The sequence below is a fragment of the Galeopterus variegatus genome, unplaced genomic scaffold, assembly GCF_000696425.1.
Source record: "Galeopterus variegatus unplaced genomic scaffold, G_variegatus-3.0.2 Scaffold6561, whole genome shotgun sequence".
Classification (NCBI taxonomy): Eukaryota; Metazoa; Chordata; class Mammalia; order Dermoptera; family Cynocephalidae; genus Galeopterus; species Galeopterus variegatus.
Window position 1 is genome coordinate 65,249 of NW_007732672.1, and position 61,260 is coordinate 126,508.

Sequence of the window (61,260 nt, forward strand, 5' to 3'; positions counted from 1 at the left end):
AAATAAAACATATACTAAATAAAAATATGCCCCAACTGAAAATCAACAAAGGACACAGACAATTAAAAAAATACAAATGCAATAAAATTAAGCACATTCTATCCCCACTGATAATTGAACAAATAAGCAAGAAACCGATTACATATCTGTACCTGCTAACCAAACAGATTAATAGATTCAGAGCAGGAACCCTCTCATCATCTTTGCTGTCCTAGGGGGGGAAAAAGATAATTTTAAATACAGTCTGTTCTCCCCTAATATTTTTAAAATAAGTTTCCTTTTAAGATGCAAAACATAAAAATTTTATTAGATGATAGTAATCATCACATCCAAATAGCAATCCTCAGAGAAAAAGGGGAAAACTGTAATTTCTTGAGAAACATCTAAGATCATCTTTTAAAGAGCTTCTGAACAAGAAAAAGAAATGAGTTGAAGGCTCTAGGAGGATAACTTGGAAGAAATTCTTTTTCCTGGTTTCTATCAGAGGAACAACAAAAAGCCTACGTCTTGATTAGATAATAATAAAAAAATTCATAAATATTTTAAGGAACTCAATTGAGAAAAGAGTGAAATTCTGGCTTCTGGGATAAGACATACCAGAAAATATTCCAGATCAGGGTTCTGAATCATGATGCAGGTAATACCTGAACTATATATTTTAGAAAGTTCATTTTAAATATTAAAGTGACAGGCCCAAGACACATGGAAGGTAGTCTTACAGAGTATGAAATTTATGTTTACACATTTCAAGGGAAAGTCACAATAACCTACTGTGTGTTGTTATAACTGACAGGTCATATGCAAACTTGAAACACACTTCCACAATATTACCACATTTCAATTCTTCTATGTGCCAAGTGCTACAAGAAATGAAGCTGAATAAAATGTAATGTCTGCTAATAGCACAGAAGATGAAATATCCACATATGAGATTTAATAAAAGGAAAAATGTGTAAAATACCATAAAAAGGATAAAGTATGCTAAAAAACAGAGGATGGAGAGACTTTCTCGTTGTTTGGACCAGGGAAAGCTCCATAGCAAGTGGTGGAGTATGAGCCAGATTATGAAAATTAAATGTCATTTAGATGCAAATTGGAAGAGAATGAAAAGACACTTCTGCTTTATCTAGGGATAAAGCATGGGGGATATTTCATGAACAGCAAGTAAATTTTGCTGGGAGCAAGGGCCCTATAAAAGTTAGTTGGGCCACATTATGAAAGTTCAATGAAAATATTTTGGAGTGGTGAATGGAGAACAAATATATGTTTTGGGGAGGGAAGCAGGGAGGAAAGAAAAAAATCAGAACTGGGCTTAATCTGGCATCAGATTATATAGCAAAGCTGCAGGCATCAGTTAGAGGAGGGGTCTAATTGGAGAAATTCAAAACAATCATTGTACCAGGGAATGCTTGTTGGCCACTCTAGCTTCTTATTTCCCTTTACTATTTAGCAACAGAAGCTTATTTTTAGCTAGGCATACTGCCACCCAGCCAAAAGTAAACATTTCCTGCAGTCTTCTATAGCCATGTGACTGAACTCTGGCCAATGAGCTAAATAGCCAGAATGCTTGTGTAATCTCTGGGAAGGTTTAAAGGGGATGGCCTTCTTCTCTTCTTTCAAGCCACTTATAACAAAATACAGTATAATGGCCAAAGCTCCAGCAGAGATCTTGGATCATGACAGGAGTTTGACATTGGAAGCCACATATGGCAGAACTCAAAGGTCTGAGTTACTGCCATCTTAGACCTTGTCTGCCTACCTTCAGACTTCCTATATCTAGAAAAGCATCTCCATTTTATTTAAGCTACATTATTTTGGGTTTTCTATTATGTGGCCAAATCTAATCCCAACTAATAAAATATTCCACGTTTTCCTATTTCATTGGAATCCTACTTTACCACCATATAAATTGGTGTGTGCTTTCAATTTGAAATAGTAAGCAACAACTTACCACTAAGAGCCTCACTTCAGAGCACCTTCTTGCAAGCTGCCGAATCAGTGAATGAGCCTCAGGTAACAAAGGTTTTTCAAGACAAGCCAACAAAGCATAAAGCCATCTTCCCTAAATAGAATTTTGAAAATAATCAGACAAATACTGAACCATAGTTTAACTTGTTTTTAAAAATGTCTAATGTTGGGCCGGCCCGATGGCACACTGCTACAGTGCGCCGCTTGGGAGTGCGGCGGCGCTCCCGCCGAGGGTTCGGATCCCACATACAGACCGGTTCCCGCTCACTGGCTGAGCGAGGTGAAAAAAAAAAAAAAAAAGGTTTTATTCATATTCCAGCTGTCTCCAACATGACTAGGCACAAGCTTGAATTATTTCCATGTAGTCTAGACCTAGAAAAGTATGAAATAGAAAAGAGTTGAAACTTAAGAGGGGGGCCAGCCCGGTGGCGCACTGCTACAGTGCGCCTCCCGCCGAGGGTTCGGATCCCACATACAGACCGGTTCCCACTCACTGGCTGAGCGAGGTGCGGGCGCGATACCGAGGGTTGCGATCCCGTTGCCGGTCCCGGTCCGGTACGGGCGCGACACTGAGGGTTGCGGACCCGTTGCCAGACACGAAAAAAGACAAAAAGGAAAAAAAAAATGTCTAATGTTGTGCCTGGTTATTTTCTATGAATAAATCCATAGAACGTTTAACTATATTATGTTTGGATATAGACAACGAAAGATCATTTGGACAGCCAGGTGATATCTTGTATCTTGTAGACATATGACACTGGATACTTTAAAATATTCCCTGGCCTCCAAAGAGTTCATTTCAGAGATTCTTACTACAGCTAAAGTTCTCATTCATAAGCAGAAAACTACATTAAGATGTGTATAAATCCTTGCAAAACTTGAGATACACTTTTTTCTTTGCCCTCTGTGGACAGATAAACAAATCATTTTGTAATTTTATAATTTTGTCTCCTGGATCCATACAAAGGAACAATACTGTAGATGAAATATCATGACAGGCAGAATTTATCCCTGCTCCCTTTTAACAGGGATTTTTCTTTCCCCTTACATAACTAATATATTTTGTATTCAGTGCAGAAAAACTATGAAGAACACCAAAAACACAAAGGAAAAAACAAACCTGCAGTCCCATCATGGAGATAAAATTTTTGCTAATTTCTAAAATGTTTGTCTTTTTCCTATTTATATGTACAACTTATTTCAATAATCCTTCAACATTATAACAACATTTTGTAGCTTTTTTTTACTTGTAATACTTAATAAGCATTTTCTATAATAATAATAATACATAATAAATAATCTCAACATGGAACTTAACATTCCCTTCTTAACCCCATTTAACAACATGGGAAATATTTATTAAATATTACAAGTAAAATGGTGGTGTCAAAGCACATGTATGTTCATTAAAGTTTCTGAGATATAATTACCAAATTATACTCCAGAAAGGTTATACCAATCATATTTCTACCTGTAGTGTATATGACTCAGTTTATTCTGAGTAACATATCCCTTTGGGGAAACATAGAGAATATTAGAACAAAGTTTAAATAACAATTTATGCAACATACTTGGTTCCTCAGGGAACCCCAAATCAATAATAAGACTTTTTCTAAAAACATTCACATCCAGGTTTCTTTTTACAAATATTGAAATTCTCTTTTACAGTTTAAAAAAAGAAAATCATACATTTTAACTTGAATCAAATCTTCAGGGATAAGTTTCCTATATAAAGACAGCATTCAGGTATTCAAATATCCTCTACACTCAGAAGTTGCTCAAAACTTCTGATTGTCTAAAATGAATTTATACTGAAAGGTTCTTTCTCTCAAAGTCAGTGAACACACTGTGAAAATACTAAAAAATTAAAAAAAAAAACCCAAAACCAAAACGCTGAAAATCTTTCTTAATAAATTAGCTTCAACATTTGGATGGTAAAATAAGGCTGTATTTATAAAAAACATATTAGAGGGCTGGCACGTGGCTCGCTTGGTAGAGTGCAGTGCTGATAACACTAAGGCCACAGGTTTGGATCCCTATATAGGGATGGCTGGTTAACTCACTTGGGAGAGCGTGGTGTTGACAACACCAATCAAGGGTTAAGATCCCCTTACCAGTCATCTTTAAAAAAAAAAAACATATTAGACAAATAATACTAAATAAAGAAAAAAATAAAAGGTCCTTTCTTCCTTCTGTTAATTTGTGATAAGCAAATATCCTGTAACACAGGTTTTTACTTTAAACACTGATATTCTCAGTACCAGAATTCTGATGGCATGGTTACTTGGATAGAGGAATTGAACACCTTTGATTTAAGAGTTTCATTACTCAAAATAAGATTTAAATAATTAGTCAATGTTAAAATTCAGTGAATCAGTTGTCAGTTATTCAGAAACACTTTAATGGTTCCTCTGGCAACACAACTACACTTTTTGGTAATATCCTTTCACTAAATAGCAGGCAAAGCCAAATTTATCACCCTCTTGACTGGGTAATTGTTAGAAGCTTCTTTTGTTTTTACAAAATCAAAACAAAAAAAAAAACAAACAAAAAAACCTCTCACAACAAAGTTAAAAAACAAAAAAAAGGAGGAAAACAGATCAGATAAATAATTTGAGTAAAAGGTCACTATCAAACATAGAGAATTGACATAAGATTTTAAATTCAATTTCTAGGTTTCAATAAACAAGCAGCTTAAGAACACAAGGTTATCGATCAAAGGTGTAGCTAATATACCAATAGAAGGGGAAAATACTGTTTCACTGGTATTGAAAGAAATGTATATTATATTTAATTTGAAGTACTACTACACATTTGCTAAATTTGAAAAATAGGCTGGCTGGTTAGCTCAGTTGGTTAGATCAGGATATTATACACCAAGGTCCAGGGTTTGGATCCCTGGACTGGCCAGCCAAGAAAAAAAAAAAAAAAGAAAAATAAACATAAATTATAAAATTAGAATGAGCCATATGGAACTGGTATAATCAAACATTTTAAGCTACAAAAATGGCAATTTCATATGGTTCAACTTAAAGTGGGGTTGCAGAGACGAGAAATAAATGTAAGTGTCCATTACTGATGGTATTATAAACTGGTTTGTTTCTTCTGGAGACCAACCTGGCAAACGTAACAAAGGCTTATAAAATCTTGATCCTTATAAAACCATGATCCAATAATCCTAATCTAGAAACATCCTGAGAAATTAATAATAAAAAAATAAGTTAGTATAAATGTTTGTAATTTACTCGTGATTGTAAAACATGAGGAAGAACCCAAATGGTTGATAATAAGAGAATCAAAGTAAACTAAGAGACAATAAGACAATTGCAATTATGTGAATTACATTATCATATAGAAATATATGTAAGAAATGTAAGCTAAAAAATATACATACACACACATTGATTATAACTATGTAAAAGACATGTATAACCATTGAAAGAAGCCGAAACAGTGATCTTAAACATATACATTTTTTCCCTATAAAAAGTACATGGTAGGGCCGGCCTGGTGGCACACTCGGTAGAGTGCGGCGCTTGGGAACACGGCGGCGCTCCCGCCGAGGGTTCGGATCCCATATAGAGACCGGTCCGCTCACTGGTTGAGCGCGGTGCGGATGCGACACCGAGGGTTGCGATCCCATTACCAGTCACGAAAAAAGACAAAAAGGATAAAAAAAAAAAAAAGTACATGGTATATAGTACAGATTTAAAAGGATAAAGACATAAAACTGTAAAATGAAATGTGCTGATAAAGAATATGGTCATTGTACTTATAAAAGTGATTTATCTAAGCCACTTTGCTGAAGTAAGCTGGGAAACTTAATACACCCTATAATGCAATGTTGGTTTATCTGTCTTTCCCAGGAGACTATAAACTTCTGGAAGGCAAAGATTATACAGGTCTCGAAAGGTAGCTCTGGAGCCTCAGGTAACAGATTTATATAATACCCACCAAATTTATCCAATTTTGAAGTTGAAAAATAAGCTGTGAATATAAAGTATTAAAATAAAGTGTAGTGTAGTTATTAGGAGCACAGATCCTAGAACCAGATTGCATGGTTTGAGTCTGCCAGCTAAGAGCTGTGTGACTTCAAGCATATTACTGAACTCTTGCCCTGTATGCTTTAATTTCCTTATCTGTAAAATGGGATAATAACATAGGTTATTGGAAGGTTCCATGAGTTATCACCTTGTTCCTTAGAACAATGCCTGGCATGTAGTGCTTGCTACTATTGTTATTTCTGATACTTTTTTGAACTGAACTTCAAGGCCATTTTAGAAAATGCATTTCAAACTTCTTTAAGCCAGTGTTACTCAAAGTGGGGTCTGCAGACTGGTTGCCAGTCTGTGACCTGTTTGTTACTGGTCCACAACAAAATAAGTAGCTTGTACCAGGATAGGAATCAACTCTTTAGTTGTCATTTTTTTTCTCAAAGTGAGACTTTTTCAATAGAGAGTAGAATGTTGATTTATTCTGGTGTAAGTTCCTTATTTCACTACAAAAAAGTATAGTTCAGATTACATGTACAGTTCTATGGAATCTTTCCACGAACTTTTTGACGACCCCTTGTGTGTGTGTGTATATATATATCTACACATACACATATACATATATAAATATAAATACTGTAGAGTCACGTCTCATATATAATATATAACTTTGCCTGCATTATGAAAATAAAAAGATGCAATACTACCAGTTCTGGAGTAAAGTCTCTTTCTCCAAACCAATTATTCAGGTATTCCAAAACACTAGTTACTGTTGCCTAAAAAACAAAACAAAAAAAACAAGTAGTGGGGAGGTGGGGAAGAATTGTATCAGTAATAAAACACTAACAAGTCCAACATGAGTTTCATTAAGTTTACTTAGAAATCAACTCTGATAGTCTCATTCTTCAGACTTCCAAAGAAAACTGTGACTCTAATCAGTAATTTGATTAAATGGCTCACTCAATAAGAGGCTTTTAAGACAAATATTTTTACATTTTCATATATCAACTAATGCCTTCGTTTAAATCCTAGGATTTAGTTTGTAACTACTTGAAAAATTTCACATGCTCTTAAAAAAGGAGTCTTTGCATAAATACTTTATTTCCCAAGTCAAATTAAATCAAAGTACAAATCTAAAGAGAAAATTAGCTAGAGAAAGAACTGTTTTAAAGCTATACAGACAGAACTTACCAAACTCTTGAAAATATTCTCTGGCTTACTCAAATATAGTTGGATGCTTTCAAACAAAAGAATCACACTGATGGAATTTACTACAACTGCTACAATATATTAATGCAAATGATCAAATAAGTGAAATTGTCAGCCTGTGTATGATTTCTCCCCCAGCTTTAGCAGATGAATTATGCATGATTTAACAGAGTATGAACCTCAAAAAAAAAAAATCTTTCAAGAGATGAAAGCACCTTCCAAGAGATGCTATGTGAAAGCAAAACAGAAAAAAGTTTTTATTTGCCTTTTAAATGGATAACAGAGTCCCTGCTGCTAAAACACTGTAAACCAAATTCCATAATTCTCCCCTTTTGATCCAAAAAATTTGGTATTTCCATCTCGATGAAATGTGTAGGATGTCTAGAACTGGAAATGGCAACTGAACTCAGTACTTAACTCAAACCCGAGAATCTAAGACATAACTAAAATGTACACAACTGAATACTTTAGCGCCCCAATAGCATAAGCTCTGGAGTTAGATCTACCTGGTACTGAAATTCAGTGTTGCCATTTACTTGCTGAAAAACCACCTCCAAATTACTTAACCTCAAATTTTGTTTCCTAATCTAAAAGAATGGATATTAATAACAACTCCCCATGTAAAGTTGTAGTGAACATTAAATAACCACCGAAGAGCTTAGGACAAGCAAGGTCTTCCATACTGTAAGTATTCAGTAAATGTATTCAAATACTTGCACAGACATTGCAAACAAAAGAATGCATATATCCTTATTATTACATGGATTTTACCTGATTCATTCTGCTAACAATACTAAGCAAGGGGGGAAAACCAATCTGTAAGAAAAAATGAGAATGAAATTTACTAAATGATGTTTAGAGGAGGGGCTTCATTTTTTTTCCCAAAATGGTGAATTTCTTGCCATACTGTTGTTTACAAAGTATAGATAAAAGACAATGATTTCATTGCCCATTATAATAAGACATTCCAGGAACTATTATGTTGGTAACATAAAGAAAATAACACCTTGAAATCTGAATATATAAACTTTAAGTATGATTTTAGTAACTGAAATGTTAAAGTATGAAATTTTAAAAAATACTACTTGAAAAAGCTCACTTCTTATCAAATATATTCGATGAAATTATAACATACTATGTCATTAATATGTTGTACATACACATCATTTCAAAGTCTTCAGCTAAGGCTAACATTTTCAGGAATTAAAGTAGGATGATATTCTTCAAAACTAATCTGATTAGATTCAAAGTCTACTTTGGAGTTTGATGCTGACAACCCTGATCATGAAAACACCACTGACTTGTGAGAAACTTAAGAAGATATGCATTAAACTCTCGCTTCCTTAAGTGGTTTTTTAATATGGTATATTTTACTTGTATGTATTCTGTGATAACCCAAATAAATAAATTTTAATTCTTCACTTAACTAAAAAAGTTTTGAAATGTAGCATACATTAAGGATATTACCCATTGTATGTAATACATTGTATGAGAAACAGTGTATGTAATACATTGTATGAGAAACAGTGCCAAATTATCTTCCCCAAAGATGTGAGTGTTATACTCCTGCACCATGTGTAAGAGTGCCTGTTTTCCCAGCCCTTGTCAACACAGTATATCGAACTCTCTTTGCCCCTATGTTACCTGAAAATAGCAGTTCAGCATAGTTATATTTTATATTTCTATTACAAGTGAGGTTTGGCATCTTCTCATCTAAGTACAATTTGTATTTCAGGCACAGGGATCAAACCCTGGATCTTAGTGTTACCAGTACTACTCATAACTCGTTATTTGACGCATGCTTAATAATTTCAAAAAACTGAATCCTATTTAACTAATAAAATTATTACACAGATAAAACACATGAGATATGAAGCCAACCTAAAATAAGTGACAGTAAATTGTTTCAGAAACTGGGATGCCACTTTTTGAGTTTAAGACCTAATAAACTAAGTTAGGAGTTGGCAAACATTTTCTATAAAGAGCCAGATAGTAAACAGTTTTACTTAAACATTTAGGTTTTGCAGGCCACATATAGTCTCAAGTCACATATTATTTGTTTGTTGCTTTTTTACAACCCTTTAAAAATGTAAAAACCATTCTTAGCCCATGGGGTATACAAAAACAGACTGTGGACTGGATCTGGCCCAATTGTAGTTTTCTGACCCCTTATACTAAGTGATGCAGCAAAATTAGAACGTTTTTTGTTTTGTTAATCCACATATCACCTACTTGTACATAATCAATTCCAGGACTTTCACTGGTAGCTGGTCCAATAGCCCCTTCAGCATATAACTTTTCACCCAGACAAAATTTTTTCCAACCTTCTTCATCTTCGGATTTTGGCTGGAAGAAAAAAATGAATTTACTTATCCACATTTATTTTTATCTTGAACAGTAAAAAAAAAAGTGAGGATTCTCAAAATTCTCACTACCTCAATACAAAGATACAGTATCAATTATGGGCAGAATTGTGTGTCCCCAAAATTCAGATGTTGAAGCCCTAACCTCCAGTTTCACAGAATGTGACTGTATTTGGACATAGGGCCTTTTAAAGAGGTGGTTAAATTAAAATGAGGCCATTAGGGTGAGCCCTAATACAATCTGACTGGTGTCCTTATAAGAGGAAATTTGGACACACAAAGAGACACCAGGGATTCACTCACATACAAGCTCTCACGCACAGAGGAAAGACCATGTGAGGACACAGGGAGAAGGGGCTATATGCAAGACAAGGAAAGAAGCCTCAGAAGAAACTAACCCTGCTGACATCCTGTTCTTAGACTTTAAGTTTTCAGGACTGTGAGAATATAAATTTTTGTTCTTTAAGTCACCTAGTCTGTTATGGCAGCTCCACTAAATACAGTGTATAAGTGGTCACACTGTATGTGGTATGTGTTTAATTGGGATCACACTATAATGGGTACTGACAAGAAAGGGTATATGCAAAAGAGGGTGATAAAGATGGAAATGAGTCTGGGAAAAAAATGCAATAAGAATGTTTAAAAGACAGAAGGATACCAGGTAAGGAAACATGATTACATACTTCATATACTAGTACTCTATATTGCCAGTTAGAAAAAGCAGGACTAGTAGAGGAGAACATTCAGCTTAATGTAACCACCTTTACAAAACAACTTTTATTCATAGATATCACCTTGTACATTATTATGCATAGGTGCATTTTTCCTCCCTGAAGATAAGCAGCTTTTATTAGATTCTCAGGATGAACATGAGACCTCTAAAAGGTTAGAACCTATTGTCCTGCAATAATGTATCCACTGTTTCCCATTACTCTATTAGGTCAGAGGCTGTTTCTGTTTCAGTTAATAAATAACTGGATAAATCAATAAATAAATGCTCATATTAACATAGTTGCCATCAGAGTGTGATTTAAAATTTTTTCATTTTATTATTTATATAATGTTTACATTTGCCATGAGAAACATTTACAACTGATACATAATATTCCACTGTTCTGATGGACTATTGTTTATTGAATCAACTATGTTAGGTCATTTCCATTTTTGACAAAACCATATTATCATAAAGTAATTGATGTGGCTTCTTTTTGAATTAGGGGGCATGTACCCAAAAGTCCTTACACTGAATAAGAAGAAAATATATCTACCTACTTACCTCCCCACACCCGCCCACACACACACACACACACACACACACACACACACACACACACACACACGCACACACACACGCACACGCACCCATCTTGCAGGAAGGCAATACTGCATAGTAAAAGAAACAAGCTTTAGAGAAAGGCAAATTTGAGTTTGAATCCCAGCTACACCTTTTAGGAGTTAAATGACAGGGGCAACTTATAAGTTAGTTCCCTTCAAACTTTTCCTAGAGCAGAGCTTCCAACTGGTATGCAGAAGCATACAGAGATGCCATATATTGAATCAGCTTTCAGCTGGTTGTCTCAGGAAAGCTATGCAAGCAGCCGTTTCTCCCAATGTGTCCTAGAGGAAGCTTCTAAAATCTTAAATCTATGAACCACCTCAAACTGTGTGCAAAATTTTGTGCACAGGTGCATTTTTTCCCCTCTGAAGATAAATCGCTTTCACTAGATTCTCAGAAGTAAGAAATTCCCTAAAATGTTAAAAACTATTGCCCTGGAACATGTATCCACCTCTTCCCTAACTCCCTTTTTTTTGAGTAGTCTCAATATAACATAGCCACTAAAGAGTGTAAAATCATACCTGATAAAATGCAGGAAATACTACTTTCCAGTATGCTCGATAGCCTTCACTAATATGTCACTAGTATTGAGAAACGTCGCTCTGTGTAAATGTGGGTTTACTACATGGAGCCATTACCTCATCAGGAAAATCCGATAAGCCTTTATTCAATCTTTTCATAAACACTGGAAATATATTTATTTCCTAAAAAGTAAATGTCTAGAAGAACCCTTAAAAACTTGTAGAGGCCTACACAAAGTCTCCCAAGATACTGTGGATTCAAATGGTCATGAAAATAACAATTTGCACTACAGATTCTATCCTTTCCAGGCACTGCTGTGGACTGAATTGTGTCCCCCAAAGTCCATGTATTAGAAACTTAACCCCCACTGTGACAGTGTTACGAGGGTAGGAAATAATATTATGGTAATTGAAAGATGAGGCCTTGAAGAGGTGATCATATTGTGAGAACCATGTTCTAGTAAATGGATTAATACATTGATGGTTTAAAGGTGGTCATGGGTGTGGTTCTGATGGCTTTAAAGAGAGAGAGAGTGTAGGTTAGTCTCTCTCTTCTGCCAGTTTCACCATGTGATACCCTGTGTAACTGTAGAGCCACCACCAAGAACAAGAGCCTCACAAATGTGTTCCCTGGATTTTGAACTTCTCAGCCTCTGAAACTATAAGCAATAAATATTGTTCCTTTACAAATTATCCAGTTTTGGGTATTCTTTATAAGCAGTAGAAATAGACCAATACAACTACTAATATAATGGAATTGTTACCATTAATGGTATATGGAAAAGAATGAAAATAACAAGGACTAAGCAAGTGAATCTTTAAAGATAAAGTAAATATGACTACTGCATTTCAAGTGTATGTACATTGTATAACTTAAACTGAGAATCTTACATACCATAGTCACATTACTATCCAACTGTTGTGATTTCCAGTGATTTCTATGTTTGTTCACACTCTAAAAGAAGAAAAGTTAGACAATGATCTTCAAAGAATGGATAACTGAAAAAAAATCAGTTTCTGCACATAATTCTAACCATCATAAAACATGGAAAATGCTTCAAACTGTATTATGTCTAATGATTACAATAATTTCGGAGCTGGCCTGTTAGTTCAGTTTGTTACAGCATGGTGCTGATAACACAAAGGTCCAGGGTTAGATCCCTGCACCAACCAGCTGCCAAAAAAAAAAAACGATAATTCATGAATATTCTGTATACTTCAGAACCATAAATCTTATTTTTCCAACTACAGTCTAATTAGAGAAATAAATCTGAAGGGGGGTTTTAGTTTAGCTAAATTTGACACTTACCTGTCGAATAGTGGAAAACTGTGCTACTTGCTGCTGTTGCCACTGAAGTGTTGGGGAATAACCTTCAGGGGCAGGCTGGCATCCTGAAAGCTAGAGAACAGTACATAAATGTTAGGATCAATGTTAGTGGTATACTCGGAATCTCATGCCTTTCCAAAGTAAAAGACCAAGATAAGGAGTAAGAGGTAATCAAGACTGTACAAAAAAAAAAGAGTACTGTGCTGATGTAAAAAAAAAAAAAAGTAGGCATTTCACTTTACGAATTTATGTCCCAGTTAAAAACATTAGGAACAGATCCTTATTCATTTTAATAAGATAAATCTGGAATGGTTTATAGTTGGAGTTTCTAAGAAACCTAAATGACATGAGCCCTGAAGATAATAGAATGATAATCCTACCGTTCTAGAATATCAACAGTTAGAAACAAAAAGAGAGATATACTCCAAATAAAATATTTCAGTATGAGCAAAATGTACTCAAATAACTTAAATATACTTGACTTCAAAAGGTCTACTTCTCTTTTCTAAAACAGCAAATAGCTCACAACTGATCACACATTGCCTTGAAATAAAACTTTGCAGGGTCACTTTTTAAAAATTAGGTATATAGACATTATGTTCCATCAATTAAAAACTTCTGAAAAGGAACTATATAAAACATTATAGTGTCTGAATTAAAATCTCCTAATTATTTATTTATTTTTTAAAAAGATGACCGGTAAGGAGATCTTAACCCTTGACTTGGTGTTGTCAGCACCATGCTCAGCCTGTGAGCTAACTGGCCATTCCTATATAGGATCTGAACCCGTGGCCTTGGTGTTATCAGCACCACACTCTCCTGAGTGAGCCATGGGCTGGCCCTTAAAATCTCCTAATTATAATTATCAGATAAATTACTTAGAAAATTAAAAAGGAAATTATTATCAAAATTTTTTACATGCCACTCTTCTTTGACCTTACATTAGAGAGAAACGTTCTGTGGCTACTCTAAAGTATTTCTCCCTCTTATTTACTGACCATTTCATATGTTTATTTTCTTAATAACAATAGTAACAATGTGTAATTATTTAATTTGTTTGCTCGTTTACTCTCTGTCTTCCTCAGGACAGCATAAACTCCACATGGGTAGGGAACTTTTCTGGTTTATCCTCCGTTGAATTCCCTGTGCCTGGCAAAATCTAGTTGCTTAATTAAAAATGTGCTGGATAAATAAATGAAAGAAAATGTCCAGTGTGTAAGTAGCTAGAAAAAATATAAGACATTTGGGTTTCATTCTTAAAAAAAGAAACCTGATCAAATTCAGAACATGCAAAGTACACTAAGATTAAACACCAGTCCAATAACAATTACAAAGACAAAACTGGGAAGTTTCCTTATAAATAAAGGATAGAGCGTGGTGCTGATAACACCAAGGTGAAGGGTTCAGATCCCCTTACCGGCCAGTCGCCAAAAAATAAAAAAATAAAGGATAGCATAAATAACCTACTTAAATACCTGTTTAGAATTGGATCATGATCCTAAAGTAAAATGGGCAAGTCTCCACAAATGCCAGAGTTCCTGAAAGCCTCTTTGGAGACAGTAAATGCCAACTGTCCTTCTGGAGGAAAAAGTACAGCAAATGTCTAACTTTGTAGGGAGTAGTCAAATCTTAATTGATACTGGGGGATACTATAGGAAGACCCTTAGTCTTTTAAATTTGGGGGATGAGGGGATCCCCAGACGGTTGATAAAACTCACAGAAACATTCACACTTTGCTTCCTTTTCAACTTCTTTGGGTCAATTTGAGCTACCACAACATCTGGACATTGAGCTGCTTCGATCCTACAAATAAGTAACAAATGCAAGTAATTTAATTACTATTACGCTTTGCTCATGGGTAGTAAAACAAGCGATTCATTTCCATACTTCATTATAAAATCAGAAAAAATAAAATAAAATCCAGACTTCAGGGGTATAAACAATATACCCCTGAAATTATCTGAATTAAAAGCAAAGAAATCTGAGAGCACTAATCTTGATACGTGCAATAGCATTCTTGGGCAGAAGCGAATAAGCGAGACTGGGGCGGCAACAGAAGCGGGGCTTTATCCCCCCCAGGGGTCGAGCGGGGCACCGGGCGCTGTGCCCAAGGGCAGGGCAGACGACCAGCCCACCCGCTCAGGGACAAATCACTCACTGGACCCGCCTCAGGTATTCCTGAGGAGTCCTCGGGGGTACCGAGGGATCGAAACCTTCCGTCAAGTCGCAGGGCTCTACCGGTAACAGCCGGGGCATTAACTCTTCCACTGCGGATTCCGCGGGTACCCACGCCATGGTTCAATCCGGCCAGCCCCGGCGAACGCATGCGCTCATTCCAGGTCATAGCGCAGGCGCACACGTAGGCACCTTGGTGCGGCGCGAAGTCAGCGGCCGTTTGGGGGTGTAACTGCGCATGAGCAAACGTACTGCTTGCCCCAAGGTTTAGTCTCCGGTGGTATAAGGCAGTCTCTGCGAGTTTAATTCCAGGGGGAAGTGGTTTTAACGTGGTCCCGGGAGAACCGTCTGTTCTCTCTTCTAAGGCTAGGGTGAAGAGTGAGAGTTATTAACTTTTATGCGTCCCTAGTAGTGAGGGATCCTTAGATGTTTTTTGAGTTAATGAACATTATTTCTGTAATTATTCATGGCATTCTAAATTCTTAAACCACTGGTGAACACGCTACACACATTTTCTTATTTAGTTCTTACAACAACCCTGTGAAGTGGGTGGTGGTTTTCCCATTTCGCAGGGGAGGAATCGACCTAAGGAGGAGTTAAGTGCTACAACTGTGATTTTCTCCCAAAGGGAGGAGCCGATTCCAACCCACATTTATGTTGACGCCAGATGAGTAAAAAATTAATTTTCCACAGGAATTTCTTATGCTTGGCCACTTCAAAGATCACGTATTTATCGAAATGAATATTACTCTTAGGGTAGCTGCACTTTTACCTTTCTTTTCTTTTCTTTTTTTTTAGAAAAATATATTTGCTTAAATACAAATAGTGCAAAGGATAAAGCTAATGCCAACACCCAGAAATTACCATTATTAATGTCAGGTCAATCTTGTGAGGTAGGTACTATTATTGTCTCCATATTACAGGTGAGGGAAAAAGGCAGGAGTGGAACGAGCTGGGTGACAAAATGCAAGAAACAAGGGAAGTATTATATCTGATTCAAAACAACTGAGTGAATACAATTGACCTTTATTTTCTCACGTTTATGTTTATTTTTAAGGCGGGTTGTGTGTTTTTGTTTGTTCGTTTGTTTGTTGTAAGTACTTCCCTTAGCTTGCAAGGAATTGGCTTCAAACCAGATGTAACTCCCTTAATTGAAGGTAAAGTGAGGCTAGTCCTTAGGCTGAGAATTAAGGAATTAGTGCTTACAAAGTAACTAAACAGTTGGGAGACTTGGAAAGACACTGACTGCAGTCAAACTAGAAAGTTTTTTGGTTAACAGATTTTCACTGATTTGCTGTTGGTCAAAAACAAATTTGAAAAAGCAAGCAGTGGCGTCATTTCTGACTTTTCTTACAAATACCTTTATTTTGACAATGTAAGTTGTTAGCAATTTCTCCATATCTTTTTGGAGAAAAGAAGTGATCACTGACCACCTATGGAATAATGCTTAACATTGGACTCTGTGCATAAGTACATGTCATAACTACACATGGATCCAGAAAGAATGGAACAAAAGTTGTCCTGGGAAATAAATTATTTTCCAAAAGAAGATGGCGAGTAATAAAATACATAATGATTCTGAAATGGTTCTGAAATTTTAGTTACACAGCAATGAGTTCATTCAGGATAAAGGAAAGTAAATTAAATAAAAGTTTTGTAAGGATAGCTTTCTGCTACTGCAAATCCAATCTAACTTGAAAGAATTAGCAATGAGCTTTGCAATGGATTTTTAATATGGTTATAAATAGTAAATTATACTAAGTATTTTTGAATGTTTTTGGTGAGATGGGACAGCTGAGAATAAGCTATATTGGTTGGCTATTATTCTGAAAAAATATTTCATTTTTGGGAAGCTGAACTTCTAAAACAACCATTTCATCTAACCTTTTCCCAGGAGGAACTATTCCTAAGGTACTGAACTACTTCTGGTAGCTGATTTTTAGAGATTTCCAGTCATTTTTCAATTTACAATGGAAAGATTTTTGTTTCAATATTTCTCACATTGGTGGTTGTCTGTAGGAGTTACATGAGGCTTGTGAGAATAGAACACACTGTTGAATGTTTATTGATGATGTGGCATACTGATGATATGGCTGTTTATTGATGATGGTGGTATCCGTTAAGTCAGCCTTACACAGCTACATGAAAACGTCTGTTTTCTATCCCTTTAAGCAGCTCAGTTTTTTCCCCTCTCAAATGTTAGTGTGTATAAAATCATCTAGGAGAAATTATTTAAAATACTGACTCCTGGCCCTATAACTCTTTCCTCCAGAGCTTCTGTTTCTGTTGATTGGGTATGGGGCTTAGAAATTGACATTTTAAGATGCAATCAAGATGGCGGAATAGACTATCCACAGTGTCACTCTCTCCCACAAATCAACCAATTTACAACTATAAAAATGTAACATCAGCCAAGCCGGGGCTGCTGGAGCACAGGGGAAGGGGAGAAGAGACCTATGGAGTTCATGAAGTCCGGAGAAACTACGATGACAGAAAGAAAAAGCTGCTTTGAGCGTTTCAGGCCGTGGCTGCTTTAAGGCTGGAGCTGATGAGCACATGGAGCAGGAGCCGGCAGAAGCTGCAGCTGTGCCCTCCAGATGGAGTTGCTTGGAAGCAGCAGGAGAGAAGAGGGCCTTGGCGGCCCCCAAGACAGCAAGACCACTAATAGGGTTCCCATGGACCCACGCAGGAGCGAGGAGCCAGAACAACTGAAAAAAGGGAGCCATTCAGAGGCCAGTGAGTCATTGCAAGAGACCAGCACAGGGTCTGTCCCATGGGAAGTGTTTGGAGCATGGGCGGTGAGGGAGACAGGCACACCAGGGGATCACTGGGGCATGGCAAGGACAGCTGATCTGCCCCCCAATCAGCACAGGACCACTCAGAGGAGACCGGTCTGGAATGCAGAACTGCATGGGGTGCAGTTTGATGGAAAAACTCAGGCCCAGATCAGAGATTCTACAGAATACAGATCCACCAGATCTCTGGAGACCCGGAAGTACTTATAAGGTCAACCATTAAACCCCGAGCTGCACAAAAAGCCTTCCCTAGGGAAACAGCAGCAAAGCAACAATTTAAACAAACACACAGCTCAAGTACTGGTTCCCACAGGAAGTTCCCCCATGTTAGAAGCAAAGGACAAAACATTAGTTCTGGGCCAGGCACACCACCAGCACCTTGGGGCCTGCCTGGGAACTGGAGGCTTGGATCTGGGACTGGACCCCAATCCCACTTCCAGGCAAACTGCACCAGTGCATTGGAGCCAGCCTGGGGACCTGAGGCAAGGAGAAGGGGAACATTCCTCTCTCCCACAACCAGGCACACTGTGCCAGCACCTTGGGCCCCGCCCAGGGACCCAGGGCATGGAGAAGGAGACCAGACAACCCTCCCACAACCAGGCACACTGCACCAGCACCTTGGGGCCTGCCCGGGGACCCAAGGCAAGGAGAAGGGGAATGGACCTCTCTCCCACAACCAGGCACACTGAGCCAGTGCTTCAGGGCCCACTGGGGGACCTGAGGCATGGAGAAAGGGACCAGACCACCCTCCCACAACCAGGCACACCACACCAGCACCTTGGGGCCTGCCCAGGGACCCGAGGCAAGGAGAAGGGGAATGGACCTCTCTCCCACAACCAGGCACACTGAGCCAGTACTTCAGGGCCCACCAGGGGACCTGAGGCATGGAGAAGGGGACTGGACCTCTCTCCCACAACCAGGCACACCAAGCCAGCACTTTGGGCCCTGCCTAGGGACCCAGGGCATGGAGAAGGGGACCAGACCACCCTCCCACAACCAGGCACACTGAGCCAGTGCTTTGGGGCCCACCCAGGGACCCAGGGTATGGAGTCGGGGACCTGACCACCCTCCCACAGCCAGGCACAACATGCCAGCACCTTGGGGCCTGCCCGGGGACCCAAGGCAAGGAGAAGGGGACCAAACACACCCCACAAACAGGCATACCGCCAGTGCCAAGGAGCATGCCAAAAACAGCACCCCCACTTGGGTGGCCCACCACAGTCACCACAATAACCATGGCTGCTGCAAAAGCAGTTAGATGCCACAACCACCACGTAGATGGTCCGCCAACCACTGGAGTGCATTCACATAAGAAGAGTGACCAGCAGAGACAAAGAAAAGAAGAGGATGTCTCTTTCCAAAAAACCCATTTCAGAGTGACAGAAGAAGCATCTGCTCTATGATAATATTGGGGGACCTGAACACTTCTCTCAGCATTGGACAGATCATCTAGGCAACAAGTTAACAGAGTAACCATTATTCTTTCAGAAGGAGAGAAGAAATCTAGGGCAATTAGAGGGGGGAAGGGGAGGGTATGGGGGAACGGGAGAGGTTGGACAAGGGGCATGAAGAATAATTATGATTTGTAACAATATATATGCTAGTAATACTGATTTAATCAACATATCTCAATGTTCAACCCCAAAAATATGTATAATCAATTTTGATTCAATAAATAAAATAATTTTTAAAAATAAATAAATAAATAAATAAAAGCCTTAAAAAAAAAAAAGAAAGAAATTGACATTTTAAGCATTCCAGATAAGTAACATAGCTTAACTGATCCATTTTATCCTTTTTCTGTTCTTTAAGATCTACTGCAACAGAGTGTCTGTTTTACCACACTTGCTCAGTTCTTTTTTCCTTGGCCACAATCTAAAGCTTCACTTGCATTAAGCTTAATGGTTTCAGCCATCCGATTTATATATTGGTTTCCTACTATGTGCCAGGCATTGTGGCAAGCACTGGGAGTTACAGTGGTGAGCTACTTCTCGTGGTGCTTACTGTTTGCTGGACTGAAAAACATTTTAAACACTAACGGTGATAAGTACTACTAAGGAAAGGTTTAAAGAGGAGAAAGAGCCTTACAGTGTGGTAATAAGAGCAACCAGATGAACAAACAAGAGCTATTTATTCAGAGCTTGCTATAGAAAGGGAATCAGTCACCACAATTTATATTTTGGCAGAGATCAGAGGCAGGCAGAGGAGCGGAAGGATTTACAGGCATATCTTGGAGCTATTAAACATTTAATTTCAGATCACCACAATAAAGCAAATACTGCAATAAAGTGAATCACGCAAGTTTGTTGGTTTCCCAGTGCATATATGTAGGGTTACAGCAATAGCTATGCTAATTGTATGGCTGGGCATTTCACAACTAAAGCCAAAATGTTTCATTATTTTAGTTAAACTAAGTTTCCATTTGTATTGTTAGCACTAGGGCTCAAACTCTTCAAGCCCATTGCACAGACTAGGAAACCAGACTCCTCACATGCAGTCCATGCTAGGTAATTGGGAAAGATCCCAGGAGCTGTTGGCAGATGACAAGAGCTCAGTCCTCAGCAGTAGCAGCAGAAGCAGTGGTGGCCTCTTGGGGCATCCCCAGGAGCACTGGCAGTAACAGCCTCCAGCAGCTGTGGCGGCCTCCCCGTGGCCACCCCCCAGGGGACATCCCAGGGGCAGTGGGTTCACCTGTAGATTAAAGCTACTTGCCCTTTATACTTAAGTCCATAACCCAGGGCACCTGGGTGCACATGCGCAATTACATTAGACAATGTAATTAGACAACCCTAATCATTTTTCTACAGTTTCCTAACATCTGGTGACCCAGTCTGTACAACAGGTTTGAAGGGTCTGTGGGCTCTAACCCCTAGCCTGGACAATACAAATGGAAAACTTAGTGTAACTAAAATAATGAAACATTCTGGCTTTAGTTATGAATTGTCTAGCCATGCAATATATATATATATATATATATATATGCATATATATATGATCTGGCCATTGTCGTTTGTATATTCAGTCTCTCAGCAGATAGAAGAAAAAGTTTGTTCAAAACCTTCTTGCTTGCTGGAGGAAGTAGGTCATGTTGGAAAATTGAAAGGCCAGTATGGCTTATGCACAGAGGATAGGGAATGAGTGGTGCTGGACAGGGTTGTAAGAAATGTAGCTACATATAGTTAATATTTATAGAGCACCCTCTTACTGTGTGCCCAGGGACTGCCAATGCTCTTGAACAAAAGACCACTGGAAAGCTACTGTAGTTGCATCATAGGGGAACATGGGGGACCTGGGGGATGACTCAGTAAGAGGGTGTTAGAACTAACTTACAGGGCCGACCCTGGCGCACTCAGGAGAGTGCGGCGCTGGGAGAGCGGCGGCACCCCCGCCGCAGGTTCGGATCCTATATAGGGATGGCCGGTGCGCTCACTGGCTGAGCGTGGTGCGGTGTGGGCGACACCAAGCCAAGGGTTGCGATCCCCTTACCGGTCACCAAAAGGACAAAAAAAAAAAAAAAGAACTAACTTACAGGACTTGAATTTTGTTAGGTGATTTGGGGGAAAGTGGAGCTTTGCTGTCAGGAAATAATTCTGAGGAGTCCAGCTCCTGGTTAAAAACCTATGTGTGATTTTTTTAGGCCTGACATAGGCAATTACAAAGGCCTTACCTGGCAGGCCTCATGAAGGAAAGCTGCTCTCCCAACACCACACTTGGGGCACAGCCATTGCATTGCAATCTCTGAAGCTGAGGACTTGACCCTCTCCGCCCCCTGCTGGCCATGCTCTCCTGCCTCACTGTGTTCCTAGCCCAGGTGCCTCTATTTGGAGATCTCCTTACCAGGAAACTTCCCCACTCTGACTTAGTACTCTTAACTTTTCAACTCCTAGCTGCCCTCCTTTTGTTGGGGGCTTCTTCAACATCGAGACGACCCCTACCTTTGCACTGATCCACCTGATCCTTGACCAGTGCACCATCCCATGGAGATAAATGGAATGGGGGAGGGGGTTGGTGCTTTCTCCAGGTTTAGACTCTTGCTTATACAATCACAATAAGTAATTAAAGGCTCCACTGTTACTTCTGTTTTGGCTTGTTGCTTTGTCTACTCCTACACCTGGCAGCTTGGCTGTCAACCCAGCTCAACTGAGCACTTGATAAATTCTATGATTTAGGTGTCTTTTATCTAGAAGGTAGAAGAAAGAAGACAAGATAATGCTATAATTGTTAAAGAAGAAGCAGTCACATATTATCCAGGTTAGCGGGTACTTGGTCATTTTGTAGTTTGGACAATCTTCTTGTTTTTGTCTGAATTAGACACAATTGCAGAGGTGTATTGCTTTTGTTCTGATCCTATAGTGCCACTGAGTGGCCTTCTGTGGCATTGATGTGCTGTGAGATGGTTTATGTTCAACAGGAGAACAACATGGCCTTGCTGTGAGTGCCAGGGCAGCTCCTAACAACAGCTAGACCCAGGTGATAGAGTCAGGCCAATTTCCAGCTCAGGGGTTGCTTTTCTATTTCTCAGGGCTAAATCTTTTACATAGATTATCTCATTTAATCTTCACAATATATAGTTATCCTAAGTGGTAGGTATGGTTGTTATCTTCATTTTCAGGTGAAGAAACTGTGGCTCAGGAAAGGTTATGTGACATGCCCAGATCATACAACTAGGAAGTGATGTGGTCGAGATTCTTTCCTGGGTGGCTGGACTTCCAAGCCATTGCTCTAAATCACTACGCTGCACTAGATACAGCTCAGTGAAAGTAAGTACAAAGAAAGCCAAAAACCAGCAAACCCCGGGGAGGTCCCTGTGAGCCTTTATGACCCTCTTTGCATAAACAAGAGAGAGGCAATGAAGATAGATATAGAGAGATCTGGTTTGCTTCCGAGTCTCAGTACATGCCCCTCTGGGCAGGAGCATCTCCTTATCTGTTTGTCTGAGAATGCTGTCTTCAGGCTCTGGGGTCCAGATCCACAAAGAGGAGTAGGAAGCTGTCTTGATGTGAGAAAATTAAGACAAGCTCTAGTTCAAAACAAAAACTTTATTCTGTTTGTACAACCAAGTGAAAAAAACTTTATTCCTCTTTTAAAGTAAAAATGTAAGTCTGGTTTCTTTCTTTTAAAGTGGGATTTCCTAGGTCAGGCACAGAAAGAAATATTGCATGTCCTCTCTCATAAGTGGGAGCTAAAAATAAAAATAAACAAAGATACAACAATCACAATTCATTGAACTTTCAAAAGGAGAGAACAGAACTGAGGCTACCAGAGGTGGAAAAGGGGTAGGGGGAGGCATGCGAAGACCGTTATTGGTAGGCAAAGACACTCGAGACTAAATTATTGATGCTTGAATCACACGGTTTATTGATCACACACAACACACTTTCGTCTTCAATTACTGTATGTCCTAGCCTACTTCTAACTTAAACTAAATGATCCCTTAAGGGCACACTGCACACAACTCCTATTTTTTATCTCGTTAGGAACAGATCAGGGATCTTATGTCTCTGGCATGAGGTCGTTTCCTGACTCGCATCCACCAGGAACTGGATACATCTGATGGGGTGTAATTGATGATCCTTGAGAATGTGGCTTGAGAGCAGCGTACACCTGGGTCCCTTCTCAGTGCAGCAGAGGCAGCGCTCAAAGGTCCTTAGCCTCATGGGCTGAAGGTCCTGTGGGTTTCAACAAGACTGGCTTCCACCTCTGTGTGAGAGTAGCCCACACCAAGAAGTGTCAATTCCAATCTGTTTCCATTCACTGGACCAAAGATTTGAGCGGCTGGCCAGCAACCTGCCACAGCTGACAGATGCAGCAACTTGGGGCTTTTGCTTCTGTTCCTTTATACTTTACTTGAGGTATCTCAAGCCCTTATCAGAGTTACAGCTGAGTCCTCCCAAGTCCAGATGGTAATATCTCAAAAGAGCTGAGACTGGCAGGGGGTGTCGTTATCATGTGAGAGGTGTCCTGCTTTGCCTGCCAGGTCCATTATGTCATCAGTGATATAAGTCCTTTGACCAAAGTTCCTCCACGTTCTCTAGCTAAATGTATTTCTGCTATAAAACAAACACAAACTAGTAAAAATATCACACAATTTGTACTCCCAACAGGAGGGTTAGTAACAAATTGGTAAATGGCCACAAAAAATGATTACATTGTGTAATGTTGAATATACTAATTATCCTGATTTGAGCATCACATATTGCACACAGGTATTGATAGTCAATGCTTTATCCCACATCTGTGTACAATTATGTTTCAATAAAATAATAAAAATTTTAAAAAAAGAAAAAAAAATTCCCAGAAGAAGGAAATGAGCCATAACTGGCAACGAGGCCTGGCTTTTATAACATATTGGGAGGGAGGGTTTATTCTTGCTTTGCAGATCAACATAACCTACTGGAATAATAGCATCCATTATGCTAAAAAAAGTGGGATTTTCTTCCTTTTTTAATATATATATGGCTTTTAGTAATTCTTATATTCTTTACAAAACAAATAAACGTTAGGTAAAAAGATAAAAACCTGTCACCAGACAACCATGTTTTGTTTCTTTGGGCCACTATAAATGGTTTAAGAGCAGATCAAAGGATTCATTTGTTTAATTTGATTAAATGAATTCTCACTAATAATTCTGGTATTGGTCACAGTGGCAGGATGACGAGGTATTGGAGTATATTACTGTTGGGGCACTCTGTGGAATAGAAACAATTGCTATTTGAACAAGAGTTAGAAATTTTAATGGCTAGCCTCGCCACCATTTAAACAGAAAAAGGCATGAAATGAAAACTCAGTGTTGTAGGTTTTAAATGGGCATCAGCATCCTGACTTTGCATATGCAACTAAACCTCTCTTCCCCTCACATTGATTTGTCTGATACAGGGATTAGACTAAATACTAAGGTCTATTTGACTTTAGATTTCTATAATTTTCATGTGTGATTTATTAATTAACCTTACTTATTATTATATTTAATATGATTGTAGTCATTGTGAGTGCAGGCTGGAACACCAGACACATATTATCCTATATATATGAACTACTGATTCTGAAAATTCAAAATTAGAAGGAATATTGCTGCTTTTAGTGGCTACTCCAAAAATAGTTGGCCAGTACTTTACTCTGTCACTATCTGAACAAATGGAAAAGAAACCATGTTAGAAAAAACTGCAAGTGCTTCATTTACACTAGAAAACAGTAAACTGAAAAGAAAAAGTAGAGGCGAAAGTTCCATCTAGTGGTTAACATAAAATTCCAAGAAATTTTCATTACCGTATCATGACTGTGTAGGACTGGAATCTCTAGAAATGTCTCTGGGTTCTGCATTAGGAAGAAAACTACTGACTGTTACATATTAACTCATATTTAAAGTAATTAATGGTGGAAGACAGTCTTTCATGGGATGTTTAGAATACTTTGCCCCAAGATAGTCCCTGGGAAAAACATTCCAACATCAGGTGTCTTTGAGAAATGTACTTAAATCCCACTCTTGAAGATTCCCAAAGAATATTAGCATATTAAAACCTCTGGCAAGTCAAGAAACCTATTTTACATAATTTTCCTGACTTTATTTGACCCTAGAACTCTCCCTCTCTCTTTTTAATCTGTGGCACTTTGAGAAATGCCAGTTTGAGGAAGTAATGATCTTAGGGGTATTTGCTTTTAAAAAAGAAAGACTTTTTTTTTTTTGTAGGGGGCTTGTGTCGGATTTTACATTTTTACAATCAGTCTGTTAATACATAACAGTGATGATGGGGTGATGATAATAACAAGATAATACTTTTTACTTTTTAGGTTATTATGCTCATTCATGAATATTTAAGAAACAATCATTTTATGCCAGGACTTGCACAAAGTATTTTAACTGAAAGCAAACAATTATAGTCAATTGTATGCTGATAAATGTTTAACAACAAACATTTCAGATTCACACATTGGTCTCAAATGCTTTGGTTCAGGGATGCCTATAGATTAAATTAGAAAGCCAGAGAAGGTTGTTTTTGGAGATTCTTCCCTTTCTGCAATCCCAGTCTGACTTCACTTTCTCAGGAGCTCGAACATTTTTCCATCCTCTTTCTACTCTTCCTCAGTCAAAACCTCTTTAACTTTCAGTATGCCAGAAAAAATAGTCTGTACCATTTATCACCTGGGTCCAATGGACCCTTTCAAATTTTAATAGCTTTAAGTCATTTCATGATTAATTTACACAAATTAAGAGTGAAGGATATTCAATAAAGCTTTTTTTTTTTTTTAAAGTACAGAGATAGTGGAAAACAACTTTATTAGAGATTTTAGTAAGAATGTAAACTTAGCAAATTCCAGTGTTTATTCCATATCTTCCTGTTTTTGAAGAAATAATACCCAAAATGGGCACTGCCCTCTGAACACAACTGCTCATTACCTGTCATGCATAAATCTGGAACATACCCATCTTGCTAATAGAGATTGCAGATTTCAAATACGTCACTACTAGATCGTAGCTTATTGTTATTTCTCGTTCTTCTTGTACTTGCATCATCAAAATACAAGACTTAAAGAATTTTTTTTGAAACCTTTGAGGGCTCATAATTTTGTTTAAGAGAGAACAACCATCTTCTTTGCTCCCTAATTGTAAAAAATTTGCATTTTTAGTTTTATAAATGATCAATCCAAAAAATTTTTAATTTTTAGATCATCTGTTTCCATCCAGTCATCTTTGTATACACAACTGCCATTAGCATTTGTCCACTTAAGAATCATATCAAGTAAATTTATGCATAGAAACATCATAAAAGATGAAAGAATATCGTAGTGTGCTCTTAGCAAAATGAGATCTTCCAGATTCTTGTTGCAAACTATTGTGCGAAGTTATTGCTTTTGAATGAATAACTGGAGGAGAATACCATATTTCCTTTTTTGCCCTTAGAAATATATTGTTCACTCATTGATTTTTGAATTTGAGAAATTCATTTAGGAATTAGTCATCTAAAGATTCAGGGATTTTGCCATCATCAGGGTCTAGAGTGCTGCTGTCTCTTTGCATTCACTTCTGAATTCTGCATACTCAGCTATGTTCAATGAAAGCTAAAAGCATAGTACAAAGACCTGGAAAGATGCTGCAGTACTTTGGGCATTTCAAAAAGAAAACCGAAGGATGATGCAACAGTGATGACTAATTTCACTATTGTATCATCTTAGGCATTTCTATTATTCTTCATTTTTTAATTTTAGTCTTTTTTTTAAAGGATAGTTTGGGATAATTGATGACCAAGGAAGAAATAATTCTAAAGATGATGAAGTGGCAGAATGTTTCAAGATATAGGAAAAATAAAATCACTAAAATCCCATGATGTATCTTAGGTTTACACGAGTCCAGTGGACCCATATATTAATTGCAAATAGAATGAATTTTATTTTTGTTGTGGGGGGGATGGCTGGCCAGTGTGGGGATCTGAATCCTTGACCTTGGTGTTCCATGCATAACCAACTGAGCTAACCAGCCAGCCCTTATTCTATTTTTTAAAAAGTAATTTTTCTCTTTGTTTTTTGAGAGGCCTCTAAGAAGGAATAAAAGTCATGAAATAGAACTGAAACAACAACAAAAAAACCCCTGAAAAATGAAAGTTGGCTTTACTAGATCCTGATGGTACATCTGAATTTAAACTCACTCATCTTAAAGTATGTCCAGACAGATACAAATTAATTTGTTGCCCATACTAACATCCATTTCATTGCAGTAGGGAACAAAGCCTCTGTTCAACTGAAAACAAAGGAATTACAACTTTTTAGACTTCATTGAGCTGGGTTGAGAAAGATGCCTTTTGGGGACCATGAAATGAGTGAAATTACCAAAGGTACTACACTTTGATTTATTCCTCATTGAATTCCAGGGTTCCTGGGGATCTTCTCATCTGTGTTGCTATGGTCTGAATGTTTGTGTCTCCCGAAATTCATATCTTGAAATTCTAACCCCCAAGGTGATGGTGTTAGGAAGGAGAGCCTTTGGAAGGTGATTACATCGTGAGGGCAAAACCCTTGTGAACAGGATTAGTGCCCTTGTAAAAAAGACCCTAGAGAGCTAGCTAGCCCCTTTCACTGTGAGGACACAACTAGAAGTTACCATTCAGAAAGCAAGCCCTCACCAGACACTGAATCATCTAGCATCTTGATCTTGGATTTCTCAGCCTCCAGAACTGTGAGAAATAAATTTCTGTTGTTTATAAGCTACATTGTTTATGGTATTTTGTTATAGCAGCCATAATTGACTAAAACATATGTCTGTTTACCCTGCTAATTCTTGGATCTTGTTTCTTTTTGTGAATGTCCTTATTCCACCTTTATCACATTGCCCAGTGCTGTTTACCTGCTATGCTTGGTTAAGAATCCTTGTTAAGGTAGCACCCTGAACCCACTTTGCAGACCTACACTGAATTTTGGCTTTTGATTCCCATTCCTTCTTCAAGGTTGTATAAAAATTTGACAGGCAAATTCATCCTCTTCCACCTTCCAAAACAACCTTAGCATACACACTGTAGAAAGGGAAAGAGATGTTGGATACTACCTTATTTCTCATAAATACAAGCTTTGAAGAACAGGAATTGAATCTTGTTTCCCATCTCATACAATGCTGATGGAGTTAAGCATTGCAAGATTTTAGGCGTTGTCATATCTGGAATGAATTCCATGAGCAACCCCTTGCTGAAGAATGAGGTTGCCTCAGACCACGAAGGTAGAATATCTTTCTAACTTGTTGCTGTCCTGTTTTGCTCAGTTCTTTTCTTGAAAAGAGAAGCAGCAAATGCATCAAGACTAATCATCCAAAGATTGGACTGTGCCTATCGTTGGGGGTGGGTTTGGTGGAGATGGGTGGCAGAAGCAATGTAGGAGGAAAAGAAATAAATATGGGCCGACCCCCTGGCTCACTCCGGAGAGTGTGGCGCTGGGAGCGCAGTGGTGCTCCCGCCGCGGGCTGGGTTCCTATACAGGGATGGCCTGTGCGCTCACTAGCTGAGCGCGGTGCGGATGACACCAAGCCAAGGGTTCTGAACCCCTTACCGGTCACACACACACACACACACACACACACACACAGAAATAAATAGGCTGATTAGGAATGCCTAAATAGCATGTAAATTCTTCGGGGCTAGGGATTTTGACTTACTCTATTTACATCGTATCACCAGCGTCTCAACTGTGCCTGACACATAGTAGACGTTCAGTAAATATTTGTTGCTCCAAGTGAAATAATGAACTTCTCACTTTGTTTTTTTAAGAGATATGGTTGTGCGGTACTCAGAGTCAACCAGGGGCCTAGAGAAGAGGATGCCTTAAGAGGACGCCTCCACTTCTAGGCGAGCTGAGGAGTCTGAGAGGCAACAGACGTTCTCCACCCTTTCTGCGGTCTGCAGGGGATAAAGACCGCGTGGCTCCCGGGAGAAGGGAAAGGCGCTCCACCAGCACCGCCACTCCCCCGCTCCTGCTCCCTTGCCCGGGTTGTCCCGGCCCTTGGGCCCCTCCGGCTCCACCCCGCACCCTCTCCTCCCCCGCCCCTCGGATCCTCTTCTTAAACTCCCAGGTCCCTCCGCCCCCTCCTGTAATTCCTTTCCCCGCCCCCTTATTTCTCACGCCCCGCCCTCTCCCCCGCCCCTTATCCTCCGCCCCGCCCATCCTTCCCCATGCCCCTCCCCTCCCCCTCCTCTTGACGTGGCAGAGGTGGCTCCAGCCATGTTGGCCGGGCCCAGGGCTTCGAGGAGACGGGGGGCGGGGCGGCGCCGGCCCTGATTGCGGTGCCACTGGCTGCTGCTGCTCGGCGGAGAGAACTGATTTTGCAAGGCCGAGGTTGCGACCGGCGCGGATCTCGTAGGGTGGGCACTGAGGTAAGGACCGACTTCAAGGCCGCCTTGTCGGCTGTACCCGAGGGCCGTTGGCGCTCGAGGGAAGCCCGGGCGGGGCGGCGGCGGCGGGCCGGGGTCTTGGGGTGGTCCTGGCTCTGCCCTCTCGGCTCCCCTTGGTAGACGAGGCGCGCTGGCGGCTGCGACCGGGTAGGGCGGGGGAAGCATTAAGCCTATAACCTGTCACCCTCTCACCCACCACCCCCTGCTTCGCTCTCCGGGGGCCCGGCCCTTTCATCCAGCTGCCCTGGATTAGATGGAAATAGGGGGGTCGGGTGGAAAAACGGCAGTTCGAGTGTCTCGCCCAGCACTCATCCACGCCTTTTGGGCGACCCGCCTTCCCCACCCCAGCCTATCGTTTCTGGGCATTTGGGCTTTTTAGTTCATTCCTTGCCTGGTCTGAAGCATCCTAGACTTTGAACCGAGGTGACTTCGTCACCCGTAATTCGGCCTTCCGAGTTAAAGGGGTTGTGGAGAAAAGTGTCGGCTAAAGCTAATGCCTTGGGCTTTGATCATACCAGATCAGTCTTCTCCGGTTGGTCTTCCATTCTGCCATAGTGTTTTCCCGTTTTGATGAGAAAGATAGTATCTAAGGAAAGTCATAGTAAATCTTCCTGTAATCACTGGAGTGGAGATGATGAATTCACATTTTCACATGAACTTTCTCAACCTCCACCCACCAAAGCCCATGGATAACTAATCAACTTGGTTAAAAATTTTTTTTGTTTAAATATAGATTTAAACATAAGTGCATGAGATGTCTTCTCTCTCTTCTGCAGTAATAACATTATTTCAGAAGTCCAGCCATTTTTAATTGACTCAGTTTTAGAGTTAATTGGGACCTTGTAGTTTTCCTGCTGAAATCCCTCAATTTACTGATGAGAAAATTGAGGATCAGGGAAGTTAAGATGTTTAACAGGATTATGAAGCTAGTTATCAGAAGTAGTTGAAGACACTTCACTGAGGATTTTACAACTGGAAAGTAGGAGAGGCACGCTTAATTGTCTAGTAGCAAATACATCTGATTGGAAAGAACTCATTTTTTTTTAAAGATGATGGGTAAGAGGATCTTAACCCTTGACTTGGTGTTGTCAGCACTGCACTCTCCCAAGTGAGCCACAGGCTGGCCCTGCAATTTTGTATTTTTTTTAATAAGGATGTAAAAAAGGGCTAAAATTGTAATATTGAAAAACTAACATAGGAAAAGTCTTTTAAAATACTGTGGGCTTGCATTTGATATACTAAGTTAAGGTGACATAATGCTTTGCCTCTTTGCTTTTAGTTCTGCAGTGAGAAGTTACTAAAGTAGTTCCCACTGAAAAATTGTGCTGAAAAATGGGACATTTCTTTAGAGTAGTCTTTTGTGCTTTATATCACTTTTTTAAAAAAAGACTAGTATGTTAAGTCTGCATTCTGATATAGTGTTTGAATAATATTTGGTTTATGCTTTTATGCAAACTTGTTAATATTAGGGGAGTGTTTGTCAAATAGTGCCATATTGTGAAAAGCCAGTTTGTAAAAGTACTTTATTTCATGTCCACTGGCTGACATATTTTGTACTTGAATTAGTGATTTTAAGATTGAGCAATTCCTACTTTGGAAAGGTGAAGGAAATCAGGGAGGTGTTGTGCATGGCCCTGTAATTGGACCAATTAAGAAGAAACAGGTGAGACTTTTCTTCAAAATACTGCAAAGTAAGAATGTAAGAAATAAAATGAACTGCTATAAAAATAAAGAAAAAAATTGTGTCTAGGGAACAGAAAAAAAGAAGTATAATGGATGTGATTTGTCAAGCAATATTATCTTAGAACAGAGATTGAGAGAAGAAAAGTGTGAGGAAGAGAAGGGGGATTGTGCTCAAATATCACTCAGGTGATATTTAATATGCCATAATGAAAAGTAAACATGTAGAGTTACAAATTGAGTCTGTTACCTGTTGTAGAAACTTAAACCTGACTGCTGCCTGGGTGTGAATGTCTTCTGCTGAAATCCTAGAACCTTTCTCAGTGGGATTCCCTAATGGTCTTAAGGCAGTGGTTCTCAGGACCCCTTTAGGCTCTTAAGTACTATTTAAGATCCAAAGAAAGAAACTGGCTTAATAAATGACGGGTAGGTTTTCATATATACTTCTGCAGTCTATTGAGATATATTTTGGGGGAATCATATGAAGGAAACCTGGCCTCACATAGATAGAGTTGGAAAAAGAAGAGATATTTCAATAGCTTTTTCAGATAATTGTGCATATTCTTCTCTGATACTACATCAACATTCAATAGAGTTTTAATTGAGAAATTAACTACCCATGCATGATATTGTGACGTTATGACTTGGCCATTTGGGAGCTATAGCTTCACTAAGTAATGTATATCTTCCAAACGTTGACGTGTTTCATTATAAAATATCAAAAACACATTAATACTAACACTGATTTCATCAGGAAAATCTTATATTAGAAAGCTGTTAAGCTCGTGATAGTGGATACAAGTTTTCAAAAATTTTGGTGTTTGCTTGAAAGCTCAAATATTATCATTTGCAACAAATACTGTCAGCTTGCTTTCTATGAAGTAAAGAGATAGGCTCATTTTGTCCAGTTTTTGAGAAAATGTCTGCTAAGTACCTAAGTACTAGTTATATACTATCCTTGGGCGAATTGAGAAAATAGTCATTCAAAACATTTTTTGTGTCTTGTGTTTTAGATGAACAACCATGATTGGTCTAGTATGTTTTAGTGAGTATTTTAATGCTTTTTGGAGATGCATTTTAAGTTATAGGTGCGATTAAATAATAAACAAAAAATTCCATTTACTCTATGTTCTGCGGCAATAATGGGAGAGATCGCTTAGTCCTAAAATTTATATTCACATCTGTAGCATAGAAGCTGTTGATAACTAGATCCTGCTCCCAGGTTGTTTTTCCTTTTATTGCCACCCATGTTAGAACTGAGTCTGGCATCTTTTAACTCCCCTCTGACTATCCCAGACCTTTGTTTTATTATTATCTTCAACAGCCACTTTTCCTTGAAAGCTCATACCATCCTTCTCAAAGCTGTCTTCTATATTTACCATCAAGACAGTCTTTTCTTAACAAGTTAAGTCTTGTTTTAGGATTCCTCTTTACCCTTTATACACCTTTGAAGAATCCATGATCTGTTTTGATTAGCATAAAATTTTCTAGTTGTCTCCAAGAGTCTGGCGTGATAAGAGAAAATACAGTGTTTTCTTTAATTTTCATTTTCCTACTTTTTTAAAGAAGAGAAAGTTCTTAGCTGCTTGGCACACTTAAGATTTGTTAAGCTTCACTTTCTGTAATTTGTGTTATCAAAATCTATTTGAAAATTTTTCTGAAATTAAAATTGTTATGTCTAACATGTTTTTTTCCAAATAATACCTCTCCTCCCCTCACTTAACATTTTAGAATCAGTTTCTCATTCCACCATCATTCTTAGCAACTTTAACATCTGTGTTGGTTCTTCTGGCACCCTAGGCTCATAATTCTTCAGTTCTTTTAACTTGATGTCTTTCATATCTGCCACATAGCAATTGAAACTCAGTCTTACCATACCTTTAAATTCTTCCTCTTCTTTGTATGACTAACCACTGTTGCAGTTTGACAGCATCAGATAGAACTGTTGCCTAGGTAGGAAAGCTGGCATCCTAGGTAGGGAGTTTAGAGAGTAACAAAATGGAGATGTCTCTTGATACTGGACCTCCCCAGAGTGGCAATCTTCTTTCTTCTGATGGTAAACTGAAATTATTAGACTCAAATTATATATCTCAAATTAGAGTTTAAAATGCCCTCATAAGTTGGAATGATAAAAATATTCCGAATTAAATTTCTGTAAAAGAGGTTAAATGATATATAAATCATGGGAAACACCAGTTATCAAGCATTTTATTTACTGTGCCACAAACATCCTGTATTTGTGCAATAAAAAGATTACCTGCCTAAACTAGGAGTACCCGGTTTTAGGAAAATCTTTTTGTTATGCACCATTAAACATTCTGTTCTACAAGTTTAGTGGAAACTTGTCATTTTCTGGATAGAAAAGTATATGAATTTTAGAAAGTTATGATTTTGATATCTGTTTATTAGAATAGTATAACTTACAAGGCTGAAAATGAAAATAAGATCTTGATTTCCCCCTATTTTTGCCTTTCTTTCCTGTATACCCTTAAATAAATTTTTTAAAGAGTTCATTAAAGGGCTGGCCCGGTGGCGCACTTGGTAGAGTGCGGCGCTTGGGAGTGCAGCGGCGCTCCCGCCGAGGGTTCGGATCCCATATAGAGACCGGTCCGCTCACTGGTTGAGCACGGTGCGGGCGCGACACTGAGGGTTGCGATCCCGTTATCGGTCACGAAAAAAGAGACAAAAAGGGGAAAAAAAAAAAAAAAGTTCATTAAAAAGTATGAAATACCTCTTATTGGGCCTAAGGGAAATTGGGTTCTGTAGAGCCATTAATTATTTTATTATAGATAGGGTTATTGTTGCTTGGTAGTTTTTTCCTAAGATAAGTATTTTCATTTGGTCATGATTTCTAATGTGTTAGTATTGCTGAATGTGGGAAGAACATACTTATTTTGAATCTTAAGAGGCTTCTGGATTTTTGAGTATCTTTTAATTTTGTTACAGAAATAAGAATCAAGCTCTACAATGACAACCTATTTGGAATTCATCCAACAAAATGAAGAACGAGATGGAGTTCGATTTAGTTGGAATGTCTGGCCATCAAGTAGACTGGAAGCTACCAGAATGGTTGTTCCAGTGGCAGCCCTATTTACGCCACTGAAGGAGAGACCTGACCTACCGCCTATTCAATATGAACCTGTTCTATGTAGTAGAACCACTTGCCGTGCAGTTTTGAATCCTTTATGGTAATTAAAATATATGGAAAAAGCTATTGTGACAATACAATTAAAAAAATGCAGATTTTCTTGCTCACTTATGCAAAAATACCTTTGTTTTTGCTTATATTTTTTCATATTAGAACAAAGAAATCCAAAGAGCTCTAAAATTTTAGGATCATTCTAGTTGCAGTGAGTTTATAATATAAAGAGACCAAATGTGAAAGTGTCACTGTAAAAACCGTTACATCCTATAAGTGTTTTCTAGATACTGGTGCTGGCCATCAACCCATCTTATGTCATTAGAAAAGTCATAGTTGAGTGGCATGGTGTTTGAAAAATGTTATGATTTTTTGTTGCTTAAGCCAGAATCTCAGGAATCATCTTTTATTCCTCTCCTCTTTTGTTCAACTCCCTCTCCTCCCGTCTGGTCCATCAATTGTACCTCCAGAACATTACAGATTTTGTTTCTTATACTCAATCCCTGCTAGTACACACTACTTCTGGGCAATTTCAATATCCTCCTAAGTGGTCTCCCTATTTCCATTCTCATCGTTCAGCAGTCTGTTCTCTACCCAGAAGCTAGAGTTTTATGAATGGAAATCATAGCTCCTCCAGTAGCTGCTGCTTATACTTGGAATGAAAAATCCAAACCCGTTTTCAAGACCTTGAAGCCTACATTATCTAGCCTCTCTATTTCTGCCTTCATTTCATATTATCCATTTTCCTTATTCTGATTTACATAGTACCTTCGCCCTATTGCTGCCTTTCTGATTCTTGAACATACCAAACTTATTCCGACCTTGGACCTTGTACAGTAGTTATGTATTCTTCCTGGTTTGCTCTGTCCCCACGTGTTCCTGTGACTGATTACTTTTCATTCAGGCCACACTTCAATTGACTAAGAAGTCTTTCCTTTAAAATAGCCCTCTCAAACACATTCTCACATCCTGCTTTGTTTCCTTTAATCTTTATCATAACTATCTAAAAGTATTTTCTGTGTTTGTGTATGTACTTGTCTTTTGTCTGTCTTTCTCTTCTAGAATGTAAACTCCACGACAGTAGGGACCTTTTCTCTTGTTTCTCTTGCTGTATCATCAGCACCTAAAATAATGGTTGGTACATATTAGGCATTCAATAAATATATTTTGACTTGAATAAATGTTTTCTAGGTCTGGGTGTAGGTGTTACTAAAGTCATTTGAAGAAAAAAGTAGGATTATCTTAATTTTATTGTTTACTTGCTGTATATTAAAAATTATTTTATATTTACCATTTAGGTGAACTTGTATGTGTTAAAAATATGAATTAGATATTGGCAACATGGCTTGCTGGTAACACCAAGGTCATGGGTTCAGATCCCCATACTGGCCAAAAAATAAAAAAATTAAAAAAAAAAAGTACATGGCTTTTAAAGATCACTTTCACTATCAATTTGAATGTGTTCATCTTTTGTAAAGAAATTAATTTTATTAAACTTAGGATCTTTGTAAAATTGAACTGCAACATGAGCTAATATATCTTTTCTTAAAACAGTCAAGTGGATTATCGAGCAAAACTCTGGGCTTGCAACTTTTGTTATCAAAGGAATCAGGTAAGAAAACCCTCATTACAGATAGTAATGCTATCATACTAGTCATTTAGAAAAATGCATATTTAAAAATAAAGGTAAAATAATTATTTTCATATAATGAAAATATCTATTTTAATAATTAAATGATTAGGAAATAATTATTTTCAGTTTTAAATTTTATTACTCTTTCTGGAAATGATTTGTTAAAAAGTTTTGTATTTTTTTCTGTTCATAGTTTCCACCTACTTATGCTGGTATATCTGAACTGAATCAACCTGCGGAGCTTTTACCTCAGTTTTCTAGCATTGAATATGTAGTTCTGGTAAGGACATAATAGCAAATATTTAAGAAGGTTTTAAATATCTGGTAATATACTTTATAGCAAAATAATTGTTAAATTGTGATGACTTGAAAGCCATCATTCTTAATTTTCACATGGAATTGATGGAACATTTCAAAGGTAATAACTGTCAAGGTCAATTTCACCACGATTATTTCTCTGTTGTAGATATCTGATAGGTGGCAAAGATACTGGGTAGGGTGATATGATTTGTTATACTGAGTAGATCAGTAAACAATAAAGTATCAGTCTTGCTTTGTGGTTGGAAGGTCATTTCACAAGTATTTAATCAATATAATGCTGGAGTCTTTTGATATATCTGCAAGTCTAATTAATGAAAATATTCTTGCATTGGTCCTTGTTAGGAGCATCTTTTTGCTTTTCTCTCTGAACGTAGTTATTTACATACTTAAATGTGGAAGTAATAATATCCTTTATGAATGTTGTAGGGAAAACAGTGTTATGGTTCACTTGAGCCAGTCAGTAATTTGTCCAGCCTGGCTAGTTTCTGGTTTTCTGAAAATCCAATTCATATTTAGATAATTATTTTATAAAAATGACCTCAACTTTGGGGCCAGCCCTGTGGCTCACTCAGGAGAGTGCGGTGCTGGTAGCGCCGAGGTCACAGGTTTGGATCCTACATAGGGATGGCTGGTGCACTCACTGGCTGAGTGTGGAGCAGACAACACCATGCCGAGGGTTGCGATCCCCTTACCGGTCAAAAAAAAATAAAAAAATAAAAAAAAATCACCTCAACTTTGCTTTAAAACTTATAGTTGTTATTTTCTTATTTTAAAAGTAGTAAATACTAGTTTTAAGGAATGAAACCTCATGCAGTTAAATAAAATGGTAAGTGAAAATCCCCTCTATGTAACTATTTTTCACTCAGTGATGGTGTGTCTGGGATGTTGCTCCATGACAACATATATAACCTGTTTCATTTCTGAAATGGCTTTGTTAGGATTACATTGTATGCATTATTTAATTAGTCCTCTATTGACTGTCTTATATATTGTGCTAAAGTATTAATACCTTTTAAAAAACCTTATTTGTTCTTATTATTGCAAAATTTTTTAAAAGCGTGGTCCTCAGATGCCTTTGATATTCCTCTATGTGGTTGATACTTGCATGGAAGATGAAGATTTACAAGCCCTGAAAGAGTCCATGCAGATGTCATTAAGTCTTTTACCACCTACAGCTTTGGTTGGACTTATTACTTTTGGGAGAATGGTGCAGGTTCACGAACTTGGATGTGAAGGCATTTCAAAAAGCTATGTCTTCAGAGGAACAAAAGATCTGTCTGCCAAACAACTGCAGGTAAACAACAACAACGGTAGTTTCAACCTATCTGTGAACATCACTATCTGTGTGTTTATGAATGCTTTCTGGATATATGTATCTAGAAAATATTTTTATTTTTGTATTATAACAAAGGCTTTAGGTTAAATGTTGACATCAGTTTTCTTTCATGTGCCTCAAATTGTTATCATACAGATTGAAGACCCTTCACTTTTAACGGTATCTTTAATTTTTAAAGTGAAACTGAAGGTATTTTTTAGAGATTTGAAATAATTACAGAAGAGTCATGCTGCAGGCTAAGAAATCAGTCACAGAATATTAGCTTTTGTTTTTTGACATCCCACTTAAGAACTAAACACTTTTAGTATTTTTGGCAAGGAGAGAGATTTTGAAACGTGGGAGTTATTAACATATGAACTATGGGTATATATATTTTCAGTGATATTTATCATTGGGGTAAGTTGAAGCTTTATTTTTCAAGGCAAGGAAGTTATGTGTAGCAAAATAGGATCATTTGGGGATAGTTTTCAAAATCTTTTTTCTGCCCAGGGATTTTGATAGCCCATGAGTGAGTGAATGTGTGTTTGTACAGGGAGGTTCTTGGGAGGGTAGGATTGTTCATCTAAGTACTTTGAAAAAACTTTCTAAGTGATTTTGTTACAACCCCCAGTTGAGAACAGTTACCCTAGAAAATGATAGATAAGCCTGGCATGAAGTAGACCATTAAAGCAGACTTTGAAGGCATCCAGATAGCCAAAATGAAAAAGAAAGGAAGAGAAGATTTTTAAAGATGACTCTGATTTGAAGCTTCACAGACTGGGATAGTGGTGCTGCAGTTAACTAAGAGAACATGATGGAGGAATCTGCAGGTTTGGATGGGGAGGATAAGGAGCAGGGAATGAGATTGCGAATGAGTAGTGAATAAGATTTGAGGAAATGGAAAACACTGAATTTGTTCTTTTAAGAGGTTTGTCTTTGAAGGTAAGGAAGGAGATAGTGTGAGAGTTTGAGAGAGAACTGAGTTGAGGAGGGACACTTGAGTTTATACACAGAAGGGAAAGAAAGTAAAGAGGGTGAGTGGAACCAAAGTGAGATGAGAATGAGGTTTCGGAAGACATAGTAGGGTTTCCTTCAGGAGCACAGGAAGCAGTACGTTGAAGACCAGAATCATCTGTTTTCATGAGATGGGAGGCAAGTTTTAACCTCTCTGAGCCTTAGTTTTTTCATCTGTAAAATGGAGATGATAATTGTATCTACCTTACAGGGTGATCATGAGCATTAAATGGATTGTGCCTTTAAGTGTTTGCTTTTATTAATGTTATTATTAAATTATAAATTTATTTGGAGTGATTTAATGTTAGTTCTGATTATAGAGCACCTTTTACTTACATAATACCTATATAGCATATAAAACAGCTTCCTTTTCGCAATAGGCAAGTGAATGCCTGCAGACTAAACTTTTTTTCTCCGTTAAAACGTTTTTATCTTCTTTCTCTATCCATCTGGTTGAAAAGAACCTGTTCTTTGCTACCCATACAGTTCTGGATTCCAGTCTTAAACTCTTCTAGTCATATGATCTTGGGTTGATCTCTTTGATTATTTTCTCATCCTTCATGGAAAGGAATAAACAATACATGTTTTGCAAAGTTATCATTAGTACTAAATGAAATAATGTGAGACTACTCAGTATTGTGTAAACCCTTATAAGGCTTTGTAGCAAAACCTGGATTAAAATCTTGCTTTGTTACTTAGTAGTTGTGTTACCTTAGGCAAATCACTTAGTTTTTCTTATTGTCAATTTTCATTTGTAATGTAGAAATTGTGAAATTTGCTTCATTATTTTCTGAAGAGGTAGTATATATAAAGAGTTCAGCACAGGATCTGGCACGTAATAAATCCTTAGTAAAAAGTTCTGCTACCAATATAGGGAATATAGCAGGATTAGTTCAATAATTTTATCTTTGCAGATCTTTAGACTTTCTGGTTTTCTGTTACATACTTTTACTCTGTTACTTCATGACTAAGCATTTCTAGATTCAAGAAAACTTCAGTAAGATAACTTTTTCATGTGTCTAGAGAGGAATTGTGCATACATCTGAAATTCAAAACAAAACCAGCATTTTGGTTAGGCATTAAGTTAGAAAATTAAGACACATGCAGGGTATGTGTACCTTATAACCCCCCCTTTATGTGATTCCATGTGCTTGTTCATAATGCTTATTACATTTGCAGTTTTACACATACCTGATGATTTTATTAATTCCTTTCTGTTTCCAGATTTTAATTTCCAAGAGGGCAGGGACTACTTTTTCACCATCATATTCCTGGCACATAGCAGGTGCTTAAGATACAGTTGCTGAAAGGGGTGAATGAATATAAGTTAAGAAGTAGTGACATTTAAGTTACATAATAACTTATTTTTTTTTTTTTTTTGTCTTTTGTCTTTTTTCTGTGTCCGGCAACGGATCGCAACCCTCAGTGTTGCCCCCGTACCGGACCGGGGACCGGCAACGGGATCGCAACCCTCGGCGTTGCTTCCACGCCTCGCTCAGCCAGTGAGCGGGAACCGGTCTGTATGTGGGATCCGAACCCTCGGGCGGGAGCGCCACCGCGCTTCCCAAGCGGCGCACTATCCAGTGCGCCACTGGGCCGGCCCATAATAACTTATTTTGACTATTAGAAATAAAGTAAATTTCTGAGCTAGTATCGTTTCTCTTTGCTCACGTGACACGTTGTACTTTGCTTTGTCATGATATTGTTTTTCTGACAGTCTCCCCAGCTGGACTGTTTGCTTTCTGAGGGAAGAGACCTTGTGTTTTTTATTTTTGTGTTCCTTTTGTCTAGCACAGCACCTTGCACAGTAAATAGTTGATAAATCTTTGTAAAAGTAATCAAATGGATATCACACAAATAATCTCTTTACAGGAAATGCTGGGACTCTCTAAAGTACCGGTTACTCAAGCAACACGTGGTCCTCAGGTACAGCAGCCACCTCCTTCCAATAGGTAATAATTAAATATGGCAAAGAGAATTTTATAATTCATGTAGCTATTTTAAGCATCCCATACCCTTAACTTAAGCATAGGCATTCAGTAATACTTTATTGTTAAATATTTCTAGGAATATAAATAGATGGCATTAATATACTTTTTAAAGAGTTGAGGCAGATTTGTATCACTGAAATGGTTTGTTTTTCATCATTGCAGTGTAAGGAGTTACTTTAGTGTAGATATATTCCTGATTTTCTAAGTTCAGAAAAACTTAATTTTTGTAGTTTGAGGACAGCCAAGCAAAAATAGGGGCCCAAAAGCTTTTCCTTTTGTCATCTTAGCCTTAGAAGTAGCTTTTCCCCCTAAACTTTATAATTAGAGGTGGCATTACTGAAATTGAGTTGATACATCTTCTAATTATTTCAATAACCTTAAAACTTTCCAGATTAATAAGTGGAGAATGAAGTCCTGAAATAATACTTGATTTGAGTGTTTCATTTACAGCAATTGTACTCAAAGTGTGATTTCTGGACCAGTAGCATATTAGTATCACCTTGGAACTTGTTTGAAATGCAGATTCTTGGGCCTGACCCTAGACCTACTGAAACACACTCTAGAATTGGGGCTCAGCAATCTGTGTTAAAACAAGCCTTCTGATTCCGATGCACATGAAGTTTGAGAGCTGCTAGTCTCCTGTGAATTCAAAGTATTATTTTCTATTTTTAGGAAAGGGAACAATTTGTTTCTGAAACCCTCACCCACAAACATTTATAAATGGCATATTTAATTTTGTTTTGCAGATTCTTACAGTCAGTACAGAAGATAGACATGAATCTCACAGATCTTCTGGGGGAACTTCAGCGAGACCCTTGGCCTGTACCACAGGGAAAGAGACCTTTGCGTTCCTCTGGAGTGGCACTTTCCATAGCTGTAGGACTATTGGAGGTAGTGATGATGGTTTTGTTTTGGAAGGTCAATGTGTGTGTGTGTGTATGGAATTATAAAGATACAGGAAAAAAGAGAACCAAAATGCTTTTTTCCCCTATTCTCTCAACAATCAACACAGAATACTTCTGTTGACCTCAGATGTGTGGGTTTTTTCCCCACACACCAACCAAGCAGTTCTACAGTGGATACCAACTGGACGTCGTATAATTCAATTCAGTTCTGATGCTGTCTACCTGGAGATAGTGTTAGATCCCACAGATTGAGGGCTCAGTCCCACAAGGCTGTCCACCACTTCAGATACCAATCACAGGTAGTAGATTGTCACTTGTACTTCTGACCTACTGGCTATAAATTGGGAGTTCCCATTACCTCCTCCTTGGGTTTAATTAATCTGCAAGAGCAGCTCACAGAACTCAGGGAAACACTTTACTTATATTTACCAGTTTATAAAGAATATTAAAAGGATGAACAGCCAGATGGACGAGATGCATAGGGCGAGGTATGAGAGAAGGGCAAAGACTTCTGTGTCCTATCCTGGGGCGCCACCCTCCAGGAACCTCCATGTGTTCAGCTATCCCATCCAGAAGCTTACAAAACCCAGTCCTTTTGGGTTTTAAGGAGGCTTCATTATGTAGGCATGATTGATTACATCATTGGCCATTGGTGATCAACTTAACCTTCAACTCATCTCACTTCCAGGGAGGTTAGGGGGTGAGGCTGAAAGTCCCAGCCCTCTTATCATATCTTGGTCTTTTTGGTGACCAGCCCTCATCCTGAAGCTATCTAAGGGCCCCCAGCCACCAGTCATTTTATTAGCATGCAAAAGATGTTCTTCTTTGTCACTCCAGAGATTCCAAGGCTTTTAGTGATGAAGACCAAATATATGTTTCACAATATCATTGGGATGATAACTGCAAGATGAGTGAAAAAATCAGATTATAGGACAGCAAGTATATAATTTTATTTATGTAAAGCTTGATCTGCAGTATATTGTTTTGTGTATAGAAAGGATTCTGGAAATATGTTCACACAAATGTTAACAGTGGTAGAAGAAGGGGAATTTTACTTCTAAGTAGAATTTGAAAGTTTATACTATACATATCTTACTTTTATAAGTGTAAAAAAGAATTTGTTTTGGTGGCTGGTTGGTACAGTAATCTAATCCTGGACCTTGGTGTTATCAGCACCATGCTCTAACCAGAAAAGAGAGTTTTTAAAAAGTGGTTTTTAAAAATTGGAACACTGTCAAATTTATAGAAAATATCCAAGAACTGTACAAAGACCTTTCTTTTTTGTTGTTGTTGAACTATTCAAGGTTAAGTTGCTGACATGGTGTCTCCAACTCCTTGAGTACTTTAGTTGTATTTCTTGTAAATTAGGATATTCTGCTGTATAACCATAATACAGCTATTAAAATCAGTATTAACACTTGTAACATTACTACCAGCTAATACTCAGACCCCATACGTTTTGCTAATTGTGCTAGTAATTTCCTTTTCTGAAAGGATTAAATCATGCATTTAGTGGTTATGTCTACATAGTCTCCTTAAATCTGAAATAATTCCTCAGTCTTTCCTTAACTTTCATGATCTTGACACTTTGCAAGATTCAGGCCAGTTATTTGGTAGAATGTTCTTGAGTTTGGGTCTGCCTTGATGTATCTTCCTGATTAAATCAGGTCTTGCATCTTTGAGAGGAACATTACAGAAGTAATGCTTTGTTCTTGTTGCGTCCTATCAGGTGGTATGTGATTTTTATTTGTCCCTTTATTGATGATATTTTGGTCACTCATTAAGGTTGTGTCTGCTAAGGTTCTCCATTGTAAAATTATTCCTTTTCACCTCTTTGTAATTAAAAGGCATTAGGTGGTGAGGGTCTTTGAAACCATGCAAATATTTCATTCTTTATCAAACTTTAAATTTATTTATTTATTAATATCTCTATGGACTCATGGTGTTCTATTTTATAGAGTGAATTATAATTTTTTACTATCATTATTTGTTTTTCTTTTTTTTACTTTGATATAATTCCAAACATGTGGAAAAGTTGCAGATTCCTCAGATAATAACATTTTAGTACATTTGCTTTATCCTTCTCTATCTTTTTAGATCTCTCTATATTTCTCTCTCTATATATATCTCCATATGTATGTCTGTCTATTTTTATGTGTGTATGTACAAGGGTACTTCAAAAAGTGTGTGGAAAAATAGAGTTAAAAGGTGATATGAATCTTTCCATGAACATTTTGAAGTACCTTCATATATATCACACACACAAATTTTCAAAAGCCAGTTGAAAGTCAGTTACAGATGTAATGTCCCTTACTTCTAAATACTTCGGTGTACATTTCTTAATTTCAAATACATTCTCTTGCATAACTGTGGTATGGTTAACAAAATCAATTAATATTGATATAATACTGTTCTCTAGTCTGTAAACTTTATTCAGATTTTACCAGTTACCCCTTCATAGCAAAAGAAAATCCTGCGTCATGCACTATATTCAGTTGTCATGTTTCTTTAGTGTCCTTTAATCTGTAATAGTTGCTCAGTTTTTCTTTGTGTTTCATGACACTGGGATTTTTTAAGAGCACAGAGGAGTTATTTTGTAGAATGACTCTGTATTAGTCCATTTGTGTTGCTTATAACAATATGGAACTGGGTGATTTATAAAGAAAAATGAAATTTATTACTTATGGTTTCTGAGGCTGGGAAGTCCAAAGTTAATCTGTTGGTGGCAACAGTTACCCAGGGGTTTCACATTGCAAGATGGTGGAAGCAGAGAGAGCAGAAAGACAGACTCTCCTCTTCTTTTAAAGCCTTCAGAAGCATGCCCCTGACCGCCATTTTTAATCCATTCACTATTGCATGGTCCTACAATCCAATCACCTCTTCAAGGCTCCTCCCTTTGATTACCATAATAGGATTTCCCACTGTCTTAACAGTCACAGTGAGGGCTAAGTTTCTAATACATAAAACTTGGGGAACACAATTCAAGCTTCAGGGAGTTTGCAGGGGACATAATTCAATCCACTACAGACTCTAAATTTGGGTTTGTCTGGTATTTTCTCATGAATAGGCTTAAGTTATACACTTTTGGGAGAAATATTACAGAATTTGCTTGTGTTCTGCTTAGTGCAGCGTATCAGGAAGCCCATAATGTCGATTTCTTTCACGACTGTTGATATCAGCTTTGCTCACTTGTTTAAGGTGGTTTTTACCAATGTAAAGTTAAAAATTTTCCCATTATAATTATAAATATCTTATGGGTAGATACTATGAAAATATATAAATACCCTGTGTACTCAGCAAGATTTTACCCACTAGTTTTAGTATCCATTGATCATTCTTGCCTAGTTAACTACTATTATTATGGGTGCCAAATAGTGACTTTCTAATTCCATCATTTCTACATTTATTAGTTGGCTTTCTACTTGAGGAAAAGATCTTCCTTTTCCCCCACTTGTATATTTATATCAGTGTAGATTCTTAGGTTCTTATTTCATACAACGGGATATGTTCCTTTACTATCCTTATTAATTTTGATGCTCAAACTGTCCCAGATTTGGCTAGTGAGAGCTCCTTTAAGCTGCTCCTGGGTCCTTATCTCTATATAGATACATGTACACATAAGTAAATATATGTGTGTGCATATGTACATATATATCAACACACTCCTACATACATCTCTATCTCTATTAAAACCACAAAACACTGTATATATTAAAAACCAAGCGTTCTTTCAGGTATGTCCAATTCCAGTTTAGAACCACAGGGTTTATTTTATCCTTCCCTCTTTCCATATTTGTAACTCCCTTCTCTGACTATGAGAAACCTTGTTCCCATTATCGAAATGTATTTACTTATATGCTCAGTCCTAGAATACACATAGAATAGTTCTAGAATTTCTGGTTCATACCTCTGTGAAAAAGAGGCTTAGGAGTTAGAGCTCGATATTTGTTCAATATTCTGAGGATATATAGTACAAAATATATTGTGTTCAGAAGTTAACTGGGTGAATTATCCCCCTTCCTCTTTGTGTAATTATGTAATTCTTTGCTGTGAGCTCTATTGTTTCTTTTAAAAAAAAATCTCATCCTTGTTTTGCATACCTCTGTGTATGTAGTACAACATTAACATAATTCCAAATCAGAGTTTTACAAAAAGATAACATCAGAGAAGTATCATTCCCACCCAGCTCCTTGGTTGGACGAAATGCATCTCCTAGTAAATTTGTTAAGAAAACTTAAGAGTACAGAATTTCCTGAGCATGTTTAAACTTTTTCTATGGTGTTCATACTTGGACAGCTTGTTTAGATATAAAAAGCCTTGATTCTCATTTTCTTTCCTGGAGGTTTTTGAAAATACTGCTCCATTGTTTTCTTGCTTTAATGTTTTTGAGAAGGCTGATGCCAGCCTAATTCTCTTGCCCTTGTAAATTATTTGATCATTTTCCTTGGAGGTCTTGAGGAATTTTTCTTTATCTTTACAAACTAATAGTATTAGCAGGATGATTGTTGTAGGTTAATTTTCTCTGGTACCTGGTTGGTCCTTTCTGTACATATGTTCAGGTCTTTTATTGGATTATAGTTTTAAGTATTCATTTTGTTCCATTGTTCTGTTTGTCTTCAGGAACTCTATACATAAATTGGATCTTGGCTTGCTTTCCATATTCCTCTTTATCTTTTTATGTCTTTATTTCAGTTTCATTCTCTTGGTTATTTTTTCACTTTCTTCAGTGTCCCTTACTAAGTGTATTAGTCTGTTTCTGTTGCTCATAACAAGGTACACTGAACTGGGTGATTTATAAAGAAAATGAAATTTATTGCTTACAGTTTCTGAGGCTAAGTCCAAAGTCCATCTGGTGGTGGTGACAGTGACCTAGGGGTCTCACATTGCAAGATGGTGGAAGCAGAGAGAGCAGAGAGCAAAAGGCAGACTCTTCTCTAAAGCCCTCAGAACCATGCCTCTGACCACCATTTTTAATCCATTCACTACTGCATGGTCCTACAATCCAATCACCTCTTCAAGGCTCCACCTTTCAATTACTATAATAGGATCTCCCACCCTCTGAACAGTCACAGTGGAGACTAAGTTTCTAATACATAAAACATGGGGGATACAATTCAAGCTTCAATGAGTTTTGGTGGGACATAATCCAATCCACTGCACTAAGTTTTCATTGAATCTTGCAGTCATTGTAGGCCTGCTGCTTGCTTTCCTCTTCTTTCTTCTGCATACTTCTTCCCAAACTACCCTTGCTCTATGTGAAGGCGTGCAGTGAGAGCATGGGAGATAGCTCACTGGGTTTAGTGTTTGTTTATTTATATATTCTTTACTTATAGGTAGTTTAAAGTTTGAATGTTCTTTGTGTGATAGTTTTATGAAAGTGAATGTATGCTATTACCTAAAATACTCAGAATGAAACAGTATTTTTTTTAACTAGTTAGTTATAGAAGTAATAAGCATACCTTGTAAGAAAACATTTAAATAATATGATAGGATGTATAAAAATGAAGACTAAAAGGCAGATTTCCTCATTCTCCCCCAGATTTGTTAATTATATGATTTTAAAAATTATCAAAGTTGGGCCAAGCCCGTGGCGCACTCGGGAGAGTGCGACGCTGGGAGCGCAGCAGCGCTCCCGCCACGGGTTCGGATCCTATATAGGGATGACTGGTGTGCTCACAGCACTCACTGGCTGAGCGCGGTGCGGCCGGTCTCAAAAAGGACAAAAAAAAAAAAAAAAAAATTATCAAAGTTTATAGTACTTAAATTTTCTTCTGAAGCTACAATGTAGTGTGAAAAATATACTGTTTTGTCCAATAACTGCTTATAGAAATTGGAAATAATATGATTATATAAATATTGTTAATTGTGGAATAAAGTAGAGAGATTATATATATAGAGAAGATGTAATTCTTTGTCATTGCAGTTTTGCTGCTTAATGGAGAATCTTTCATGTATCAAAGTCCTAGGATACCTTTTTAATTTTTTTCTAGATTCCCTCATTTCCTTTGGATCATACTCATTTACCCTTTTGTTTCTTATACATTTTTTGAGCTCTTGCCTATCCAAAAATGTTTTTAAATTTTTCCCTCTCATTTCATTGGTAGTTTGTGTGGCTATAGAATTCTAGGTTCAAAATAATCTTTACTCGGAAATTTGAGCCATTCCTCTCTTGTGTTCTAATATATATTTTATTGATGATAATTTGAGGTAGTCTCATTTTTGATCCTCTTTTTAGGAAACTTATTTTTTTAGAATGTTCTCCTTAATTTTAGAGTTCTGAAATTTCATTAGGCTGTGTATAGATTTGAGTTTTTTCCTTAATTATGTTTGGTTTTTGGTAGGCCCTTACATGCTGAAGACTCCTGTCATTCTTCAGCTTCATTTATTTTTTTGGTCTTTTTTATTCTATACCTATTAGGTGAATTCTGGACCTCTATATATCTCTTTATATCTTTATTTTTTCTGTCACATTTTCCTTTTTTGCTCCTATTTCTGGAAGATTTCCTTAACTTTATTTATCATATCTCTAACTCAGTCTTCACACATGATTTTCAGCCCTTCCATTGAGATTTAAAAAAAAAATTTTTGCAATGCTTTTAATTCCAGAAACTCTTGAGAATTGCCATGTTTGCTGTGATGTTCATTGTAATATGGGCTTTGTTCTACATCTGTGAGCTCCAATTTTATGCTAAGACCCTCTCCAGGCAGATGACCTACTTTCCACAGAGAGTTGTTCTCAGGAATTGTTGATGGCAGAATCTGTCATCAGCTGCTGTATCTGGAGGTACAGATACACTTTATCTTCTTTGGTCCATTTCTGCTTTTTCTTTTTTTTTTTTTTTTTTTTTCTCCAAATATGGAGCTTTTCAGGTATTTCCTTGGGAATATCTGGCTTACTTTTGTTATCTGTGATATGTTTTTTAAAAAATTTTTTGGTTAATCCAATACAGTCTATTGTTGGAATTCCTCAAAATTTCTGGGCTATTGATAGAACTCTTTTAACTTCAAATTTTCTTTACTTATTTTTTAAACAATACCTTTTGTCTGACTTCATTGGCATCTTGGGAGGGAGGGGAAGTAGATTGGAGTACTCAGTCCATCAACTTGAACTAGAAGTGTAAATCATGCTTATGTTTTAAACAGAGAAAACAAAAGGAAAACAACAGTGAAGAATAGAAAATGCTCTCTGTTCTTCTCTCTCTACTCCTTCCAGTCTAGAACTAGTTAAGCAGGAGACATGTCCTTTATAGGGATTAGGTTTATAGATTATTTTAATATTAGGAATGTACTACTATTTAGAATAGGATTTAAAAAGAAAGCTGTTCAAGCACATGCCTTGCTTTTTATTTTTATTATTAACATTTTATTGTTTTATTTCTTAGAAAATTATGTGATTTCCTCTTTTCTAGAAAAAAATGTATCAAAATTCATTATCAGAAACGTATATCCATATATTTTTTGTTTTCCTTTAAACTCTCTTGATGTTACTTTTTTTCAATAGTGTACTTTTCCCAATACTGGTGCTCGTATCATGATGTTCATTGGTGGTCCTGCTACTCAGGGTCCTGGAATGGTAGTTGGAGACGAATTGAAGACACCTATAAGATCATGGCATGACATTGAAAAGGACAATGCCAAATATGTTAAAAAGGGGACTAAGGTAATTTTGGTTTTTAAATCTTTTTCCTTGTTAGAAAATAGATATTCATTTGATGGAAGAGGACGAATACAAATATTTTTTGATAGAAATCTGATATTATGAAGACTGATACTATAAAATTTTATTATAAATAACTAGTCTGTATTGTATTATATACCATAATGTATTATATGTAAAATAGTCTGCTATTCAAAACTGGAGAAATGGTCTTTTTTTTTTCTTGATAACTTAATACAATTTTTCTGGTTTGAAATATTTAAAGACTTAATAGTAGGTACTAATAGGTATCTCCTTAAAGATTACCCCAAGAGAAACCCTCTGAGAAACCCTTGGTACCTTTTTAATATTCATGTTGAAAAATATCTTTCTCTGTAAGAAAAGTTTTTAAATTTCCAAGTATTTTAAATTTAAAGTATTTTAAATTTCCAAGAGGCAGTCCCTAATGTTTCCTCTAGATATGTATATTGTTCATAGCTTAAATAGCCGATCATTTTCTGTAAATTGTTTTCTGTTCATCTAACTTCAGTTTTTTGGGGTTTGTACAAGTTCATTTCTCTAATATTGATTCTTTTTTCTTTTATTTGGCAATTGGCTAGTACTGGGATCTGAACCCTTGACTGGTGTTACAACACTGTGTTCTAACCAACTGAGTTAACTGGCCAGCCTGATTTTTGATTCTATTATTTTGGTTTTGTTAATGTCCCTGTTAATTTTTTTTAAAAAAATTCTCTAGAGTTCACAGTTTTAGTTTAGTTGTGCTGTATTATCTCATAGTTATTTTTGGTAGTCATTATTATTTTTTTAAAAAGTTATTAATGATAGATAATTTTAGTGGATGCTTTTTTCTGCCAACTAATTTCCCTTTTGACCTTCCTTGAAATTTTTGTTGATTAGAGCTTTGAAAATGTTTTAGATTTACTTATCTTACTGATTTTTAAAAAATTATTATTTTCTTGCTGCCTTTTGTATTGTCTCTCTATTTTTGGATGTTTTTGTTACTTGGGTGTGGATTTAGCAAGGAAAAAGAGTTCTGTGTTGTTCTTCTACCACGTTAATAGACAAAGAGCAAGATGTTCAGTATGCCTTTCTTCAAATTTAGCTCCATTTAGAGCATTTATCTTGGAAGAGAGCTTCTTTTTCTTAATTAAAAAAATTTTTTTTCTTATGTGCCCTTTATCAAATTGATGAAGTTCTTTTATTCCTGGTTTGCTGAGTTTTTGTCATGAATGGGTGTTGAATTTAAAGTAGCTTTTAAAGAAAAGAATGTGAAAATATGAGACTTACACAAGTTATTGCATCATTTTATGAGATATTATAGAAAATTAAATATAAACAAATTTAAATTATGGATTATTCTTTTAGTCTTTCTTAGATAATTTTGATATGTTAATGGGAAAAAGATTTATAGGATGATTAATGTTATATATTACTTTGATTTAATTTTAAAAAATCTTTCTTAGCATTTTGAAGCACTGGCTAATCGAGCTGCTACGACTGGCCATGTGATTGATATCTATGCGTGTGCACTAGATCAGACAGGTCTCTTGGAGATGAAATGCTGTCCCAACCTTACTGGGTATGTATTTAAATTTTTACAGTTTTTGTAATTATAAACTAATAATGACAGTTTACAAATATAAACCAATGATGACAGTTTAGGGAAAAAAAAGAGTCATTGTCCTACCACATCAGGGCAACATCTGTTAAGTTTTTGATATTCCTTTCAGTAAAACTCACTTAAATCTTTTTTCTAAAGTACAGCTGTACAGTTGCAAATTTGTAAATTTTGTTTAAAAAGCTCACTTTGATATCCTGAAGTCATTTATTTTATTTGATGATTTTAGTAGCATTTTTGAGATATAATTTATATACCATAAATTTACTCACCTGAAGCATACAATTTGATGGCTTTTAGTTTATTCATAGATTGCACAACCATCACCATGTTGCACCACCATCACCATAATTTAATTTTAGAACATTCGCATTACCTCAGAAACTCTGTATCCATTAGTGGTCACTCCCCATTCCTCCCTCCCATTCTCTCAGTCCTATGCATCCACTTATTGCCCATTCTGGACATTTTATATAAATGGAATCACACGATAGGTGGTCTTTTGTGACTGGCTTCTTTTACTCAGCATGTTTTCAAAGTTCATCCATATTTTAGAATGTATCAGTATTTTATTTTTTTATTTTTTTTATTTTTTCCTTTTTCGTCTTTTTTCGTGTCCAGCAACGGATCGCAACCCTCAGTGTCGCGCCCGTACCGGACCGGGACCGGCAACGGAATCGCAACCCTCGGTGTTGCTCCCACACCTCGCTCAGCCAGTGAGCGGGAACTGGTCTGTATGTGGGATCTGAACCCTCGGCGGGAGCGCCACCGCGCTTCTAAGCGGCGCACTGTAGCAGTGCGCCAGCGGGCCGGCCCAGTATTTTATTTTTTTATTGCTGAATAAAAAAGTGAAGAAGTCCAACTTCATTTAATAATATTCCATTCTATGAATACTTAACATTTTGTTTATTAATCCATCAATTAATGAACATTTTATTTCTGCTTTTTGGCTATTATGAATAATGCTGCTTTGAACATTGTGTGCAGGTTTTTGTGTGGACATGATGTTTTTGTTTCTCTTAGATAAATGCCCAAGAGAGTAATAGTTGGGTCAAGTAGTAATCTATGTTTAACATTTTGAGGAACTGGCAGACTGTTTTTTAAGGTGACTGAACCAGTTTACATTCTCACTACCAAAGTATGAGGATTCCAATTTCTTCACATTCTCATCAGCACTTGTTATTGTCTGTCTTTTTGGTGACAGCTGTCCTAGTGGGTGTGAAGTGTTATCTTGTGGTTTTGGTTTGCACTATTCATGATGTTGAGCATCTTTTTATGTGTTTATTTTTTATTTGTATATATTTTTTTGAGAAGTGTCTATTTAGCTCTTTTGTCCCCTTCCCTTTTTTTTTGGCAGCTGACCAATACAGGGAGCTTTTGCCCATTTTTAAATAGGGTTATTTATTTTCTTTTTATGGAATTATAAAAGTTCTTTCTGGTTTAAGTATTCTGGATACAAGTTCCTTATCAGATATATGATTTACAGGTATTTTCTTCTATGTGTTTTCTTCTCACTTTTTTGATGGTATTGTTTGCAGCACAAAAGTTTTTAATTTTGATGAAGTCTAGTTCATATTTTTTCTTTTGTTCACTATGCTTTTGTATCTTATTTAAGAAACCATTACCTAAACCAAGAGCATGAAGATCTATTTCTGTGTTTTCTTCTAAGAGTTTTCCAGTTTTGTAGTTTTAGCTCTTATATTTAGGGCATTTGTTTGAATTTGGATCTCCAGTTGTCCCAGCATCATTGGTTGAAAAGACCATTCTTTTTCCATTGAATTGTTTTGGCACCCTTATTGAAAATTAACCTATCATAAATTTAAGGGTTTGTTTATAGACCTTTAATTCTGTTCCATTGATCTATATGTCTATTCTTTTGTCAGTACCACAATATCTTCCTGTAGATTTGTAGTAAGTTTTGGGATTGGGAAGTATGAGTCCTCCAACCATGTTCTTTCCATTTTTTTTTCCCCCCAGGATTTTTGTTTATTCTAAGAGAGCTCTTTCTTTTTTTTTGGGGTGGCTGTCCTGTTCGGAGATCCAAACCCATGACATTGGTATTATAAGACTGTACCAAGACCAACTACCAACTGTGCTTGTCTGTTTCTCCAAAAAAAGCAGTTGGACTTTTTAATAGAGATTTTATTGAATTTGTAGATTTTGGGGGGAGTATTGTGATCTTAAACATTATCTTATCTATGAACATGGGATATCTGTTTATTTCGATATTCTTTAATTTCTTTGAACAATGTTTTGTAGTTTTCAGTCAATCAGTCTTGCAATTCTTTTGTTAAATTTAATCCTAAGTATTTTATTCTTTTTGATGCTATTGTAAATGGAATTGTTTTTTAAATTTTTTTTTCTTTTTTTGATTTTGACAGCTAACTGGTAAGGTGTTTTTTAAATTTTATTTTCATATTGTTTATTGCTAGTGTTAGAAACACAATTGATTTTTATATAATATTGATCTTGTACCCTGTAGCTTTGCTGAACTTATTGATTAGTTTTAATAGATTTTTTGTGGATTTCTTAGGATTTTCTATATATATAAGATTATGTTATTTGCAAATAGGGATTTATTTCTTCCTATCTGGATGCCTTTTATTTCTTTTTCTTGCCTAATTACTCTACCTGGAATGTCCAGTACAATGTTGAATAAAAGTGATAAGAGTGGACATCCTCGTGTTCTTATCTTAGGGAGACACCATTTAGTCTTTTGGCAGTAAGTATGATGTTGGGTGTGGGTTTTATTTCTGTTTTTTGGCAGCTGGCCTTAGCTATGGGTTTCAGTAGAAGCCTTTTATCACATTGAAGCTCCCTTCCATTCCTAGTTTGTTGAGTATTTTTTTTTTAATGAAAGGGTGTTAGATTTTGTTAAGTCCTTTTTCTACATCTATTAAGAGAATCATATGATTTTTTGTCCTTTATTTTATTAATATGGTATATTACATTGGCTTTTGTATTTAATTAACTAACTAATTAATTAATTAATTTAGAAGATGACTGGTAAGGGGATCTTAACCCTTGACTTGGTGTTGTCAGCACCACGCTCTCTGAAGTGAGCTAACCAGCCATCCCTATATAGGGATCCAAACCCGTGGCCTTGGTGTTATCAACACCACGCTGTCTCCCAACTGAGCCATGGGCCGGCCCTGATTCTTGTATTTTAAACCTATCTTACATTTGCTGGGATGAATCTCACTTGGTCATGGTGTACAATCCTTTTTATATTTTGATGGATTCAGTTTGCTAGTATCTTCTTGAGGATTTTTTGCATGTATCTTCATAGAGGATATTGATCTGTAGTTTTCTCGTGATGTCTTTCTTTGTTGTTGGTATCAGGGTATAACTGGCTTCATAGAATAAGTTGGGAATTGTTCCCTCTTCTTCCTCTAGCAGTCATTATTTCTGAGATAATTTAATTAGGCTTTGAAAAACTCAGATTAGTCAACTCATTTTTCTCGCTTTTTTTATCTAATATACTCATCTAATAAATATTAACATGCACCTACTGTGTACCAAAACGTTCAAGGCACTAAGATACAGCAGTGAACTAAACATAAAAATTTCTGTTGAGCTTATCTTTAGTGCAGGGCTCTTCAGTGTAATTTTCTAATGGATATAGTCTCTGTGCTGTGTCATTGAAATGTGGCGAGTGTGACTGAGGAACTACAGTTGTGATTTTATTTAATCTGAATTGATTTATGTTTAAATTTAATTATCCAAATGTTGGATGGTACAGTTCTAAAGAGAGGAGGTGAGATAAGTATAGTAGATAGGATGTCAGATGGTGGTAGTGTTAGGAAGAAAAATAAGTCAGGAATGGAGGATGGAGTTTGCAGTTCTAAGTAGTATGAGAAGGGAGGGCCTCACTGCAGGTGGTGTTTTAGCAAAGACTTAAGGAAGTGAGAGAGTGAGCCACGTGCGTATATGAAAGAAGAGTGTTCCAAGCAGAGGGTAAGGGAAAAGTTGAGAATATACCTGTGGTGTCTGAGCTATACCAAGGAGGCCAAAGTAGCTGGAGCACAATGAGTGAGGAGGGAAAATCGTAAGGGCCTTTGTACTGTCTTAAGGGCTTTGGGTTGTATTTTGAGTGAGATGGGAAGACATTGGAGAGTTTCCAGCAGAGGATTGATATATCTCACTCAATGTTTTGAAAGGATCACTGACTTTGTTTGTCTTTAGTAGAGTATAGGGATGCAAGAATACCAAGTGGTGGTAGCACAGGTGGTGGGAAGTAGTTGGATTTTGGATGTAGTTAGAAAGTAGAGGATATTGCAGATAGATTAGATCCTGGGGTGTGAGAAAACCAAAGGAATCTACTAGAAGGATTGAGTTACCCTTTATTGAAATGGGTAAGACTGTGGGAGGAAGAGTATTTGGGAAGAAGATTGAGGGTTCAGTTCTGAATATGTTTGGTTTGAGATGCCAGTTAGACATCCAGGAGGAGATGCCAAGGAGGCAGTTGGATATTGCAATCTGGAATGCAGGAGATGGTCTGGGCTGGAGACATAACTGTGGGAGTTGTCAGACTATTGATCGATTTTTTTAAGACAATGAAAATGGATGAGATTGTGAAGGAATTAGGAGTAGACAGGAAGTGAATATGTTTCAGGACTAAGCTGTGGCCACATATCTTTAAGGAAATGAGGAGGAACAATAAAGGACACTGAGAGCTGGTTTGGGAAGTGTGAAAACTACTGGAAGCTCAGTGGAGAAAGTGTTTCAAGGTAGACGGTATGGTCAACTATGTCAAATATTACAGAGAGATCCAAAATAATGAGGAGTGAAGATAGTGCAGGTTAACACACTGCAAGGTTATTGGTGACCTTACTAAGAGCAGTGAAAGTTGAGCTAGAGTGAGTTAGAAAAAGAACAGGAGAAGGGGATTGGGAGCAGCTGATACAGACCATCACCTCTCAGGCTTTAACATGTATAGATCAGCTGGGTATCTTCTTAAAATATAGATTCTGATTTAGAATATATAGGATGGGGCTTGAAACTATGATTTTTAAACAGAATCCCTGGTGATGCTAATATTGCTGGACCAAGGACCATACTTTCAGTAGTAAGAGTATGGACAACTCTTTCATAGTGGTTTACTGTAGCAGAGGTCAGAGAAGTAGGGTGGTATAAGTTGTCATTAATCTAGAATGCATTATCAGGTGTTATGATAACATATATCATCATAGATGACATGTCTGTAAAGAAGAAAATCTGAAAGAGTGTACACAAAAACTATTAGAATTAATGTGTGAAGTTGGCAAGACTTCTGGATCAAGGTCAGTATACAGAGTTGAACTTTATTTTTATAAATCAGCAACGTAAATAGAAAACAAAATTTAAAAAGATACAGTCTCTAATAGCATCAGAGTTAACATAAATCAAAACTTTAAACAATATCAAAAGTAAAATTGCTATTAGTTACACCACATCAATTTTATTCTTTTGCCTATTTTAATTATTGATTTTATCTTATTTAAAAATACTTAAGATTTTTTAAAAATATGAGCAAATATATGTAAATATTTGTATGCATGTATATATTCCTCTTTTTATATAAACAGTGGCATATTCTACACACCTCCCCCCACTTTACCTTTTCACTTATATCCTGGAAATCAGTGTGTAACAGTGCATTACTCCATTGTGTGGATGTATCATATTTTATCCAACTAGTCTCTAACAGATAGTCATTTGGATTGTTTCCAATATTTTATTATTATGAGTAGTGCCTCAGTGAATAACCTTGTGCATATATTTTGCTTTTTGTTTTTGTGTTGCCAGAATATTTTTAGGATAGATTCCTAATAGTGAGGTGGCTGAAGAAAATAAGTATGTAGGGGCCGGCCCGGTGGTGCACTGGATAGTGCGCCGCTTGGGAAGCGCGGCGGCACTCCCGCCCGAGGGTTCGGATCCCACATACAGACCGGTTCCTGCTCACTGGCTGAGTGAGGCGCGGGAGCAACGCCGAGGGTTGCGATCCCGTTGCCGGTCCCCGGTCCGGTACGGGCGCGACACTGAGGGTTGCGATCCGTTGCCGGACACGGAAAAAGACAAAAAAAAAAAAAAGAAAATAAGTATGTAATTTTGTCAGATATTTTCAAGTTCTCCTGCATTGGGGTTGCACCATTTTGCTTTCCTACCAGCAGTATATGAGAGGGCCTGTTTTTCCACTGCTTCACCGACAGAACATGTTGTCAAACTGTGATTTTGCCAATAAGAGAAGAGATAGTATCTCAGAATAGTTTTTATTTGGTTTATTTTTTTAGAATAGTTTTTACTTGCAAATTAATGTTTTTTAAAACTCTTTTTTTTAATAAAAGAAGTAGGGGGCCGGCCCCGTGGCTTACTCAGGAGAGTGCGGCGCTGGGAGCGCAGTGACGCTCCCGCCGTGGGTTTGGATCCTATATAGGAATGGCCGCGCAGTGACGCTCCCGCCGTGGGTTTGGATCCTATATAGGAATGGCCGGTGCGCTCACTGGCTGAGCACAGTGCAGGTGACACCACACCAAGGGTTGCGATCCCCTTACCGGCCACGAAAAAGACAAAAAAAGAAGTAGGTGCATGCTTACTGAACGAAATTTAAACAATATGTAAGTGCATAAAGTGAAAATACTCCCTTACTGTCCCTCTATTCTCATTCATTATAACACAGAAAAGTTCATTGTGTCACACACAGAAACAGTATGCATGCATATACTTGTATATGCACACGTGTATTTGTTTTTAAGAATGAGAATGCATGCCATAAATTGTCAGGTATCTTCACTAATATGGAGAATGGAGAGGCCGAGGTGGAAGAGACACATTTGTTACTGTATATCCTTTTCTACCTTTTGAATTTTGTAATGTGTGGATATATTACCTATTTAAAGAAGAATTAAAAAAAAATTACCGAGGATAAATACAAGTGTTAGGGATACTCAAATACTTTCAGAATTGAAATTATTTTGGGGGTGGGGATAATCTCATATATATTTTAGTTTTAAAAATTAACAGTAGGGCTGGCCAGTTAGCTCATTTGGTTAGAGTGCAGTGCTGGTAACTCCAAGGTCAAGAATTCAGACCTCCATACTGGCCTGCTGCCAGTAAAAAAGAAAAACATAATACAGCACATTTTGGGAAATATCTTTAAAATTTGTTCGTAGTCTTGAGAGGGAATTTATTTTTCTGGTTTTATAACATGTCAACCTAGTAACTGTCATATTACATTGATTTTTTGTTCTTTCCATGCAGAGGATACATGGTAATGGGTGACTCTTTCAACACTTCCTTATTCAAGCAAACTTTTCAAAGAGTCTTTACCAAAGACATGCATGGACAGTTTAAAATGGGCTTTGGTGGTACATTGGAAATAAAGGTAAGCAAAATGACGTGTATGATATGTTATCAAGAGAGAAATTTGTAATGTTTCACTGTAATGTTAAAATATCATTAATCAAATTCAGTATGTATTTTTTATATATGTATTTGTATATGTGTATACATATATTTTTAAATTTTCTTAATTTTTGATTGAAACATAACTGATTGTACATATCTGTGGGGTACAGAGTTGAATACCAATACCTGTATGCAATATGTGATGCTCAAATCACGATAATTAATATATTCAACTTTACAGAATGTAATCATTTTTTGTAGCCCTTTACCAATTTCTCACTAACCCGTTCCTCCCTTTTTCCCACAGTATATGTTTTTAAAATAGTGGTTATTTTATATTGAAACTAGAGTTAGAGATTTTGTTCACCGGGAAAATGTCGCTATTAAATGTACAGTCAGACTTTACTTGAGCATTTCTGAGTAATTGTTAGAAAAGTAGAACAATATAGATAAATTTTTCTTTAATTCTGTATTTCTTTTATATAGGGTTTAAGTATGTTTATCTTTTGTAGTGTTAAATTTATGTTAGGCTAGGTTTTTTTAATGGAAAGAATTGTTATCTAACTTAAGAGGAAACTGTTCTTTGCCATTTGGATAATCAGTAATTGTTTTATGGTTAGTTGTTATTTTATAATTCTATCATTCATTTCAAATTTGGATTTAAAAAATGCAGAGATGCAGAGACTTATTGTTATTTACAAGTGTATTTACAAGCACATTGATTTTGAATTTTCATTAAGTGTTTTTTATTAATCTTGTTATTTTAATTAATGCTTGCTATATGCCCAGCATTATGCTAGGGAATTGTAGTGACATCAACAGATATCTAAGGTACAGGTCTTGTTGTAGAAAAACTTAGCCTTGATAGAAAGACAAGCCCAACACATGTGATAATGAAATAACAGTAGATTATAAAAGTGCTATAAAGGTTTAGAGAAGAAAACAATGTATGTAGGATACAGTTTATCCTAGGGGAGTGTAATTTACAGTGGTTTTTGAAAGGTGGCAGAGAAGAATGCATTTTACTTGGGAGCCTAGTGTGAGGAGAGGCATAGAGGGTGACAATCAGCTTGGTATGTTTGAGAAAACTGCCTAGTGAGAGTGGATGGTTTATACTGGAATATAAGGGAAATAGGTTTAATTATGTGAGTAGTTGTAGTTTGGAGGTGCATGTGTAGGTAGAAGTTATTGTAGGTTAATGAAGAGCAGGATTTTGGGTAAAATTCCTCTGATAGTTGTATTCAGGATGTCAGGAAAACAAATCTCAAGTAAGGAAACTGAAATAGGCTTTCTAATTTTTTAGATGAAAGGTATTGTGATAGCTTAAAATTTGGTGGCACTGGAGACTGGAGAGAGACCAATCTTGGTGATAGATTTTCACTAAGGGAGGAGACATAGAAGATGGTGTCTAATGTTTTGGGTTAGGATGTGAATTTTTGGTAGGAATGAATTTGAATTCAGGGTGAGGTTCCTAAATGGAGACCGCCTATGTGCTGATGGAAATAAGATTAGTTTCGTGCTAGATTTCAAACTTAGGGGTTATCAGCATAGAAGTGCTCATTGATTTATTTTTTTATTATTTTTTTTTGTGGCTGGCCTGTGTGGGTTTCCGAACCATTGACCTTGTTGTTATAACACTGTGCTCTAACAAACTGAGCTTACTAGCCAGTCTTGATTAATTATTTTTAATGTTAGTATATTTTCATTGAATTTTGAATTTTAAATATAGAAGAATATCTGATATTCTCATATACTTGTAGTTGAACATTTGAACTTATCTTTGAGGAAACCAAACATACTATATTCTTATTTTGCAGACCTCAAGGGAAATAAAGATTTCAGGAGCTATTGGACCCTGTGTGTCTCTCAATTCTAAAGGACCCTGTGTATCTGAAAATGTAAGTGACCTTTATTCTAAGAAGAAAATACACTTAATTCTCAGGGCAGCATGAACAAAGGCCTGGGTTGGCATTCTATAGCATTCCTTTCAAAATTATTGTAGGGGCTCTTTTATGTGGTTTAGCTTCCTTTAGTATACCTCTATTTGTGGTTGCCTTTTCTGAATACCATTTTCCCATCTACCCCTAAATTAAAACTATTGCACTGTCACCAGTCTTCTATTTTTTATGCCTGTTATTCCTTGTCCCAGTGTTTCTTAACAAAAAATTCTTATGATTTGGAAATTTGAAGACTTCTGAAAGTTAAAATTAATTCCAAATTGATTTTTGTTACCAGAAATTTCCAACAGTGTAAGCCAGCTTACTTTTAAATTTTCCAACAAATTTAGCTAGATTTAAATTTCAATTCATTTCTTTCTTTTTATCTCATCCAGTGGAGTTATAATGCACTCTAAAACAGTAAAATCATGTAGCTGTAGAAAGGATGGTGGGACTAGTGACACAAAGTGGGTAATCAGCTTTAAAAGTGACAAAGTTAAAAAATTAATTTATAAGCAGTTTGCATAGTAAAGATCTATAAGAAGTTTTCTTGGGAATTAGACTGCTTACAGTTCTCATCCAGAGAACCTGTATTCATATGAGCATATATTACGTGTTGAATCAATAGCTCTTTAAACAGATCATATACTTGTTGATAGATAGAAAGATAATGTTAGGAGTGAGGTGCGCCGGACCGGCCCAACGCTGCGAGCTCTGTGAGTCACCCCCAGCCCAGCCCCACTTGCGGGGCGAAGCCCGACTGCTCCCCGCCCGCCTGGCTCCCGCCTACCACACCAGGCTAGGCGCCCACAGCAGAGCTGCCTCCATTTTCTCGGGTGGGGGTGGAGACGGACGGCTTAGTGAGGGCAGGCCAGCCATTCCGGTTGGCTTGGCTCCGCACTGAGATGTGCCATTTGCTTACCTCGATGCGGGGCACCCCGGGGCCTGTGGACCGGCCTACAATCCCACTCTCCCTGCGGATCTCAGACGGGGCTGGTAGCGTGGGGAGCCCCCGGCCAGCGTCGGGGGGGCAGGGAAGAGGAGCCCACCCAGATCGTCTCTCTGCCACACCCTGGGCGTTGGCCCCAGATAAACTCCCTCTTCCCAGGAG

At 37.2% G+C, this 61,260-nt stretch overlaps 2 protein-coding genes across 2 annotated transcripts in view; one reads left to right on the forward strand and one right to left on the reverse strand.

Annotated features, from left to right (window-relative positions):
- GEMIN2 (gem (nuclear organelle) associated protein 2) overlaps positions 1–15,111 on the reverse strand; it is a 27,222-nt gene extending 12,111 nt beyond the window's left edge. Inside the window, 10 exon segments of the mRNA XM_008591013.1 lie at positions 153–211; positions 1,952–2,062; positions 6,668–6,736; positions 7,941–7,985; positions 9,402–9,515; positions 12,285–12,344; positions 12,699–12,788; positions 14,435–14,519; positions 14,875–15,015; positions 15,017–15,111. Of these exon segments, the coding sequence (XP_008589235.1) occupies positions 153–211; positions 1,952–2,062; positions 6,668–6,736; positions 7,941–7,985; positions 9,402–9,515; positions 12,285–12,344; positions 12,699–12,788; positions 14,435–14,519; positions 14,875–15,015; positions 15,017–15,060 (818 nt within the window). The 5' untranslated portion in view covers positions 15,061–15,111.
- A 14,258-nt stretch (positions 15,112–29,369) lies between these two features.
- SEC23A (Sec23 homolog A (S. cerevisiae)) lies at positions 29,370–60,164 on the forward strand. Its single transcript, XM_008591014.1, has 11 exons — positions 29,370–29,535; positions 34,180–34,421; positions 35,927–35,984; positions 36,199–36,285; positions 37,384–37,620; positions 40,528–40,607; positions 41,393–41,537; positions 49,053–49,211; positions 50,672–50,787; positions 58,066–58,189; positions 60,030–60,164. The coding sequence occupies exons 2-11, from the start codon at positions 34,201–34,203 to the stop codon at positions 60,162–60,164; spliced, it is 1,362 nt and encodes a 453-aa protein (XP_008589236.1). The 5' UTR covers positions 29,370–29,535; positions 34,180–34,200.
- Positions 60,165–61,260: the final 1,096 nt, after the last annotated feature.

Bases quoted from the DNA above. Each gene is read 5' to 3' on its own strand.
- SEC23A (XM_008591014.1), top strand. From the start codon at position 34,201: ATGACAACCTATTTGGAATTCATCCAACAAAATGAAGAACGAGATGGA. The intron at 34,422-35,926 runs GTAATTAAAATA...TTCTTAAAACAG, and splicing joins GCAGTTTTGAATCCTTTATG to TCAAGTGGATTATCGAGCAA. The intron at 37,621-40,527 runs GTAAACAACAAC...ATCTCTTTACAG, and splicing joins TGTCTGCCAAACAACTGCAG to GAAATGCTGGGACTCTCTAA.